This window comes from Mytilus edulis, chromosome 13, assembly GCF_963676685.1.
Source record: "Mytilus edulis chromosome 13, xbMytEdul2.2, whole genome shotgun sequence".
NCBI classification, from domain to species: domain Eukaryota; kingdom Metazoa; phylum Mollusca; class Bivalvia; order Mytilida; family Mytilidae; genus Mytilus; species Mytilus edulis.
This window is the reverse complement of record NC_092356.1, coordinates 65,307,858-65,379,946: the sequence shown is the minus strand read 5'-3', so window position 1 is coordinate 65,379,946 and position 72,089 is coordinate 65,307,858. Positions and strand designations below refer to the sequence as shown.

General features: G+C 32.6%; 4 protein-coding genes across 5 annotated transcripts; all 4 read right to left on the bottom strand.

The window, feature by feature from the left end:
• Positions 1-11,537: 11,537 nt before the first annotated feature.
• On the bottom strand, positions 11,538-15,699 carry LOC139501396 (uncharacterized). Its single transcript, XM_071290448.1, has 2 exons — positions 15,567-15,699; positions 11,538-13,238 (listed from the first exon to the last, which is right to left on the bottom strand). Exon 2 carries the CDS (start codon positions 13,234-13,236, stop codon positions 11,554-11,556), a length of 1,683 nt encoding a protein of 560 aa, XP_071146549.1. The 5' UTR covers positions 13,237-13,238; positions 15,567-15,699; the 3' UTR covers positions 11,538-11,553.
• Positions 15,700-20,711: 5,012 nt separating this feature from the next.
• Positions 20,712-25,173, bottom strand: LOC139501132 (E3 ubiquitin/ISG15 ligase TRIM25-like). 2 transcript variants are annotated; one of them, XM_071290115.1, is made up of 2 exons: positions 25,150-25,173; positions 20,712-23,716 (listed from the first exon to the last, which is right to left on the bottom strand). In XM_071290115.1, the coding sequence occupies exon 2, from the start codon at positions 23,712-23,714 to the stop codon at positions 22,743-22,745; it is 972 nt and encodes a 323-aa protein (XP_071146216.1). In that variant the 5' UTR covers positions 23,715-23,716; positions 25,150-25,173; the 3' UTR covers positions 20,712-22,742. The 2 variants fall into 2 exon arrangements, with proteins under 2 accessions (XP_071146216.1, XP_071146215.1); XM_071290114.1 differs by lacking the exon at positions 25,150-25,173 and adding an exon at positions 24,228-24,327.
• Positions 25,174-33,717: 8,544 nt separating this feature from the next.
• LOC139500465 (uncharacterized) lies at positions 33,718-34,833 on the bottom strand. The gene has a single exon (XM_071289203.1). It carries the CDS (start codon positions 34,831-34,833, stop codon positions 33,718-33,720), a length of 1,116 nt encoding a protein of 371 aa, XP_071145304.1.
• Positions 34,834-49,605: 14,772 nt separating this feature from the next.
• LOC139500679 (uncharacterized) lies at positions 49,606-63,497 on the bottom strand. The gene is made up of 2 exons (XM_071289477.1): positions 63,399-63,497; positions 49,606-51,757 (listed from the first exon to the last, which is right to left on the bottom strand). Exon 2 carries the CDS (start codon positions 51,753-51,755, stop codon positions 50,070-50,072), a length of 1,686 nt encoding a protein of 561 aa, XP_071145578.1. The 5' UTR covers positions 51,756-51,757; positions 63,399-63,497; the 3' UTR covers positions 49,606-50,069.
• Positions 63,498-72,089: the final 8,592 nt, after the last annotated feature.

Genomic DNA, 72,089 nt, shown 5'->3' with positions numbered 1-72,089 from the left:
TAAACAGTCATGAAATTGGCAAAACAATTGGTATTTGTCGTCGTGTACAGAGCAGTGTCCCTTGACTTCGGAAAAAGAGGATTCAAGAGCTAAATAGTTCGGTATCGTTATCGTTGAATGGTTTTGTGATGCTTTTGACAGTGCATGGAAATCTTTGCATTCGGTACACAGAGCTTGATTACATTCGGAACACCAGTCACTTGAAGGCTTTGTGATATGGCGTTGATCACATATACTGCAAAATTTAGGATTTGATGTCATTGCTGAAAAAAAATTTGAGACAATAATCACAATTTAATTACACTGTACTAAGAAATTATATTGTGGTCAATTAACTTGCTAATTGTGATTTCTTTATCGTTATAATATAATGTTAGTCGAAATGAGGCTTTACAGGAGAGTGTGGTTGAAAAGTTCGGTACATTACAATTGTAAGAGATTTAAGGAGGTAGACTTAAGTTAAGGGAAATAACTCTTAAGGTGGTATGGGAGTCTAAAATAAAAATGATAGAATTTGTTCATACTTTGCCAAAACCTAGTATCTATTGATATATGTTGAAAAATATAATAAAAATAGGTCACCGCGCATTTTCTCAAGCTACAGGACGTGACAAAATGACACATTTTGTATGGATTATACAGGAAAAAACACCATTTTTGAATTAGAAACTAAACAAAATGATAGAATTGTTCAATACTTCGGAAAAGACAGCTTTCAGTTACATACTTTCCTTTCCTTTTGAACGCTACTTACAAAACATGTTGAAATATCCTGCCATTATCTAAAACAATCAACAATTAACCATTAAGTATAATTGTGCCTGTCTGTTTGTTTTGAACGTAACTTTCATTGGACCAATAGAATATTACTCTGTCAATTAGTCGAAAATATGGTATGCTATTGTATAATTGAATGCTGACATTAAAATTTCTCTTTGATCTCTTGTTTCTTCATTCCTGGTAGTATTCTTGTTTTTTTTATTTGGATAAATAACATAAATACGACAATAAGGGAATGCTTTTATTCATACCAAGATAAATTACACACATCTCCTTAAATCATGTACATACACATAAAATCATCATAAAGCTCACTGGGATTTTATGTTTTAATCACTTCTCAAAATATAACGCCAAACAAAAATATATTTGTGTCATAACTTGCAACGCAAAGACGATTTTTGATTTTGTCATAAGCTATTGCACATGGCTCACGAAGTCCGTCAACTTTTGACAAAAATTGTCGACTTTGTTGTCGGTCGGCAGACAACACAATCAGTTTTTTTTTCCTTCTATTGACAGTATAAACATTTCCAACATTGTCAACTGCAATACAATAAGTATCCTGCAAAATCTTCTCGTCTTTGAATGTCCAGATAATATTACCTACCATATCACAACATGTAACAGTATGGTCACTTTTATTAGTATAATATAGTTTATTGTCACTGGAATCAATGTAAGACCATGAACTTAATTTATACGGTTCAATCGTCGTACTTGCCGCACTATGGGTATTGACTTTTTGTACTCCTTTACCATTGACGCACACAATAATTGATCCATCTTTGTGTGCAATTTCATAACATTCATGTTCGGTACGTAATGACCTCCTCAATTTTGTGTCCACATTGATGATATTTATTTGCTTGTAATAATGGTGGTCTGACGATACAGCTAAAGTTTCGGGGTCAATACATGTTACATCGAAAGCATAACTGGGCGACATAGAAATTTCGAACGACATTTCTCCTTGTGGAAGTAATATCTTTTCAAAGATTTTCTTTGAACGATCGCAAAGAACCAGCTTTCCGTCTAGAAGAAAACAACATCCTGCAACACCTGCATGTAATTTGATAGTATGCACCAACTTCAGCTTTATATCATTTATAGATTTGTTTCTCACTCCTGCTAACTGTGCCTGTTTGTCCTTTGATCTCTCTAGGATAAGTTGACTCGGAACTGTCTGCACCTGTATGGTTCCTATTCTCGCTACGTCTTCAACGAATTCTGAAATCAAATCTTTCTTTCAATTTCACAAGACATCAACACTCTATTCAAGCTACTACCGTCCACTAATGTGTGTAAATACTGATCAGCTGTATTTGTCCTGGCTGTTATTTAATGCGTTTCCCTCGGTTTTAGTTTGTTACCCCGATTTTGTTTTTTGTCCATGGATTTATGAGTTTTGAACAGCGGTATACTACTGTTGCCTTTTGTTATCTCCTGCAAACTAAAGAATGTTTGGAGATCTGATCCATATCTATTCAGGTCATCCATTTGCTGCTGACATTTTTCTATATTTGTTTTCTTTCTTTGAATGTCTTCCAGAGTTTTACAGATAAAATTAACGGTACCAATTTTCTTCCACCAGTGTTATTGCGTTCATTATCAACCTCTTTACATAATTCTGTTTTCAGATCGCGTTCCATTTTATCAAGATGACTGTCGATCTTTTCCCTAATCTGAGATATTTCCCGGAGAATTGATTCTTTCTGTTGCTATATATCGCATACATTTTCCTCGAGATGACATTGTATTTTTGCAAGGTTCAATATGATGTTTGATAGACTTTTTTGATTGTCGAGCAAACTTTCGGAAGTTTTGACATCTTTGGTTAACTTGCTGATACGAACGACGTCTTCACACTTCACGTGTTCCTCTAGACACGTCAGGTAGAGTAAACAATCATGCGTTTGACAAAAAAGTACGTACTTTTCGTCATGTACAGGGCAGTGCCCCTTGACGTGGGAAAATGAGTCAAGAGCTAAATGATTTGATATCGCTATCGTTGAATGGTTTTGTGAAGCTTTTGACAGGGAATGGAAATCTTCGCATTCGGTACACAGAGCTTGGTTTCATTCGGAACACAAGTCGCTTGAAGGCTTTGTGATATGACGTTGATCACATATACCGCACAATTTAAGATTTTTTGTCATGGCTGAAAGAATTGAGAGGTACATAAACGGCGTTAACAATTCTAGTATCGAAAATCATTTGTTTGGGATTTTTTCAAAGACAGGAAAATATGATAAGACAAACAGCTGTAATTGTGAAAAGTTCTATGAATTGTGTGCATCGGAATGATTATAAACAGAAGTGGTATGATTGCCAAATGACACAGAAATTAACAACTACAGGTCACCGTTTGCATTTTATAATCAAATATGTTTCAATCAAAATATTTGACATGCATTCTTTTTAATATCAAAACAAGCACACACACTAAACCAAGCATCATTGTTATTTCAACGAAACTTTCGTAATAAATTGACAACGTATCTTTTTTTTAAATTGAGGGTTTCACACTTGATACCTCGTACACACAAAAATCGCATGACAAAGTCACATATGAAATAGTTTTGATACACTTTTTAAAACTGAAACAAACTTTTCTTTCTTTCACACACACTTAATAAAAAAGTAAATAATAAATATACCTGAATTATAACGTTTGAAAAGTCACGCTTTCAATGTCAAAAAAGAGGTTCATTTGTCATATGACAGATAACAGGTGTACCAGATAACGAGATATTTTCATTACATATTTGAGAGATTTAAAATAAATATCAATAGATACGTATACATTTTAATATTCAAACTTAATTGACTTGTTCAAGCCAGATGGATTCAGCTTCTGGTTATGTTTTATTTATCACTTTTTCAACTTTATCGGAACAGAGTCAGATTAACGAGTTTGATCATTTTATTCAAAAGTTTAATAACTAGCTCTTTTGCACAATATATTTTAAGACCTTATCATTGAAACACACGATATCGCGAAGGAATTATTTAGAGCCATAGTCAAGGTCAACTCCTTGTTAGAGTTATTGTCCTTTACTGACGTTTTATTCCCCATTTATAGGGACTTATTTTTAGATTGTCTTGTTGATCAGAAACGTAAGTTTTGTCTATTATCTTGAAAACGATTATAAATAGAGAATATCTGAATCGGAAGAAATTTTAAGAATGTTATGATCTCCCTTATGTTCATTTACATACACAAATCAGAAGGCCTTTTACAGTAAATTTTGCCCTATACATATATAAGCAAAAGACAAGATATACAGATAAGCCAACATAGTCAAAGTCGACTCCTTATTGGGGTTATAGCTCTTTATCAACGGTTTATTCCCCTTTTTAGTGTTTTGCTTTTTACCTTAAAAACTTGTGTAGATAGATAAACACTTTAAATTAAAAAAAACTTACAAATGAGTAAACCATTGAAAATTGTAAGTCGTTACTGTATATTCTGGCTCGTTCATGACAACTTTTACTATTTACTTTCGTTGATATGACATGTAAGAGTGAATGCTCCTGTAAAACATGTAAAAAACTGTTTGTGTATAGACAACAGAAAATAGATAGATACTATACTGAATAAATAATCACAAATACAAGATCAACAAACATATTTTGTCTTGGTTGTATAATAGAGAGTGTCCATTGTTAAAGATGTACACAGACCTAGGTGAACAACACAGGCTCTTTGTGAGTTCGACTAGTACAACTATCTCTTATGCCTAATAATTTTATGAGATATAAATCATAATAAGAAATTTAAGCAAACTATGAATTGCCTTGTTTTTTGCAGACACAATTGTCAGCATGTTACACATAAGTTATTCTACTAATTTTTATTCATTAACATATAGTTTAAAAAAAGTTTTAAAACTTTTTTCGATTTAAAATCTAAAGACGATTTTTGTTTTTGTCATAACAAATATCATAGTATCATAGGGTTTTAATAGTCCATCTTGTACCGATAGCAGTTGCCTATGATGTTGTCCATCGACAGACAATACAACGAGTTTATTTTTACTGTAACTAGCAATGTAAACATTTTCTACATTGTCAACTGCAATTCTACGAAGATCCTTCACAACAGATGCGTCTCTGAATGTCCAGATGATATTACCCGTATTAATATCACAGCAAGTCACAATATTTCTTTTTTGGTTAGTATAAAATATTCTTTGGTCGACAAAAGCAATAGAAGACAATGGACTAAGATTGCAGTTTACAATCGTAGTACTTTTCTCACTTGGAAGATTGATACTTTGTATGCCTTTCCCTTGTATACAGCATAGCAGTGATCCCTCTTTGTGCGTTGTTCCATAACATGAATCAGGGGTTGGGATGGATCTTATGGATTTTGTATGACATGTACTTGCTGTTGTACATCTGATGATACAGCTACAGTTTGGTTATCAATATATGTAACATCCGAATGAAAGCTGGATGCTGTGGGGATTTTTAAAGTGAGTTCTCCATGTGGATGCAATATTTGTATACAGTCACTGTTATTTTTACAATCGCAAAGCACAATCTTTTCATCTGGAAGAATACAACATCCAGTAAACTCTCCACTTAGATTGATAGTATGAACCAAACTGAGTTTGATATCATTTATAGATTTGTTACCCGAACCTACCAACTGTGCCTCTGTATTCTTTGCACTTTCCAGTGTAATATGACCAGAGATTGTCTGTAATTAGATTATTCCTAAACTCTTTACATACGCAAGAAAGTCTGGAATAAGCTTATTGATTTAACAGGTAAATGTCATTTTATCTAATTTACCATCGTCCGCGAATGTCTGCAAGTACTGATTTGCGGTGGCAGTTTTTGCAATTATCTTTCGCATGCCAAAGAACGTTTGTAGATCTGATCCATATTTACTGAGGTCTTCAATCTGTTGCTGAAAATGTTCAACATTCGCTTTCTCCTTTATAACCTGTTGTAAAATCATATCAATACCACTGTGGCACTGATCATCAACTATTTCACATAGCTCTGTTTTCAGAGCGCTTTCAATTTGATTTAGATGATTATTAATATTTTCTCTAATCTGAGTTATTTCTCGAAGTGCTGATTCTTTCTTTGTCTTGAGGTCAATTAAGTTCTCCTCAAGATGGTTTTGTAATTTCGAAAACTTTAGTATGATCTCCGATACACCCGTCTTAGCTTTTATAAAATGTTCAGACGTTTTTACATCGTTGGTTAGCTTACTGATACGAACCACGTTTTCACAAGTCATGTGTTCTTCTAAACACGTAAGGCAGAGTAAACAGTCATGTGATTGACAAAACAGTTGATATTTGTCGTCGTGTAAGGGACAATGTCCCTCAACTAAAGAAAAAGAGGTACCAAGAGATAGGTAGTTCGCCATTGGTATCAAAGAATGATGTTGTAAAGCTTTGATAATTGAATGGAGATCTTTACATTCGGTACATAGAGCTTGGTTACATTCGGAACACCAGTCGCTTGAAGGCTTAGTGATATGACGTTGTTCACATATACTGCAAAATTGACGATTTGTCGTCATTTCTGAAAAATATGAAAGATTTATTTTATTTAATGTTTAAATGGTACTGACAAGTGTACAGGAGAATAAGTGACAATTCGAGGTGGAGGATCAATTGAATGTATTTTTATTTTTATTTTGCCCGCAGAATGTCTAACCAACCAGTATATACATTCAGGTAACAGTAGTTTAACTATGTCCAAATCTCATAAATAGACTCAGAAGTCAGTTATATATGTAAAATATAAAACCAAATCTGAGGGAATTGCATGAATTCCAAAAGAAGCGACACCGGGTGCATCGACAAGGTAAATAAATAAAAAAAAAAATCCGGGCTACAAATTAGAACTGAGGGAAACACATCAAATATAAGAGGAGAACACGACACAACAAAAACACAACAATAAAATGTACACACATAGAAACGAACTAAACAATGACCATTTTCCTGACTTGATACAGGACATTTTGGAAGAAAAAAAATGGGGGGGGGGGGGGTGAACCTGGTTTTGTGGCTAGCCAAACCCTTCCGCTTTTATGGCAATGTTAAACATCACATTAAAATGACAACCTTACATGACAGGACTACAATACAAGCTAATGGGAGAACATATAGGACAGCGAAACACACAAATAATAGCTATTAAAAGGTACCAGGTTTATAATTTGCCAGATGCGTCCTCTGATATGCATGCATCATCCGTCATGTAAATCCACATTCAATGAAATTTACAATCGGTTAAAGGCAACCATCGGTCAAATTATAGGACTTATAGAGGATATGACTATTCTATCTTCTTTAAAGATTAAGACTGTGAAAACATGTCGCTGGAGAGGTAACACAGACATATCGTATTTGTCAACGTATGTAGTGTCTAACCAGGAGTCGTACTCAAAATTCAGAGCTGCAGCTGTCTGTTTGAAATACATCAATGTTTGTGTTAGAATAAGGACTATTTTAAAATGCCTATTCATAATAGTAGACGTGCATGTTAGTATAACTTGACCCCAGTTGTTTGTATTGTTCGTGTTCGTTATTCGTTAGTTTTACTTGTTTTTTGGGGTGCACTGGTTGTTTTACGTTGCATTTGTTGTTGCCACGGTATTTTCAGTTTGTTATCGACTTGTTAGTTTGAATATCTATTTGGTATCTCTTCTATAGTAATAAGTCCATTGTATGGTTCTTAGAAAAAAAGCAAAAACTACCAAATAAATTCCAACTCATCCGTCTAAAAAGTTTTAACAATTAAGACTCTTTTATACAAACTATACAATGTATTTACAACAATGGTGAAATGTCTATTGTATATGGAGGATAATTAATGAAATATATTTGCCAAAAATCTGGTTTATGAACGACGACAGTAGTTATCATAGTTCATACCTTTGTGTCTTTTTTTTTAGAGGTATTGACACTTTCTTTATTCTTTATTCAAAATATTTTAGTTTAAGAGCGTGACAATTTGAAAATTTAATGCTTTTGGTTTTTTTTCTTTTCTTTTCAAACCGTAACTGTTCCATTGATGTATCTCCGTTTTATGTAAATACATACATATATACATAAAGATACAAATTGTATCACTTACTATTATTTCTGAAATGGAAAAAACTCGCTTTGAGATTGATCTTAACATGTGTTAAAATTCCAATTTAGAACAGAAAGAATTCCACAATACTCAGTTATATAATTATGGAAGAACCGTTTTCATTTAGAACTTTTAATATTCTAAATAAATAAAAGTTTATAGAAAAATGTACGAGTATTTGTGCTTGTCCCCTAAAATATCATATAAACTAACATCAAGGCTGTCTTGATCATATATCTAATATATAAAACAGTATCAATACTACATACGTAATTAACGTCACGAGAGGTCATATGATATGTTTTGATAGTAGATTTAATATGTAAAACGTGAATTCAAAGTAAGTTTGTGAAATATTACTCAAAAATTAAAGATAATATCAAACACTTACCGATTTATAAGTTTTTAGATAGCAAATTTCCCATAAGTTAACGGATATTTAAGTGTCACCTAGTAGTGACGATAGGTGTATAACTATTTAACTGCAAATATTTTACATAAGGCGTCGCTTATTTGAATAAGACACTATTTGTATTGCATAAATTGTCATGTACATATATACAAAAAGGGTATTGGAAGTCAAAATTAAAATAATACAAATTCATCGATTTTATAAGTTGTGCATCGTTAAAATCATTCCATCGTATTTAAATGTATAATTTAAGTTGTTTGTTTGTAAACTGTTATGCTTCACGCATTATCAAGGATAGGGACATGGATCATTTAACAATATAAATCAAACTTTAAATTACATAAAGGTGAAAAGCTGCATTTAATCAATATGGAAGTTATATATAAAAAAGAACAAATAACAAATAATAAAAAAACCGGATGTTTATCTTAGCAACTTAACGTATTTGTTTAAACTTATATAACTTTATAACACAATATTTAATACAGGATACATTTGCAAATTGTTTCAAAATGGCGTTTTAAAACTACTCGGCACAAATTAAACACATTTCTATCAAATACATCAAAACGTTACCATGTAATGCTTCATTTGCCGAAATACATAAAAAAATAAGTTCCACCACTGCATGTTATTTCAACGGATCAGTCAAAGAAGCCCATTATTACAATAGTTACTTAATAAACATGGAAATTTCGTGACTAATTACACATAACAATATTTAACGATCATAAGGATCAGACTTAAACCAGGAAAATATCATAAGAGTGAAACCTAACCTATACCCACATATATCATAAACACAGATACATACCCACACAGATTGGATTTTTAAAATTAAATGATAAATTTACCTTGATTTAAACCATTGGAAAGTCACTCATTGAATGTCAGCCAAGAAATACATTTTACATATGATATGTAAACGTGTACTATATCGCATGGCATTTTAACTTTATACTGCTGACGAGATTTACAATTTATGAAATTATTGTTTTTAATTAAACATGTTAAAACTCTTATTTACCTACTTTACTAAAGAAATATAGAGTCAACGCGACTTCTAAGGAGAGCAGTGTACCTAACCTGATAATTACTTCACAGTTCAGCTAGTAAGCAAGCTAACTTAATATATTGCTTTTGCCTACACACTCAATGCAATCGGCTGTAACTAGAAGTACTACTTCAGCTTTTAGCATGATGATGATGATGATGTACACTCAATGCAATCGGCTGTAACTAGAAGTACTACTTCAGCTTTTAGCATGATGATGATGATGATGATGATGATGATGATGATGATGATGATGATGATGATGATGATGATGATGATGATGATGATGATGATGATGATGATGATGATGATGATGATGATGATGATGATGATGATGATGATGATGATGATGATGATGATGATGATGATGATGATGATGATGATGATGATGATGATGATGATGATGATGATGATGATGATGATGTTTTAGAATATGCAAATGTTTATAGTAAATATAAAATATAACGTATTTTTCAAAGTAACCTACGGTAGTTTTACGTGATAAAGTCAGTTTTCCTACCAGCTATAACCATTTTTTATCAAACAAATAGACGGATACGTTAATAGAATTATTATGCTTGGTATGTAAGTGCCAGAATGCTAGAATGATATAAAACTTACAAGTACATGTGAAGAATGACTATCTCTTTTTCGGCTTTTTTTTTTACAACGATGCATGGGTTGGTCTGTCCTTAGAAACTTATTTCAGATTTGTAACGTATAGACTTTCTCACGTCAAACTTGTGTAATTGTGCATTCTAGATTGATTTGCATTCTATATACAATTGAGTACAACTCTTTCAAGTATTTTCGACATTTTTTGTTTGAACATTTGCCATTTGATAAATGACTTTCCGATCTGAATTGTCCTCGCAGTTCGGTATTTTTGCCATTTTGATTATTTTCGAAGGATATTTAAGAAGAAGTTGAATACACATGAGTATACCTGCATTCTGTATTTATTGTCTAATTGTTGTTGGGATATATACAAGAACCGGTCACTTTTTGTTTTGTTAGATGTATTTTTGTTAGTATTGATATTTTAAACTTTTCAACTTGCTTTTATACTTCGTTCTTTTGCTGTACTGTTACACCAATGTCCAAGGTATAGGTAGGGTTGTGATCCCGCTTACTTGTTTAAACACGCTACATTCTGTATGTATTTCAGAGGGCGTCGTTTGTTGGTGGTTACATATTTGTTTTTCCTTCATGTTTGGTTCATTAAAAAATCCGTTAGTTTTGTTGTTTGAATTTTTTTTCATTTGTCATTTCGGGGCGTTTTATAGCTGATTCTGCGGTATGCGCTTTGTCAGTTGTTGAAGGCTTTACGGTGTCTCTCTTTTTTTTTCTATGGTCGGGTTGTTGTCTCTTTGGCATATTCCCCATTTCCATTCTCAATTTTATAGTGACTTATTTCTATGAATTATTTGTACGACCACTGATGTCAATTTGCAGACGAAAGTTTTCTATGACCTTTGTTTGGAGGAACAGCTAAAAAGACATCAGAGATCTTACAAATAATTCATAGAAATAAATCAAGGAGAAACACAAAATGACAATAACCTTGAACCTACAGATCTGGAACTTTATTTAAAAGAGAAGAGAAATGTATGGTTATACGTACATTGATAGGGAAAAGTTCAAACTGGTCTATCCGTCCTTCAATATACAACTTATCGTGGAAGTGGCGAGATACCAAAAAAGTACGCGCGAACTAATTACAACAAAGAATCGGCAGATACCTAGGAGACATTTAAAACTAGTATACATCGAAGATCTCGAGAAACTAACACCATAGCGGCAGACAAAAAGACAGACAATATAAAAATCACTAAATGTAGTAAGAAAACTAAAGATGTAAATGCATACAGCTACGGATAAAAAGCGTCTCGTGACAAAGTGTGACCCTTGTATCTTATACATGTTATAGTCTCACAAACTAAGTGTCAACGTTATCCAGACAATGGACAATATATCTACTGTGTAAAGCAGAGTTCGACTAGTACAATTATCTATCATGACTAATAATTTTAGAAATCCTAATTACAAATTTAAGCAAACTTTACGAAATGTGAATTACTCGGAATTTCGCAGCCCCAATTGCCGCAATCACCAAAAACACAAAAAAACAAACATAGAAAAAACTCAAAATAACAAAAAAACAATATATAACACGCATTTGGTTTATGTTCTTTTATGATACATCAAACAAAAAGCCGGTATTTTTTCGATTACATATCAGGAGACGATTTTTGTTTTTGTCATAACAAATAGCATAAGGTTTAAGAAGTCCATCTTTTTCCGATAGCAGTTGTCTATGATGTTGTCCGTCGGCAGACAATACAACGAGTTTATTCTGATTGTAGCTAACAATGTAAACATTTCCCACATTGTCAACTGCAATTCTACGAAGATCTTTCACAACAGATGCGTTTCTAAATGTCCAGATAATATTACCCGTGTCCATATCACAGCAAGTCACACTATTTCTTTTTTGGTTAGTATAAAATATTCTTTTGTCGACAAAAGCAATAGAAGACAATGGACTAAGATTGCAGTTTACAATCGTAGTACTTTTCTCACTTTGAAGATTGATACTTTGTATGCCTTTCCCTTGAATACAACATAGCAGTGATCCCTCTTTGTGCGTTGTTCCATAACATGAATCAGGAGTTGGGATGGATCTTATGGATTTTGTATCTACATTTATGACATGTACTTGCTGTTGTACATCTGATGATACAGCTACGGTTTGTTTATCAATATATGTTACATCCGAATGAAAGCTGGATGCTGTGGGGATTTTTAAAATGAGTTCTCCATGTGGATGCAATATTTGTATGCAGTCACTGTTATTTTTACAATCACATAGCACAATCTTTTCATCTGGAAGAATACAACATCCAGTAAATTCTCCACTTAGATTGATAGTATGAACCAAACTGAGTTTGATATAATTTATAGATTTGTTACCCGAACCTACCAACTGTGCCTCTGTATTCTTTGCACTTTCCAGTGTAATATGACCAGGGATTGTCTGTAATTGGATTATTCCTAAACTCTTTACATCCGCAAGGAAGTCTGGAATAAGCTTATTGATTTCACAGGTAAATGTCATTTTATCTAATTTACCATCGTCCGCGAATGTCTGCAAGTACTGATTTGCGGTGGCAGTTTTTGCAATTATCTTTCGCATGCCAAAAAACGTTTGTAGATCTGATCCATATTTACTGAGGTCTTCAATCTGTCGCTGGAAATGTTCAACATTCGCTTTCTCCTTTATAACCTCTTGTAAAGTCATATCAATACCACGGTTGCACTGATCATCTACTAGTTCACATAGTTCTGTTTTCAGAGTGCTTTCAATTTGATTTAGATGAGTATTCATATTTTCTCTAATCTGAGTTATATCTCGAAGTGCTGATTCTTTCTTTGTCTTGAGTTCAATTAAGTTCTCCTCAAGATGGTTTTGTAATTTCGAAAACTTTAGTATGATCTCCGATACACCCGTCTTAGCTTTTATAAAATGTTCAGACGTTTTTACATCTTTGGTTAGCTTACTGATACGAACCACGTTTTCACAAGTCATATGTTCTTCTAAACATGTAAGACAGAGTAAACAGTCATGTGATTGACAAACTAGTTGATATTTGTCGTCGTGTAAGGGACAATGTCCCTCAACTAAAGAAAAAGATGTTCCAAGAGATAGGTAGTTTTCTATTGGTATCAAAGAATGATGTTGTAAAGCTTTGATAATTGCATGGAGATCTTTACATTCGGTACATAGAGCTTGGTTACATTCAGAACACCAATCACTTGAAGGCTTAGTGATATGACGTTGATCACACATACTGCAAAATTGATGATTTGTCGTCATTTCTGAAAAATATGAAAGATTTATTTAATTTAATGTTTAAATGGTACTGACAAGTGTACAGGAGAATAAGTGACAATCCGAGGTGGAGGATCAATTGAATGTATTTGTATTTTTATATTGTCCGCAGAATGTCTAACCAACCAGTATATACATTCAGGTAACAGTAGTTTAACTATGTTCAACATGTTCAAATCTCATAAATAGACTCAGAAGTCAGTTATATATGTAAAATATAAAACAAAATCTGAGGGAATTACATGAATTCCAAAAGAAGCGATACCGGGTGCATCGACAAGGTAAATAAAGGCAACATTAGTATACCGCTGTTCGAAATTCATAAATAGACCGAGAAAAAAACAAATCCGGGCTACAAATTAGAACGGAGGGAAACACATCAAATATAAGCGGAGAACACGACACAACAGAAACGCAACAATAAAATGTAACACACACAGAAACGAACTAAACAATGACCATTTTCCTGACTTGATACAGGACATTTTGTAAGAAAAAAATGGGGGGTTGAACCTGGTTTTGTGGCTAGCCAAACCCTCCCGCTTTAATGGCAATGCTAAACATCACATTAAAATGACAACCTTACATGACAGGACTACAATACAAGTTCTTGGGGGAACATATAGGACAGAGAAACACACAAATACTAGCTATTCTAATATGACGTTCTTCTTTAGCTTTGGGTACAAAGCCATGTTCTAATTCGAATAGAACATGGGCTGCACGTGATTGACGTCACAATTGAAATTGCAACGTCAGATGAATTTCGAACAACGCCAGAGATCAAAATGGACATTTTTGTTGGTGTTCTTCGCTAGGAAATTAAATAAAAACATTCTAAAAGTAAGTTTAAATGTTTCTGTTCTTTTTTTTATTGACAAACTGTTGATTTTTCTATAACGTTTTTATTCATCAAATCAAAATGGCGACATTTCGAGCGTCTACTATAGGTCCGCTTCGAAGTAGAAAAGTTCAAATATTCCTATTAGAATCGAAATAATTCTATTTTTCCCAGATGCGTCCTCTGATATGCAGGCATCATCTGTCATGTAAATCCACATTCAATGAAATTTACAATCGGTTAAAGGCAACCATCGGTCAAATTATAGGACTAATAGATGATATGACTATTCTATCTTCTTTAACGATTAAGACTGCGAGAGCATGTCGCTATAGAGGTAACACAGACATATCGTATTTGTCAACGTATGTAGTGTCAAACCAGGAGTCGTACTCAAAATTCAGAGCTGCAGCTGTCTGTTTGAAGTACGTAAATGTTTGTATTGAAATAAGGACTATTTAAAATGCCTATTCATAATAGTAGACGTGCATGTTAATATAACTTGACCCCAGTTGGTTGTATTGTTCGTGTTCGTTAGTCTTTAGTTTTACTTTTTGTTGTTGTGTGTACTGGTTGATTTTCCGTTGTATTTGTTGTTGCCACGGTATTGACAGTTTGTTATCGACTTGTTAGTTTGAATATCTATTTGGTATCTCGTCTATAGTAATAAGTCCATTGTATGGTTCTTAGAAAAAAAAGCAAAAACTACCAAATAAATTCCAACTCATCCGTCTAAAAAGTTTTAAAAATGAAGACTCTTTTATACAAACTATACAATGTATTTACAACAATGGTGAAATGTCTATAGTATATGGAGGATAATTAATGAAATATATTTGCCAAAAATGTGGTTTATGAACGATGACAATAGTTATCATAGTTCATACCTTCGTGTCTTTTTTTAGAGGTATTGAAACTTTCTTTATAGTTTATTCAAAATATTTTAGGTTAAGAGCGTGACATTTTAAAAATTTAATGTTTTTTTTTTCTTTTCTTTCAAACCGTCACTATTCCATTGATGTATCTCCGTTTTATGTTAATACATACATATATACATAAAGATACAAATTGTATGACTTACTATTATTTCTGAAATGGAAAAAAAACTCGCTTTGAGATTGATCTTAACATGTGTTAAAATTCCAATTTAGAACAGAAAGAATTCCACAATACTCAGTTATATAATTATGGAAGAATCGTTTTCATTTAGAACTTTTAATATTCTAAATAAATAAAAGTTTAAAGAAAAATGTACGAGTATTTGTGCTTGTCCCCTAAAATATCATATAAACTAACATCGAGGCTGTCTTGATCATATATCTAATATATAAAACAGTATCAATACTACATACGTAATTAACGTCACGAGAGGTCATATGATAAGTTTTGATAGTAGATTTAATATGTAAAACGTGAATTCAAAGTAAGTTTGTGAAATATTACTCAAAAATTAAAGATAATATCAAACACTTACCGATTTATAAGTTTTTAGATAGCAAATTTCCCATAAGTTAACGGATATTTAAGTGTCACCTAGTAGTGACGATAGGTGTATAACTATTTAACTGCAAATATTTTACATAAGGCGTCGCTTATTTGAATAAGACACTATTTGTATTGCATAAATTGTCATGTACATATATACAAAAAGGGTATTGGAAGTCAAAATTAAAATAATACAAATTCATTGATTTTATAAGTTGTGCATCGTTAAAATCATTCCATCGTATTTAAATGTATAATTTAAGTTGTTTGTTTGTAAACTGTTATGCTTCACGCATTATCAAGGATAGGGACATGGATCATTTAACAATATAAATCAAACTTTAAATTACATAAGGGTGAAAAGCTGCATTTAATCAATATGGAAGTTATATATAAAAAAGAACAAATAACAAATAATAAAAAAAACGGATGTTTATCTTAGCAACTTAACGTATTTGTTTAAACTTATATAACTTTATAACACAATACAGGATACATTTGAAATTTGTTTCAAATAGGCGTTTTAAAACTACTCGACACAAATTAAACACATTTCTATCAAATACATCAAAACGTTACCATGTAATGCTTCATTTGCCGAAATACATGAAAAAATAAGTTCCACCACTGCATGTTATTTCATAAATATCATAAAAGTGAAACCTAACCTATACCCACAGATATCACAAACACAGATACATACCCAGACGGATTGGATTTTTAAAATTAAATGATAAATTTACCTTGATTTAAACAATTGGAAAGTCACTCATTGAATGTCAGCCAAGAAATACATTTTACATATGATATGTAAACGTGTACTATATCGCATGATATTTTAACTTTATACTGCTGACGAGATTTACAATTTAAGAAATTATTGTTTTTAATTAAACATGTTAAACCTCTAATTTACCTACTTCACTAAGAAATATAGAGTCAACGCGACTTCTAAGGAGAGTAGTGTACCTAACCTGATAATTACTTCACAGTTCATCTATAGTAAGCAAGCTAACTAAATATATTGCTTTTGCCTACACACTCAATGCAATCGGCTGTAACTAGAAGTACTACTTCAGCGTTTAGCATCATGATGATGATGATGTACACTCAATGCAATCGGCTGTAACTAGAAGTACTACTTCAGCTTTTAGCATGATGATAATGATGATGATGATGATGATGATGATGATGATGATGATGATGATGATGATGATGATGATGATGATGATGATGATGATGATGATGATGATGATGATGATGATGATGATGATGATGATGATGATGATGATGATGATGATGATGATGATGATGATGATGATGATGATGATGATGATGATGATGATGATGATGATGATGATGATGATGATGATGATGATGATGATGATGATGATGATGATGATGATGATGATGATGATGATGCTGATGATGACGATGATAATGTTTTAGAATATGCAAATGTTTATAGTAAATATAAAATATAACGTATTTTCAAAGTAACCTACGGTAGTTTTACGTGATGAAGTCAGTTTTCCTACCAGCTATAACCATTTTTTATCAAACAAATAGACGGATACGTTAATAGAATTATTATGCTTGGTATGTAAGTGCCAGAATGCTAGAATGATATAAAACTTACAAGTACATGTAAAGAATGACTATCTCTTTTTCGGCTTTTTTTTTACAACGATGCATGGGTTGGACTGTCCTTAGAAACTTATTTCAGATTTGTAACGTATAGACTTTCTCACGTCAAACTTGTGTAATTGTGCATTCTAGATTGATTTGCATTCTATATACAATTGAGTACAACTCTTTCAAGTATTTTCGACATTTTTTGTTTGAACATTTGCCATTTGATAAATGAATTTCCCATCTGAATTGCCCTCGCAGTTCGGTATTTTTGCCATTTTGATTATTTTCGAAGGATATTTAAGGAGAAGTTGAATACACATGAGTATACTTGCATTCTGTACTTAGTGTCTAATTGTTGTTGGGATGTATACAAGAACCGGTCACTCTGTGTTTTGTTAAATATATTTCTGTTAGTATCCGTCTGATGATTTAAACTTTTCAACTTGTTTTTATACTTCGTTCTTTTGCTGTACTGTTACACCAATGTCCAAGGTATAGGTAGGGTTGTGATCCCGCTTACTTGTTTAAACACGCTACATTCTGTATGTATTTCAGAGGGCATCGTTTGTTGGTGGTTACATATTTGTTTTTCGTGCATGTTTGGTTCATTAATTAATCCGTTAGTTTTGTTGTTTGAATTAATTTTTTTATTTGTGATTTCGGGGCGTTTTATAGCTGATTCTGCGGTATGCGCTTTGTCAGTTGTTGAAGGCTTTACGGTGACTTACAGATGTTAATTTCTATTTATTCGGTCTCTTGTGAAAAATGGTCTCATTTGCATTTGTACTACATTGTCTCTAATTTTATTGGGGTTCGTGTTGTTTATTCTTTAGTTTTCTATGTTGTGTCATGTGTACTATTGTTTTTCTGTTTGTCTTTTTCATTTTAGCCATGGCGTTGTCAGTTTGTTTTAGATTTATGAGTTTGACTGTCCTTTTGGTATCTTTCGTCCCTCTTTTATAATTAATACGTAAAAACAATCATGCAAATCAACATTCTATTTCATCCTGTCACACTTTAAATACTACCTTTTTTTTTTTAAATCAAAATATCCCAACTATAGGTGTTAGAAATCAACAATATAGTTATATTCTCTCTATCACTGTCAATGTATAGCAATCAAACATACCACCTACCGACTTTAACTTTTCCGAATTTCAGAGGAAATATTCTAGAAGGCAATCTTTCTTAGACTGTTTCGAATTTGCAGTCATATGAATCCAACTTTCAGTTGAAAGCAGCCAATACTAACGATGGTTTCGCATTGCCATACGCTAGTTATAAGGAGGCAGATAACTAAAATATATTGAAATTGAATTCCAGTTTTAATAGTAGTACATTAACATTGGCAGTTTATTGAAGTCCAAATCATCCGCGCAGATGGACCTGGTGCAGTTTACTCTATAAACCTAGGTTACCTTCGGTATATGTCCTGTCCGTAAAAGGAGTCTAATATATTGTGATGGAGTATAATTTATCGCGATGTCTATCAGATATAGATTGCACAAAATTATAAAGCCATATTCAAACATTTTTTGATTCGATTTGTTTAAGTATCTTGATAAGAAGATTTCTTTTAATTAAAAGATCTTGATAAGCGTAGTGACGTCGCAGAATAAGCGCAGCGAGAACATGGTATAATAGTAGCGGGATCGTTGTAGAAGCGTAATGAGGACGTAGTAGCATCGTGAAAGCAACGAAAATTTATATTTTCATGCCGCTCATACCGCGACCTCACCACGATCTGAATTTGTTTTAGATCATGGTGAGCGTGGTGCGATCGTGGTCTAGTGGGACTGGGGCGTAAAATCATATGTTAAAACTTTCTGATTTTTAAATGTTACTGAAATTATTGATGCAATGCATGTTTATAATTTATATAACGTTTGATCGAAAAAAACATATTTCATTCAATGGTTATTGATAGAAATTTTGGCTACTAATGCACCTTAGGTTTTGCCGTAAGTTTTCATTTTATTATTTAATGTCGTAATTGCATTTGTTAAAAGATTTATACATTACATCAATTTTTCGGACCTTTCGGATACTTTGACAATTCAGTAAATATTTTTTTTTTTTTGAAAATTGATAAGACCATTAAAGGTTAACTATTAAACACATGCATGACAGTTGTTGTCCATTCGTTTGATATGTTTTAACTTTTAATTTTGCCATTTGATGAGGGGCTTTCCGTTTTGAATATTCCTTGGATTTCAGTATTTTTGTGATGTTACTTTTTATGGACTTTTTTAACATGAAAATTCGTTGTCTTGACAAAATTTTCAGAAATAAGACTGTTGAATTATTATATCAGAAACATGTGCTGAAAGGAAAACCAGTGTTGAAGTAAGAAATCAAAGAGTTTGACTAATACAATTATCTAACATGACTAATAATTGTATAGATCCTAATTAGAAATTCAAGCAAAGATTAACAACATATGATTTGTTCGTATTTTGCAGACACAATTGCCAACATCTTACACACAAGTTTCTCTACTATTTGTTTTTCATTAAAACACAGATACCATCGTTAATAAACCCAATAAAACAAAACGATAAAATAGCAAACAATGTTAAAAAACACGCATTTGTTTAATTTCGTTGCTACATCAAACCCATATTTTTTCGATTAAAAATTAACAGACGATGTTTGTTTGTTTTTGTCATAACAAATAGCATAAGGTTTTAGAAGTCCATCTTTTTCCGATAAAAGTTGCCTATGTTGTTGTCCGTGTGCAGATAATAGAACACGTTTATTTTGAATGTAACTAACAATGTAAACATTTACTTCATTGTCAAGTGCAATTCTACGAAGATCCTTCAAAACAGAGGTGTCTCTGTACGTGCATATGATATTATTCATATCAATATCACAACATGTCACACTATTTCTTTTTTGGTTAGTATAAAATATTCTTTTGTCGACAAAAGTGATAGAAGACAATGGACTAAGATTCAATTTACAATGAAAGAACTCTTTTCTCTTTGAAGATTGCTACTTTGGATGCCTTCCCGTTGAATACAACATAAATAAATGCAACAGTAGTATACCGATGTTCAAAACTCATAAATCGATAGAAAAAAACAAATCTGGGTCACAAACCAAAACCGAGAGGAACGCATTAAATATAAGAGGAGAATGTTGACACAACATTAAAATGTGAGTTGTTGCATAACATGAATCCGGGGTTTGCATGTTTCCACATTTATTATAAATACTTGCTGTTGGACGTCTGAAACTACAGCTACCGTTTGTTTATCAACATAGTTACATCCGAATAATAGCTGGATGACGCTGGGATTTTGAAAATGAGATCTCCATGTGAATGCAATATTTGTATGCAGTCACTGTTATTTTTACAATCACATAGCACAATTTTTTCATCTGGAAGAATAAGACATCCAGTAAATTCTCCACTTAAATTGATAGTATGAATTTACCTCACTAGTTAATTGACAAGCAGATGTGACAAGGCTGTCTAAGATAACAGCAATAATAAAATAATGGCAATTTTATTTCCTTGGTAACCCAAAGCCTAACACCCCTCTTGTACATGATATATGACGTAATAAAAAATATAACCCCATACAATAAAACAATAAGTATTACTAATACTCAACTACAAAAAATATTCAAAAATAAGAAAAGCAAAATCCCACAACACCCTTAGTAAAACTACTTGGAGGGTAGGCGGGGCTTAAGGAAAAATTTGCTTGCATGCTTACGAAGCTGATCACAATTCAATGGGGTCACTATCTCTGCGAAGCTGCGCATTAGTGAGAGGTCGTCTCAAGGCTAGCTAACCATGTGATATTAATACACGTGGTTAAAACTACATTTTTCCTAAATTACACTTTACCTTTGAGTTACTAGTTAATTGGCAAGCAGATGTGACAAGGGTGTCTAAGATAACAACAATAATATAATAATGGCAATTTTATTAGCTTGCATTGGTAACCCAAGCCTAACACCACCCTTGTACATGATATATGACATAATAAAAATATAACACCAAACCCAAACAAGAAGGGGTAGTTGTTTAAAAGAAGGTAATCAAGAACAGAAAGACGTCATGGCTTTGAGACGCTGGTCTCTATCAAAATCAATATAGCGTAAAATCAATCTCTTGACCAATAACCTAACAATTTATTGTCACTATCCGAAAGACCTATAGATCCTGCCCAAGTGGCAGCAACCGTACGAAAAGAGTGTCCCCATTATGAGGATTACAGTCAAGGTGTTGTAACAAAAAACGAAGGCATTGGAGACAAACAGTATAAGACAAACATCTTTTGTCAGACGAACTAAATAAAGGATCTAAGGGATCTCCAGGTAAGGCAGCACACGGGATAAATCTTCATACGGACAAAGTTGGTGACCGTGTAACAAAGGAAAAACTTACCTCAATAAGCTTAGATTGAAACTGCAGCGTCTTGGTTACTTTGAGCGTTACAAACATACCCAGCCACAAGGCAGCACATATACCCTGCGGAAATTGATTTCAATTTCAATTTCAAAATTGGATTAAAAGGACCTTTGACTAAAAAATTGTTTGGTCGCAAAAAACATAAAAACCTGTAAGGCAAGCAGCCCAAAAAACAATATTATAAGGACATTAAAGATTTAAAATTGACTTAAATCTTAACCACAGTTCTGGCGTAACAGGTGTTTTACAATTTTTACTAGTACCAAGTTCCCGTTTGACACCAGTTAGTAAATGTCGGCCATTCCAACAGCTTGCAATAGGGTCCGGTTTGTCGTGTGATTTATACAGCACAGAAATAATGTTCAAGAACGATCGTATCGAGCTAAACGCAAAGTTGTTCACATCCACAAGAAAAGCGATGTAAAGTTCTACAGTTTTGGTAGTGTATGGCACTGGTTTTAGGTCATAATTTGGCTTAAGATGGGTATGGTAAAATCCTGAAATTGAACTAGCCCACCCCTCGCTTTTCAAGCGAGCCACGCTGTTCTCCAATATTCATTTGTGTTTCCATTGTTTCTTCATTTGGCATTAAAAAAGTGAAAAAAATATGTGATTTAGTACCTCGATAGTCGTAAACGGTATATAAAATAAGTGGCTCAAAAGTTTATCATAAAGCCTAGATAATTGTCCTGGTTCATGAAGTCTTGACGCGGCGTCAGCAATTACATTATTACGACCACTGATAAATTTGGCTCTGATGTCAAAATTGTGTGCAGCCGACAACCAGAAAAGTTCTCTCAACTGAGCCATTAAAGTTTTGTTTCTAAAACTACCTTTCTTAATGATGCATTTTGTAGTCATGTTGTGTGTAGATTCGACAACACGTCTATAAGCCCACAAATGTCCCTATCGCATCGTTGACAACACAATAGTCATAGTCTCTTTAATATTTAAGTGATAGTTCTTAAAACTCGGTTAATATGTGTCCCAATCACACAAACAAAATCTTCATAATATCCTGCACCACTATGTAAACACGCATCAGTTTGCAAGCAGTAACTGGTTTAGAATCTAAAAAAATTACTGTTCCATCGAACACATTCATAAAATACGCCCACCATGCAATATCAGAAAAGAAATCTGTAGATCACTAATAGATTTGTTTCCCGAACCTACCAACTGTGCATTTGCGTCTTTTGCACTATCCAGTGTAATATAACCAGGAATTTTCTGTAATTGGATTTTTCCTAAACTCTTTACATCCGTAAGGAAGTCTGGAATAAGCTTATTGATTTCACAGGTAAATGTCATTTTATCTAATTTACCATCGTCCGCCAAGGTCTGCAAGTACTGATTAGCGGTGGCAGTTTTTGCAATTATCTTTCGTAGGTCAAAGAACGTTTGTAGATCTGATCCATATTTACTGAGGTCTTCCATCTGTTGCTGGAAATGTTCAACATTCGCTTTCTCCCTTTTAACCTCTTGTAAAGACGTCATATCAATACCACTGTGGCACTGATCATCCATTATTTCACATAGTTCTGTTTTCAGAGCGCTTTCAATTTGATTCAGATGGTTATTCATCTTTTCTCTTATCTGATATATTTCTCGAAGTGCTGATTCTTTTTGTATCTTGATATTCCTTAAGTTATCCTCAAGCTGACTTTGTAATTTCGATAACTTGAGTATAATCTCCGATAGACCATTTTTAGTTTCTAAAAAAATTTCAGACGTTTTTATATCTTTGGTTAGCTTACTGATACGAACCACGTTCTCACAATTCATATGTTCTTCTAAACATGTAAGACAGAGTAAACAGTCATGTGATTGACAAAACAGTTGATATTTGTCGTCGTGTAAGGGACAATGTCCCTCAACTAAAGAAAAAGAGGTACCAAGAGATAGGTAGTTCGCTATTGGTATCAACGAATGATGTTGTAAAGCTTTAATAATTGCATGGAGATCTTTACATTCGGTACATAGAGCTTGGTTACATTCGGAACACCAATCACTTGAGGGCTTTGTGATATGGCGTTGGTCACAGATACCGCAAAATCTAGGATTCGTCGTCATTTCTGAAAAGTGTGAAAGATATATTTGATTTAAAGTTTAAATGGTTCTGAAAAGTTTACCGGAAAAATATTGGCAATCCTAGGAAGATTAGCAATTGAATGCATTGTGTTTATCTTGATCATAGAAAATCTTACTTTTTTAAGAGCTATTTGAAACTTTCTATATAGTTTATTCAGAATATTACACGGTTAATAGCTTGACATTTTGAAAAGCTAATAGTTGGTTACTTACATGTGTAATGTTTTAATGCCTTTGTTTTTTTTGTCATTTAGTTACTGCTACATTTTCTGTCAAGTTGATAATAGAAGATGATAGGCATAACGATCTGTCTTCAAATACACAAAATGTCGATGACTCGTCGATAAATTCTTAGAGAACAACAACAATATTACATACGTAATAAAGGTCACAAGAGGTCATAAGATAAGTTTTGATGGTAGATTAAAAATGTAATACGTAAAAGTAAGTTTATGAAATATTATGTAAAAATTAAAGGTAAAATCAAACACTTACTAATTTAAAAGTTTTTTGTAATGCAAGTTTTCCATAAGTAAATGGACATCTAAGGGTTTCCTCGTCGTGACGAAAAGTGTATACCTTTTTTACTGCAAATATTTTACATAAGGCGTCGCTAAATTGAATAAAGTATTATTTGTATTGCATGTATTGACATGTATATATATATAAAAAAGGGTATTGAAAGTCAAAAGTAAAATAATACAAATTCATTGATTTTTTATAAGTCATGCATCGTTAAAATCATTCCAACGTATTTAAATGTATAAACATTAAAATATTTGTATGTAAACTGTTATGCTTCACGCGTTATCAAGGATAGGGACATGGAGCATTTAACAATATAAATCAAACTTACTTAAATAACATTAAAGTGAAAAGCTGCATTTCATCAATATGGAAGTTATATATAAAAAGAAAAGAACAAAGAACAGTTTGTTGTGTATCAAATAATAAGAATAGGATGTTTATCTTAGCAACCTAATGTGTTTGTTTAAACTTCACACACTACAGGATACATTTGAAATTTGTTTCAAATAGGCGTTTAAAAACTACTCGACACGAATTAAACACATTTCTATTAAATAAATCAAAACGTTGCCATGTATCGCTCTTTTTTGCTCAAATACATAAACAATAAGTTCCAGCACTGTTATTTCAACGGATCGGTCATAATGGTGTGATAGGATTTATTGTTTCAATAAAGCCGATCGTCACAATAGTTACATAATAAACATGGAATCACAAGTCTAGTATCATTTTACATTATTCAACGATCAGAATGATCAGACAAAAGCCAGTAAAATATCCAAAAACGTAATACCTAACTTAACCCTAGATTTAAAAAACACAGACACACACTTAAGCACACACACAGACAAGTATTTTCAATTTTTAATATAAATAATATAGATTTAACTTAATGTAAACCATTGCCAAGTCACTTATTGAATGTCAGCCAAGATATACATTTTATATATATGATATGTAAACGTGTTCTATATCTTGTGATATTTTAACTTGAAACTAGCATGACAAAGAAGATTGACATTAATTATGACATTATCGTTTGAACATGTTGAACCCTATTTACTTACTTTACTAGAGAAATATAGAGTCAACTACTAATTTTCTATTTTCATTTAAATTTCCTCTTTATATCATCAGAGTTAAAATGACTTGTTTATCTTTTTTCAATTAAGAAAATCAATTGCAAACTCTTTCTCACGATCTATTTAAAGACATTTTCATTCAGATATACGACACGGTTTGTGACGTCTTTAAAAAAATGATTACAGAGAAATAAGTCTGCATAAAGTAGTACAGTTTCATTCCCGTTATTTGTTCGTCTATATCACGTCTATAATTTTATAAAAGTGACATTCAGACGCGAAAATAAACTAACAACGGCATGGCAAAACAAAGACTAAAGAAGCAAACAACAGTATAAAAACCCTATATAGAAAACTAAAGACCGTGCAACAAAAACCCAACTTAAAACTGGGGAGACTTCAGGTGCTTCTGATCAATACTATAAGCACCCTTTAGAAACATATTTTGCACTCGTTCAGTTGGTTGATAATCTTCAATTTTGTAAGTTTTTACCTAAGAGTATGGTTATTCTTTCTAATAAAATGTGTTTTAAAACAATTCTATTATTAGCAGATGAGAAATAAATTCTCTCGAGCTTAACAAAGGGGATTAAGAGACATGTCTATTTGGTAGGACTGTTTGCGGCAAACTATGTGAAGAAACATAATTAGCCAAAAAAAAAAAAAAAAAGGGAACGATTATTCAAAACTGATTACAACGTATCAAATCTTCCTATACTTACGACGCAGAAAAACATAAGTAACTATGCACATGTATGAATAACATTTTTTGATAGCACTCCCAAAAACTAAGTTGAAATGTACATTGAAAAGTATCTCTGTTGCCTCATTTCTTAAATGGGATTCATCGAAGTCTTTTGAATTTCAATTGCCATTCAAATACAAGTATCTTTTGTTATCGTTTGAAAGTTCTCGCGCTGAGAAAAAAAAACAACTTTATACTAATGTTGTCAATCTGATCACATTGATTGATTTATTTACCAAACGAGCTAGATTTAGAAGCTAGTAGTGATTACCATATCAAAAATATGATTTGGCAAATCCAATTCGTGATTTATATGAAAATAGTCAGAAAATCGGAGTTGTTTTTCTTTGCATCAGTATTTACAGTACTTTCTAATAGTAGAATACAAAGATTGTTTGACTTTGTTATTCTGATTGATATGAGACCCTATTATAAAGAACAAATATCCAATCAAATGTCTATTTCAACGATGCATTTTTCACTTGTAGAGCCCCTCCCCCCTTTCACCTGTTTGTCATATCATCAAGGGTTTGAACAAAATAGTTATGAGTGTTCAAATTTGAAACAAACTTTATAATATTCATATCATTTCCATTTTAAAAATTCACTAATGATATATTCACATAAAGAAGTAAATAAATCATTTCTATTTCAAATCTTTGGAATCAACGCCGCCAGCACATTGATCAGAAAGACAATAAGGATAATGTGATTTTATGACAAACAGTTACTTTACGCGTTAAAGATATAGTCTAATTTGGAAGGTCACATTTATGAAAGGGAAGGGGATTGTAGTTACGACGTCAGGAACATATCCGATATCATTTGTGAAACGGTTATTCCATAACGGTCACCCAACTCGTGATGGCGTCCGTAAATTTACGAAGAAATGATTTCAACTGCACCATTTGACACTCTTGATTTAATAGCTTCATTGTGAGTAACAACCCTTTATCTAGAAAATCATTATAGGAAATGCAAGCACTGGAATATCGTATCAATTGGGAGACAAATACGCCGTATGCAAGTGATGCTGGAGTGTTGCTACTTAGAAATGGAATAATATACACCTCGCCAAAAGTTAAGCAACACCTAAATGTTTTTGCTTCTAATATTTGTTTTAGAATACAATTTGATACTGCTTTTTTCCATATATTTCGTAAACCTATTTTTAATCGAAAGGTAAGAATTCAGGTATAAATTTTTCCCTATGTACCTTAGAAAACAGGTTTTATAAAGCTACATACAAGTTTGTTCCTTGCAAGTTTCATGCATTGAAATGTAACTGTTAACCGCAGACTATATTGTGCCAATTCATGTGCCCGTAGGCCAGTCAAAAGACCACTGCTTACTCGTAGGCATCCCCAAGCTCGACATAAGTAGTCACTGGGTCACCGCTATAGGACTTTGAGACAGTGACGTCAAGTCCATTGGTCTGACGAGAGAATATTTCTCCAACATCATATTGATGAGCGCATGCGCGTATGGCGTTATCAGAATACAGCATACAGGAAACGGCACATTCTTGGAGCTACAACGTTTGTTGGTAGGCATTTTGACAATTTTGTTATGCTTTTATTTGACTGCAAAATTGACCTTTATGTTCTGGATAGGACATGACGGGTCACAATATCGCGAAAAAATCATCCAGGATATCGTTGTGTCACATTTTAACTATCACAATCTTGCAACTAGACCAATATTCCTTGATGAATATGCTAGACCACGCAGAACACGCATTGTTTTAGCTTATTTACGTCAGGAGGTAACTGACTCTATTCCTTGGCCACCCATGTCACCGGATATGAATCCCATTGAGCATGTCCGGGATGATATTGGTCGAAAAATTAGCAACAGGGTTTCAGTTAGTAAGAATTAACAGGAACTACGAGCACCCTTGATTGAGAAAAGAAATCGTGTTAGATCATTACGACTCTTAGTTCAAAGCATTAGACGACGTGTGGATGAAATTTTCAGGAAGCGTGGAGGATACACTCGCTACTGACCTAAATTGCACTTTAATGTATTCACAAATTGTCACTCTCGAGTTTTGAAAATAATTTGTGTATAGAGCAAAGCAAATGTTTAAAAAACTTCAGTATAAATGGAAACTTTATCTTGTATTTTATTTTGCCATTTTACAACCATTTGCCCAAAATGAAATAGCAAAAAAATCAATCAACAGTCCAAAATTTTACTTTTCAATCAATATGTCAATCAATATGTTATATGTTATCTAATAAAACACAAATTCAGTTCATTGTATCGATATTTCGATAAGTTATGAATTCAGTAAAAGACGATTCTGGAAAATTATCAGGTGTTGCTTAACTTTTGGCGAGGTGTATAGTAACGCTCTTTCTCCTGTTGAATCTTCTTGTTTCCCACAACATTTGTTTGAATATCCAGCTTCAATAATCTTGACGCCGATAGTAGAATGGTTCTACCTCTTCTTCCGAACACACGTTGTGACGGAGAACTACATAAGCCTTCAGATGGTGTATTTCTCCAATTTAACTATTGTAAATACGGGCTTTTGAGATTTAACCATCAACCTTTTTGTTGTCTTGATAGCGTTTTAAACTTTTCCATTTGATTGTGGATATCTCTGCGAACTTGTATGCGTAAATTCATACTGATTCGAGAAATGTCTAATTGGTTTGCGGTCTCGGTGTCAAGTTTTTTTCTGGGTTTTTGATCCCGTCTCCTTACATACTGGTCCTCCTCTTGTGAAATATCTTTCCTTTTTATATTCTTTTTTTCCATTTGCGCGGTAGATGTCTACATAATGATTCAAAGTTAGTTTTGCATCCTGTAATAACTTCTTTCTCGTTGAATTTTCAAGAACTCCAATCATTATTCTGTCTCTTATTAAGCTTTTCTCTATTGTGCATAATAACATGTTTTGACTAATGTACGCAATGCAGCGACATATGTATCAATGTCTTCAACTTGCTCTTGGTCTCGTTTGTTAGAGAAGCACGAAGGCAAGATAAAACCTGCTGCGTTCTAAACGTGCATAGAAGAGGGACGAAAGATACCAAAGAGGCAATCAAACTCATAAATCGAAAATAAACTGACAACGCCATGGCTAAAATTAAAAAAGACAAACAGACAAACAATAGTACACACTAATGATATCGGATATGTTCCTTACGTCATTACTACAATCCCCTTCCCGTTCATGAATGTGACATATCGAATTGGACTATTTACCGGATTTGATATCACATAAGCAACACGACGGGTGTCACATGTGGAGCAGGATTTGTTTACCCTTTTGGAGCACCTGAAATCACCCCTTGTTTTTTGTGGGGTTCGTTTTGTATATTCTATAGTTTTCTATGGTGTGTCATGTGTACTATTGTTTGTCTGTTTGCCTTTTTTCATTTTTAGCCATGTCGTTGTCAGTTTATTTTCGCCCCTCTTCTATGTACGTTTAGGACGTAGCAGTTTTTGTTTTGCCCTCTTGCTTCTCTAACCTTTGTAATTTCATAGTTTATCCACATTCTTGTAAAGCGTTTCCCATTTCTTGCAATGTGTCCTCGAAAATCCAATTGCTATAGAAACGGCAGATAAGTGTTAATTTTGCGTTCTGTAGAAATGATTGCATTGGCGACAACCTCAGTTTCATTATCAGACATTTTTGGTAATTAATATATATGTATATGAAAAGTTTTTCGAATATGAATTGTTAACAAGTCATAAATACCTGACGGTACATAGCGAATTGTTAAATACTAGAGTGGCTATCGCATTCCATATAACTTTCAATATATTGGACTCGTTTATAATTATACACTTGTGGTTTAATGGTTCAAAAGACGTTTCCTTTTATTTTTTATTTTATTTCAAGTTCCAATATACTTTATATAGGCAATCACTTATTTGTGATACTTGATTCATTTTAGCAACACTATATTAGCTATATTATACATACTCCTTCATATTTCAGGAAAAGAGCATGTTTGTTTATGCGTTACATATTTGTTTTTCGTTCAATTTTGTACATACATTAGGCCGTTAGTTTTCTCGTTTGAATTGTTTTACATTTTCATTTTGTGGCCTTTTTATAGCTCACTATGCGGTATGGGCTTTGCTCATTGTTGAAAGCCGTGCGGTGACCTACATTAAACATATTGTATCCAAACACATTGTATTCACAAGAATCATTCATACTTAAGAATGTAAAATCTAAACCTCTTGATTTCTCAAATATATAAAGTTCACATACAAAATGCCTGTACTGAAATATGTCAGTCGTTCTCCGTTCGTTTGAAGTGTTTTGACTTTTAAATTTTCTATCAGATTAAAGATATTTCGTTTTTAATTTTCCTGGCAGTTCGGTATCTTTGTGATTTTAATTGTATACAAATATAGTACTGTGCTCGTGTTATAACCTAGGACATCATCATCGTGTATAAAGAACAACTACGATCATAGCTCTCATTCAAAAGCAAGAACAGAAAATTATCTAGCCAATCAATTGGAAAAACTTCAGGTTTCTTACAAACTGTTCAGCTCAGCTAATGGGTATTTTTGAGTGAATCAATGTTGTTAGGTCATGTATCCATATTTAAATTTAGAACCCATGATAATTATAGATTACCGTTGATCATCTCAATGAAATTGATTTTCTCTCTTGAGCCGGTACGGCAATCGAGTTGAGATGACCATTGAAAACTGTTTATCGCTATTTCACCTATGACGACGTTGTCAATTTCATGTCATTTTCATTAGCAACGCCACGTGCCTCCTTAGTTTCAAGCGAAAATTTTCCATCGTTAGCCAGTAGCATGATATGAAAAATTAACACAAAATATATCAAAGGAAAAATGTACAAAATAGCGAATAACCCAGATAACATGGGTTTGTAATCCTTATTATTCCGTATTGTGGAAGCATTTTTGTCTCCATGCGACATATACGTTGTAGTTCAAGCACATATATCATCTCATATATTGTTTTGAATCAATATTAGAACTGGATTTCTACATGAGGAAATACCAGTACCAAGTCAGGAATGCGAGAGTTTTTATCCATTCGTTAGATGTGTTTGAGAATTTGATAAGGGACTTTTCGTTTTTGATTTTCCCCGAAGTACATTATATTTGTGCTTTTACTACTTACTGAAAAACTTTTCATACCACTACTTCTTATTTTCATATTTTCATATTTGAATTTACATACAAATAGGAATGTTGCTAATATACTAAAACCCTCCATGAAACAGGATATTTGAGGGAAAAAAACACCAAAACCATTTTTTTCTTCTCTTCATTTGAATAAACTTTAAATTAACGATACAAATTTCCGTCATTTTAACTGGAATCCACAGAACTACTTATTTTTAACAATAGATGTTTGACTAAACATCTTTCTTAAGTTTTTACTATCATTTGTCTATTGTTCAAAGGCATTAAAAAATTGAAATGTCGTTTATGGAACTTAAATATTGAGGAATATAGTATCCGAAATATAGACAAAGACTTCAAAAATGATTTAAAAATAGTTCATACATTCGGTGATGAAGTGATTTTGAATACTGACATTTTTTACTGGATTGTTAATGAAAACTGATAGGATCGTTGTTCAATACTATTGTTCAATATACCAATTTATAGCCTAGTAGTTACCTGAGATAGTTTTCTGTAGTAGAGCCAACATGTTGACCCTGCTTTCCAAATGAAATGATAGTTTTTAAATTTATTGAATAAACATTCACCATGTTTAAAGCTTCCCTGTTGACATTGCTATTGTATTGCATAGTACTATGACACATGGTCTAGGTAGGCCAGTGGTTTGTCTGCACGTTAAGCTGATTTAAATGTACCCCCATTTTGTGGTTGTACCAAAGTTGCATTGAAGATGGATTTTCCTTTTCTTTTGTTTTCTTCGTTTTGTAAATTACCAAATATTTAGGTTATTGCGTTGCTCATGTTTTTGGCGATTCATGTGATCCCTTCTCATTTAGTATGTTGTGATGGATTATACGAAACAGCAATGAATAAAAAAAGCAATATTATTATTTCATAATGTTGACCATTTGATTGACTTTGTTTAGTTTTTGTTTGGTGAATAACAGTTTTATAAAAAAAAACATTTCTTAATCCTATGGACACTTATTGTAAGTCCTTGCTGGTCGGTCGACTCGTTCATGCACTCATATAATGCAGAAGTCACACACATTCTCAAAGACAAAAGAAAAAAACATCTAAATTAATTCTAGTTTTGGATAAATGTATGAATTCTTGCACTGAGTAATCTTCTTTTCATTGAGTTTTCGCATCTTATATATATCGCAGTGAACTGAATTTGAACACTACCGTAACTAGAATGCCTAATCGGAGCTGATATAACATTTTAAATCAAATAAGTCGAAAAGATACTGTCAATGACATGGTAAAAAGACGAAAAGATGAACAAAGTTCACAAAATACTAGATAGAAAATTGAATTCTAAGCAATACGAAACATAAACTCCATTGGTCGACTTAGGTGGTCAAGCAGGGTTTGAAGATCCTGCTCCACGTATAAAACCCATTTTATTATGATGTTGAGCTATTTAAATTGAAAGATAATTCAAAGCAAATATCAACCAATTAAAAAATTAATCACAAGGAAGGTGTTAAACCAAGAGTTCCACGTGGTGAAGTTGACATCATCCCGTCGTAAGTTTACAGACGCCACCACGAATTGATTGACCGGTATGGAATAACCGTTTCACAGATAATATTGGATATTATGTCGTAACTAAATCCACTTCCCTCTACACCACCAATGTGACCTACAGAAATAGACTATTAACCGGGTTTTTAATAAACATGAGCAACACGAAGGAGGCCACATGTGGAGCCGGACCTGCTTACCCTTTCGAACCACATGAGATTACATTGGTGGGGTTCGTATTACTAAGTCTTTAGTTTTCTATGTTGTGTCACGTGTATTTTTATTTGTCTGTTTGTCTTTTTTTAGCATAAGCGTTGTCAGTTTATTTTCGATCTATGAGTTTAACTGTCTCGCTGATATCTTTCGTTTTTAATCAGACTGAACAATTAACCAATACGTATCCGATTCCTAATGCGAAGGAAACCCTCTCCTCGTCGTGTATCATTAACATATCGTAATTGTTATACTACGTGGGATCAAGTTCACATGAACACTTATAGACAGTGCTGTGTTTCTGATACTAAATCATAAGTTATAAGCAAAAACGACACCACTGAGCTTTAACTGTCAACATCATTTATTAATTGAAACGTCAAAACTCGAAGACGCACTTGTCCTTGTTCCATTTTGTTTTATTGATTATTGATTATGTTGATATGAATATTGGAATATTAATCGATGAGAATTTAACATTGAATAAACAGAACCTTTAGTAAGCCACTTACAAAACATGTAGATATTTCATGGTTCTTCTAAAACAGTCAACAATTTACTTTTAAGTATTACTGATTTTGTCATAATTTTCGTTTGTAATTTCAATCTCTACTTGTTTCATTTTTGTTTGTTTATTGATAATTTATGTAAAGAAGGCAAAATAAGTCATTTAAAAACTCCCCAAAACACTTGCACACACAAAACATTAAAAAAAAAAACTAAATTAAAAGTCTCACTTCTATCTCCTATCAAATTGTTACGTCAAACAAAAATCCTTTATCTTTATAATTAACAACGCAAATACGATTTTGAATCTTGTCATAAGCCACTGCAAATGGATTTACAAGTCCGTTGTCTTTTGACAAAAGATGTCTACTGTGTTGTCCGTCTGCAGAAAGCACAATTAGTGCATGTTGACTGTAACTGACAGTGTAAACATTTCCTACATTGTCAACTGCTATACCGCGGGGATCCTGTAAAACATTCTCGTCTTTGAATGTCCAGATAATATTACCTCTCTTATCACAACAGGTTACGGTGTGCTTCTTAGTGTTCGTATAATAAAGTTTAGTGTCACTAGTAACAATATAACAACATGAACCTAAATCACAAGGTATAAGCGAAGTGTTTTTCCCATTTTGGATATTGACATTTTGTACTCCTTTTCCTTCGACGCAAACCATTAGTGATCCATCTTTGTGTGTAATTCCATAACATTTATCTGCAGCAGTAATTGACCTCCTTGCTCTTGTTTCCACATCTATGATATTAATTTGCGTCTGGTTGGGATTGTCTGATGATACAGCTACAGTTTTGTCATCAATGCACGTAACATCAAAAGCAAAATAGGGGGACATGGAAACTTCAAAAATTAATATGCAGTGTTGATTTAATATTTGTACAAGGTTCTTTACTGAACGATCGCAAAGAACAATTTTTCCATCAGGAAGAAAACAACATCCGGTGACATCTGCATATAATTTGATAGTGTGCACCAACTTAAGCTTGATAGCGTTGATAGATTTGTTTCTCACATCTACTAATTGTGCCTGTTTGTCCTTTGATCTCTCCATGATAAGTTGACTCGGAACTTTCTGCACCTGTATGGTCCCTAAACTCGCTACTTTTTCAACGAATTTTGAAATCTTGCTATCAATTTTACAGGAAATAGTCACTCTGTTCAAGCTACCATCGTCATCTAATGTCTGTATATACTGATCGAAGGTATTTGTCCTATCTGTTATCTTCCGCAAGCCGAAGTACGTTTGGAGATCTGATCCATATCTATCCAGGTCACTCATTTGCTGCTGACATTTTTCTATATCTATTTTCTTTCTTTTAATGTCTTCCAGCGTCTTGCACATAGTGTTATTGCATTGATTATCAACCTCGTTACATAGTTTTGTTTTCAGAGCTTGTTCGATTTTATCAAGATGGCTGTTTATCTTTTTCCTCATTTGAGCTATTTCCAGGAGAATTGAATCTTTCTGTTTCTTTATATCGCAGATATTTTCCTCGAGATGACATTGAATTTTTGAAAGATTCAAAATGATGTCTGATAGACTCTTTTGAGTGTCGACAAAATTTGCGGACGTTTTGACATCTTTGGTTAATTTTCCGATACGAACGACGTCTCCACACTTTGTGTGTTCCTCTAGACACGTGAGGCAGAGCAAACAATCGTGGGATTGGCAAAACAATTGGTACTTGTCGTCGTGTAAAGAGCAGTGTCCCTCAACTTGAAAAAGGGAGGAGCCAAGAGCTAAGTGATTTGATATCGGTATTGTTGAATGGTTTTGTGAAGCTTTTGAAAGTGCGTGGAAATCTTTGCATTCGGTACACAGAGCTTGATAACATTCGGAACACCAGTCACTTGAGGGCTTTGTGATATGGCGTTGGTCACATATACTGCAAAACTTAGGATGTGATGGCATTGCTGAAAAAAATTAGAGACAATAATCACAATTTAACTACACTGAACTCAGAAATTGAGGTGTGGTCAATTAACTTGCTTATTGTGATTTCTTAATCATTACAATATCATGTTAGTCGACATGAGGCTTTGCAGGAAAATGTGGTTGGAAAGTTTGGTACATTAGAATTGTAAGGGATTTAAGGAGGTAAACTTAAGTTAAGGGAAATAACTCTTAAAATCAGCAGTATTATTGTGTCAGCCATTTTTATGAAAATATTTTAAGCTTATAATATACAGAAAAAAAGTAAAATCACAAAAATACTGAACTCAGAGGAAAATCCAATCGGAAAGCCCATAATCACATGGCAAAATCAAATGAAAAAAACACATAAAAAACGAATGGACAAGAACTGTCATATTCCTGATGTGGTACAGGCATTTTCAAATGTTGAAAATGGTGGATTAAACCTGGTTTTATAGCGCTAAAACTCTTCCTTTGATGACAGTCTCATCAAATTCCGTTATATTTACAATGATGCGGTATTAAACAAACATAATAAATAAAATAGTCAAAATACGGGTACAGCAGTCATCATCGTGTAACAATTTTAGAAGGAACAAAGATTATTTCCAGTCTGATTCGAGTAAATGCTTAAAATAAATTAAACTTGACTTTTATAAACGCATTACTGATTTAAAGAGTTAGCTCCCTGAATAAAAAAAAAACAATTTACCAACACCACCACCCCGTCCAATTCTTTTTTTTTAAAGTTAAATGGTCGTCCTTAACTGCTAGAAAGGTTGTCTAGACAATTGTGCATTCGGTTTTATGTAATGAACAAGTGTGGAAAAATCTTATGTACCGGTAATAAAACAAGGTGTATAGATGTGAACAAAAATGTGAAAAAACCAATGTACATTAAATTAAACTAATTGTAAACATGTTTACTGTACATGGCGTTTGATGTGAACACGGCATAAGAGTTTTTATTTACTATGTTAATACTATGCTGTCGAATATAAGAGGTACTAGGAAGGCACCCAGCGATGATTAACAGATAAGGGTCAGACAGGACATGTTGAACAGAATAACAAAATAAAAAAACAACAGTAAATTACAACCAAAGTCAAGGGGAGACAACTTAAATACAATCAAACACACACAAGTATATAAATATACGTATATACCAATATCAACAAACATCATTTCAGTCCAGTTGGAGTGTGCATCAACATATCATTAATTCTACATGAATTATGATTAAGCCTTAGTTGAGTACAATATAATTACTGCACATACCTATTGTAACATAAACATGTCACCGGAATTTCAACCAGGAAGTATGTTTTGTCATTTGACTCTTGTAAGTTTACCTGTTTACATTTGAGATAGCGGGATTTACAAATAAGTATTTTTAAGTAATATTCAAGACAAAATAAAATGTATATGAATTCCAATCCTAGTTCATAATATTGTTTTTCAACAAAGCTATAATTATTTGTTTTTCTTTTTTTCTGGAGTTTATCGGACAATTTTAAGTCATTACTAGCCATCTCTCATATTAATAGGATAATCGTGAAGTATTACAGTTTTTAACGTGTATTTGTTCTCGTTTGAATTCATTTGTATGGAGAATACTTGGGGCATGATTTCATTCTGTTCAAATTGATTGATTATGAACTGTGTCCCCGTTATAAAGGACACATCTGACCGAGTGTTTGCTTTCAACGATGCCTGTTTATATTCATTTTCATGAGTTAGACGTCTAGAGAAAAACAAAGATAAAGAATGATCTACTGTATATATGTAGGACTCGGAGGTGCGATGGGGACGCTGAAGTGAGATGGTCCACGCCTATGTGCGATGGTTATTTCGCTTAAGTGCGACGATTTAGCATGACGTGTGAATATTGTGCTCTTTCTAGAAATAGCGTCACTAAAATACAAAATCAACTCGTAGGCAGGAATATGGGTTTTGTAGATAAAGCCTTCATACTAGCAAAGGAAAGGAAAGGAAGGGAAAAATAAAGTAACGAACGGTGGAAGTCCTAAACAGTATTGAGCAGTGAAAAGCATTGAGAACCCAAAATTCCAAAAAGTTGTGCCAAATACGGCTAAGGTAATCTACTCCTGGGGTAAGAAAATCCTTAGTTTTTCGAAAAATTCAAAGTTTTGTAAACAGAAAATTTATAAAAATGACCATGTAATTGATATTCATGTCAACACTGAAGTGCTGACTACTGGGCTGGTGATACCCTCGGGGACGAAACGTCCACCAGCAGTGGCATCGACCCAGTGGTGCAAACCTTTTTACGACAACTAAAATATCTTGATCCAAAGATAAAGTTTGACTACTCTTCAAGTATGCTTCACACAATTTTGTGTGGAAAATTTAAAAATGAAATTAATTACTAGTATTATTAATAAAATTGAGAACGGGAATGGGGAATGTGTCAAAGAGACAACAACCCGACCATAAAGCAGACAACAGCAGACGGTCAGCAACAGGTCTTCAATGCACCGAGAAATTCCCGCACCCGGAGGCCTCCTTCAGCTGGCCCCTAAACAAATATATATACTAGTTCAGTGATAATGAACGCCATACTATACTCCAAATTGTACACAAGAAACTAAAATTAAAAATAATACAAGACTCACAAAGGCCAGATGCTCCTGACTTGGGACAGACGCAAAAATGCGGAGGGGTTAAACATGTTTATGAGATCTCAACCCTCCCCCTATACATCAATGTTTTTACAATATCAAGTTGATATAATGTTGTCTTAGTCCCAAGATAAATCATGGTTTGTAATAAGACTGTCACTGTTGTCTTATTTTATTGTGGTCACAGTGTTAATTGTAGATACAAAATGTTAGGCAAAAATTAACATGACTGGTCCGTAATTGTATTTTCAAATTTATTTTATTCTCCTCAGCGGTTAATCGTAAAATTTTAAGGTTTTTGTGGAAAACGTGACAAGTGCTATTAATAGACCTACAAGCTGAATAATAGTTTCGCCCTTAAACATTATGTTTTCTGACTCAATACTAATGCGAATAAATCGGAGAATTGACAATCTCAAAATAAGATGACAACAAATCAAAATTTTAAAGTCTATGTTTTGAACTGAACAGAAAATAAAAGCTTCTTTGGAAAAATCTTAATGATGTGTTTTATTTTATCATCTCATGTACATTTTGTTTTTATTCAATGTCTTGTGCAAAACGTCGCACTTCAGCGTAGTTATCAACAAGTTAACGTCACAGTGTCACCATCGCACTTCAGCGTGTTAACCAACGCACTTCAGCGTGGACAATGGTACTTCAGCGTGACCATCGCGGTTCGGAGTACAATCGCGGTTCCGAGTCCTTCATTTTTTATATTTGCATAAGCTACAACATTTATCTCTCTTAAGAACTAAATTTCAAACTGAGAACAAACTTCAAAACCAATTAACAGTGCTGAAAATGTACACGGTATATACAACACAAATAACAATTCAAATGATTTTTTATAAGTTTTAATGTTTGGATATCAAATGGAGGACAGCTGTTTTATTTTATGTATACAATAATTTGGTAACGAAACGGAAGACAAAAAGAAGAGATAATGTCTTTGTTTATTTCTTATTTGGTGGCTTATCGTCCAAGGAAAGAGACGACAACAAGAAGTCAGCATCTCAAATGCCATTCATAATTTATATAAAATAGTTAGAAACGTCGGAGTTATTTTTCTTTGCATCAATTTTGATATTATTTTAGATTTTAGTAATTACAGATTTTTTTTTCAATTTTGACTATGGTATTATGATTGATTATGAACTGTATCCCTTTTAAAAAGTAAAATCACAAAAATACTGAACTTAGAGGAAGATCAATTGGGAAAGTCCATAATCACATGGCAAAATCAAATAACAAAACGCATCAAAAACGAATGGACAAGAACTGTCATATTCCTGACTTGGTACAGGCATTTTCAAATGTAGAAAATGGTGGATTAAACCTGGTTCTATAGCGCTAACCCTCTCACTTTTGTAATGACAGTTTTAAAGAACTCCATCTAACAGAGTGTTTGCTTTCAACGATTCCCGTTTACATCCATGTTTATTAGTAGGACGACTGGAGAAAAACAACGATTAAGAATGATCTACTGTCTACCATACGAATACATTGATATATTTTTGACTGTTATTTTTTTTGTGTTTTCAGTGTTGTCGATCAAATGGAATTTTACACCACCGTCATGCAAGGGGATAGAGGTTTAGGTAGCTGTGATCCACCATTTTCTACATAAGGGAACATCTGTTCCAAGTCGAATATAACACATTTTTTTCCATTCATTTGATGTGTTTGAGTTTTTGATTTTGTCATCTGATTTGCTAAATTGTAACTCGATTGGGGTTCTATATTTTCATATTTTACTTTTACACATAAGGAGTAAAGTAAATGCCAGCACAATTCTGCTGAAAAAAGTATAAAAAGAGTTTTCAAAAACACAGCATATTTAACTGATGACAGAGTAAAATCAACCCCATTGCAATTCGGCGGAAATCTCTGGTGTCCGTAAAATGTTAGTAAATCCTGTTCGAGGTGTGATATATACATTTGTTATTTGATATAGTCGAGCATTTGATTCTGTTCAGGCTTTATGGACTTCAACTAGATAGTTCAACGGTAATACCTTTCGATTTAAGATATTCAATATACCTTTGGCATTCTAATAATCTAATATTTTTCGTTTATACATACGGAATTTAGCAAAAACCAGTACCATTCTGCCAAAAAACACCAATAGGAGTGTTCCCTGTCAAGTCTACAAAACAAAAGAAATTAAACTAATGACACAGTAAAATCAAATCCATTGGTATTTTGGCGGAAATCTCTGGTGCTCCGTAAAATGTAAGCAAATCTTGTTCGAAGTGTGATATATATATTTATATTATATTTTATTTGATTTAGTCGAGCATTTGATTCTGTTCAGGCTTTATGGACTACTGTCAACTTGATCAATTATCGTTAGATTTCGGTATTGTAGGTCATACCTTTCGACAAATGATATTCAATATACCTTTATTATTTTCTTCCTCTATTTGATTAAAAGATAAGTCTTTGAAACAATAATGAAATTACAAGTCAGTTGATCACGATTCTAAAGATCTTTTTGTTTGGATATTATGCTTTACGCAAACTACGTCTTCATATTCATGTTCTTAACTGCAAAGTTTAGTACTCAAGTTAACAATTTTTAAATATTCATAAAAGAGGAAAACAATTGCTGATAATATTAAGTATGGCCAACACAATAAATCAATACCTTTACGTGTCTAAATTGCTGTGTAAATAGCAACCAAAGCTTTTATTGTCCTTTATAAGATATCAAATTATACCTTCATTTTATAAAAGATGATTAAACAATTACAAATTCATGACAAATCATCTACAAAGCCGGAAGTGAAGAAAAAAGGTCAAACGTGTCAATACTAGAGTTTCTATCAAATTCCATATAAATTACAAAATGTAATTTTATTAATTGGACTCGTTTACAATTATACACTTGTTGTTTTATGGCTCTTAGAAAAAAGTATTCTTTTGTTTAATTTCAAATTCCAATATTCTTTTTACAGACATTTTTTTGTGATAATTGATTTATTTTTATCAACACTATTTAAATTATATGATACATACTACTTCAAATATCAAGAAAAGGAGCATAGCATATTTCTTTGTATCTTTTGACTGACAGGATGGAAATCTAAAAGTTGACAAATCCAATATTGAAAATTAGTTTCAGCGGATTCAAACGAGTATGAAGCTACAGGTAGATTCTTTGGTTAGCTTCCCTGCTAGCTCAGACATGAAATGATTATTACCTTAAGATTGAGAGGAACATAGCCCCAATTCATAATCCAATGAAAACACTCAAATCAATAGCCTGTTTATTATTTATAATTTGTATGTTTCATACAAATATACAATATGAGGTAAATATCAGACAAATATACACTTTTTTTTGTATGAGGCTGAGAAATGAGGTTCTACCGAGCCCTTCCCTAGTTTTGCGCCTCATACACAAGGTTATATTTTTCTTACATTGAACTTAACATTGTTTTTATACCGCAACTTAAAGTAAAAAAAATGATAGCTTTTTAAATCGTAACACACATCTCAAACTTATTTTCATCCCTTAATGGACCCCTGATTGTGGAGAAAGTGTTCCATGATGAAATTGACATTATACAAAATATAGCTTTGTTACTATATTTAGGAAATAAACACAACTAGTTGCAGTATAAACAGGTTTACCTAGACAACTTTACAAATGAATTTTCATTTCTTAGTCTTTGATTGAATGTTCATAATTTCAGTTCAGTGCTTAATTTTATTTTTTAATTACAAACGCTTTCAAGGTGTATTGATACCACTTTTTATTAAAACAGCCCAAATACTACCTAAAACGGCATGTGTCATACTGGTGATGTCGTCCTAGTTATATACCTCATCATCCTCACGACGGGTGCCACATGTGGAGCAGAATCTGCTTACCCTTCCGGAGCACCTGAGTTCACCCCTAGTTTTTGGTGGGGTTCGTGTTGTTTATTCTTTAGTTTTCTATGTTGTGTCATGTGTTCTATTGTTTTTCTGTTTGTCTTTTTTTTTTAGCCATGGCGTTGTCAGTTTGTTTTAGATTTATGAGTTTGACTGTCCATTTGGTATCTTTCGTCCCTCTTCTATAATGTTTTTTGACCCGGTCCAATATTTCAATGACGGACTGGCAGTGAATACTGAATTACATGTAAACATATAGTGTGCAAATTATTTCGGATTCATTGTCAGTCCGTATTGGAAATATTGGCCCTATATTCACATTTGATGCATGTAATACAGCATTCAGAACAAGTATGTATTGAAAAAGTTGGATTATTTGATAAAAGAGATATGAACTGGCTGTTTCTGTATTGGCACTGGTATAGATTCAGGTTTGATTGGGTTTGTTGTATGGCCCCGAGAGAATCAGCTAGTTAAAAACAATACAATATCAATCAAAACATACAACAACAACATACATACATGAGTATGATAAGATTAAAATACAAAGATTTCACCAAATAAATGTTTACACATTCTGTAGCTCTTCCTTGAAAATACACATGAAAAGCAAAGACATGTAATGGGGATATGACAGGTTTTTTTTATCGATTGTACCATTGTAAAATACATACACATAACTGGATTTATAAATGAACAGAGTAATTGATTGAAATAAAATTGGCAAATCAAACACACCTACAACAGACTTGTGAATTAGCTTATAAGTATCACTAAATTTTACATTTAGATTGAAAACGTATTTCTTAACTGACTTGTAAAACTAGTTTTACAATGTTTATATTATGTCACTAGTTCTGCTTGGTTCTAAGCTTAACTATTGACTCCATCCAAAGGCTTGTTGTACCTTACTAGTACGGTGACAGAAGTGAAAAAAGTCGTCTAGATTGCGAGTTTAATCTCCCCAATTAATACACGGCTAAAAATAGTCTTTACTTAAAGACAAATATATCTTCTTTATTTTGCCCTGTCGTCAAAATTTCGTATGGTCACATTTTTCTGAAAAGTCGTTTTAAGGACTCGTAGTATATTGGAGAGGTTCAACCCCCTTTTTCAAAATGAAAATGTGTGTATGTTTGCTTACACTTAATTGAAATATTTTTTTTCTGAAGCTTTTTTCATATGTCAAATATTCTATTTAGTATTTTATTCACTTCTAATCTATAAAATTTGCTATAAAAGTTTTGACTGAGAAAATTAAGGTAGTTTTAATTGCAAATTCAGACACAAACTGTTCTTTGTTTTTCATAGTGGTGATAAAAATTATCCAATGTTATTTTAAGCATATAGTATTTCATTAAACTAGTTACTAATAAAAATTTTGGAACCTTATTATAAAAATGCTTTTAGAAATCAATGGAAAAAGATAGAGTAAAAAATTTCAATTTCAACACGGAACTAAATTACTTCTCTTCCGTCCCATTTTGTGTATTAGTCAGTAATTTGCTCTCAACTGATATATGAAATAACTACTTTTTGCACTATTATATATAATATTTTAACTAAAGTGCACTAATATATGGTACATAGTATATAGTTTATGTTTATATTCTATATGTTTTTGGTTATAAAACATCAAATATACTTTGTCAGAAAAGTCTTATTGTAAAAAAAAATAAAAAATGAGGGATAGTTTCCGTAAATATTCCACGACATGTGTAACTTCCTTCAATTCAAAAGAAGAGACAAAAGTCGTTAAATTTTATACAGTGCTTAATATGCCTAAAACATCGACTGTTTGACATCGACATTGATTGATTTGAGTCAATTTTACAGTATAGGGAAGTTGAATTGTGTATCTGCAATTTATAAAAGATTGGATGAGGTGAACATCAATGTGTTTCATGCAATAGCTGTGAATTGAAAAACTCCGTGCAGGCAGTTAATCATCGTTCATGCTACTAAAATTATACAAGTAAATATAATTGTTCCCCCTTTAAGAGCGAGGAAGCTTCTAAACTGACATTTAATGACGATATACAATTATCGGACTGTTGTCCTACAGTTTCGGGTGTTTGTACGCGTCCTAGGATGCAGTCGTTCCATTGAAGCGCTTGCATATTTTGTTGCAACAAAACATTTTTAGAAAGATCGAAAACTACGCAAGTTTGAATCAGAGCGTATTTAAAATATTTTATCCCTGGGAGATAAAGTTAAAGTTGAAATAATTTCTCTTTCATCTTTTATTTTCGATTTATGAGTTTGACTGTCCCTCTGGTATCTTTCGTCTCTCGTTTTTAAACGTCAAGTGCTCTATCATTCTGGTTGCATTAAAAAATATTTGCTATAAACAACAATAAAAAATCTAAACCCGTGGAAGCAGAAATCTCAGATCACAATTATAAGTACGTCTGAGTCATTATTTTCTGTGACTGTATATTACATTAATTTGTAGGATCCTTTACTATAGATAATTTAGCTGATCTGTAACAATAACATCTTCATGCCTTATATATCATGTACTGTAGTACGCCGCTAGATTAAAACTGACGAGGAAAGGTAACACACGGCCAGCGAAAGCTCTTTTTTTGAGAGCCCAGGTGGTCGTGTGGTCTAGCGGAACGGCTGCAGTGCAGGCGATTTGGTGTCACGATATCACAGTAGCATGGGTTCGAATCCCGGCGAGGGAAGAACCAAAAATTTGCGAAAGCAAATTTACAGATCTAACATTGTTGGGTTGATGTTTAGACGAGTTGTATATACATTATGTACACAGCCATGTATCACCATCATTGATGGCGATCCGATGGATACATCTGTTGTAGAGTTGTCACTGACTCAGACGTACTTATATATATATATATTATTTGATAAAGTCGAGCATTTGATCCTGTTCAGGCTTTATTGACTTCCACTTGATCTATTAACGGTATTACCTTTCGACTAATGACTGGTACTTTCCTACTCTTTGACTAAAATATAAGTCTTTAAAACAAGAATAAAAATACAAGTCAGTTGACTCTACGATTTTTAAAGACTTATTGTTTGGATACTGTGCTTTACGCATATCACATTCATGTTCTTTACAGCAAAGTTTAGCACTCAAGTTAACAACTTTTAAATAATCATAAAAGAGGAAAACAATTGCTGATAATATTAAGTATGGACAACAATATAAATCAACACCTTTACGTGTCTAAATTGCTGTCTTAATAGCAACCAAAGTTTTTATTGTTTTTTTTATAAGATATCAAATTATATCTTAACTTCATACAAATTGATTAAACGATTATAAATTTATGACAAATCATCTGAATAGCCGGAAGTTGAGAACAAAAGGTCAAGCGTGTCAATACTAGAGTGGCTATCAAATTCCATATAAATATCAAAATGTAATTTTATTAATATAACTCGTTTATAGTTACACGCTTGACGTTTTATGGGTTTTAGAAAAAGTTTCCTTTCATTTAATTTCATATTTCAATATCCGTAATACAGACAAGCATTTTTTGGTGATAATTGATTTATTTTTAGCAACAATATTTTAATAATATGATACAAACTCTTTCATATTTCCAGAAAGGAACATGGTTTACTTTTATAAATTGTTATTTGGATGGAAAGTTGTCTCATTGGCACTCATACCACATCGTCCGTCCTATATCTATGGTATATTTTCCTTTTATCTTCTCAATCACAGGGTGGAAATCTAAAAGTTGACAAATCCAATATCGAAATTTAATATAATGGAATCTGTGTCATACACTAACAAACAACGTTTCATAAATATACATATTTCCAAATAATCAAAATAGTATTCAGTTCTGTAAGTTTAGAGTATTATTGACATTGCTTGTTGTCGAAAGTTTGTATTATGAGGCATCGCCACACGAAGTAGGTTAATTAAAACCAAACACAGCTTTATGTTTATTTTTGATATTATGAGGATAATTATTGAGTTGCCAACAATCTGTTCATTGCTGCAGTGTTTTGATATCATTAAGAGTTTGAATCTCACATAACGTACTTTGGACTGTGATAATATGATTTGAAGGGAAGATTATAAGTCTTTTTGAAAATGGCTTTTTGGTGATAGTTGATTTCATAGTTTCATCTAAATAATCATAGTATATTTAAATTGTGTGTTTTGTGAAATTTTGTGTTTTAAGATGGCCTTCGAATACGAGCTATAAAGGTGCATACGAGATATTTTGATATATAGACACACATTGGTGTTCTCTTCTACATAAAAAAATAGTGTATCCAAAATTTTCAAAATATATGAAATAGTTAAAAATGTCGGCGTTATTTTTCTTGGCATCAGTTTTTACATTATCTTGATTATGCGTAGTAACAGATTTTTTTCTCTATTTGACTATAGTATAATGATTGATTATGAACTGTGTCCTATTTTAAAGAACACACATATAACAGAGTGTTTTTTTTTAACAATGCCCGTTTACATCAATTTTCAATAGTTAGACGTCAAGAGGAAAACAAAGATCCAGAATAATCTACTGTATACCACACGAACCCATTGATATATTTTTGACTGTTTTTTTTTTGTGTTGTCAGTGTTGTCAATCAAATAGAATTTTATACCATTGTCATTCAAGGGAGACGGACGTTTCTGTTGCTATAATTCTCAATGTTCTACTTAAGAATACGTCCGTATCAAGTCGAATATAGAACAATCGCTTTCCGCTCGTTTGATGTGTTTAAACTTTCGATTTTGTCATCTGATAGGGGTATGTATTTCGCATGGAGTTCTATATTTTGATATTTTTCTTTTATACATACGGAATAAAGCAAAAACCAGCACAATTTTGCAAAATCAGTATCAATAAGAGTTTTCCCTAACAAATCTACAAAACACAGCAAATTAAACCAATGACAGAGTAAAATCAATCCAATTGAAATTTGGCTTTTAACTTTGGTGCTCTGTAAAATTTAAGAAAATCTTGTTCCAGGTGTGATACAATTGAGGATGGAAATGGGGAATGTGTCAAAGCGACAACAAGCCGAGCATAGAGCAGACAACAGCTGAAAGCCACCAATTTCAATGCAGCGATAATCATCCGCACCCGGAGGAGTCCTCCAGCTGGCCCCTAAACAAATAAGTATACTAGTTCAGTGATAATGAACGTCATACTAAACTCCAAATACATTTTTTATTTGATATAGTCGAGCAGTTGATTCTGTTCAGGCTTTATGGACTACTACTTGATCAGTTAACATTAGGGTTCGGTATTGTATGTCATACCTTTCGACTAATGATATTCAATATCCGTTTGGTATTTTCCTCCTCTATTTGTCTAAAATATAAGTCTTTGAAGCCATAATCAAAATACAAGTCAGTTGATCACGATTCCTAAGAACTTATTGTTTGGATAATGTGCATTAAGCATACTACGTCTTCACATCACGTTCCTAACTGAAAGTTTAGCACTCAAGTTAACAACTTAAAATAATCATAAAAGAATAAAACAATTGCTGATAATATTAAGTATGAATAACAATATAAATCAATCTCTTTACGTGTCTAAATTGGTGTCTAATTAGCAACCAATTTTTTTGTTGTCTTTTATAAGAAATCAAGCTATATCATAATTTTATAGAAATTGATTGAACGATTACAATTCATGACAAATCATCTGATAGCCGGAAGTTGAGGACAAAAGGTCAAACGTGTCAGTATTAGAGAGGCTATCCAATTTCATATAAATTTCAAAATTTAATTATATTTAATTATACACATGTGGTTTTATGGTTCTTAGAAATAAGTATCCTTTTATTTAATATCAAATTCCAGTATCCTTTATAGAGACAATAATTGTTTTGTGATAATTGATTTACTTTTAGCAACAATATATCAATTGTATGATAAATACCCCTTCGTATTTTTTAAAAGAAGCATGGAGCATTTCCCTTGTACCTTTAATGGTGACATATAAAAAAATGTTTCATAAATATATACATACATACATACACATCCACGTTTATTTTTTTATATAGAAGTTACTCTATTCTATGTACTACATTATACTTATTAATTAAAAGATAAAAATTAGAATTTCAACTATTCTACTGACTGTCGCGATCGATACTTTTAAATTTTGGCATTGTACAAGTCATATCTTATTTGTTATGTTAAAATACTTAATCCCTAGGATGTGTTTTAGTTGATTTAAGTCTCTGATGCATATTTTGTTTTGTTGTTAATTGTTATTGACTTTAAACAAGCTTTCAGTTATTGCGATTCCTTTCAAATCGTACTTTCGTGTTAAATTGACATGTTGATATAACTTGTAATACTTTATTGTTAATTTATGTTTACTTATTCAGGTTTAATTCTCATCTCTCGTTTTTGACATATACCATCTTTGATAAGTGTTTGCTATGACTATAAATTTCACCTCTGTTCTCGTACTATGAACAACAAAATTATTTATTTTGTAAAAATGTTTCCGTCTTCCATAACTGTATACTAGTATATTACAACAAACTTATTTTCATAAACCTGTTTCATTATTACATGGTATGGTGGTCTTTCTGATATCATGTAATTACAAGATCAAATTGATTCTTACAGTGTATTTTCACTTACTTGTATGTGTTAATATGTATTTGGAATGAGTTAATCCATTTCTGTTGATATTTTATAGCGTTTCTTTCTATAATGTGGTTTTATACCTTTGTTTCAGGTAAGGATACAATTTTATTTTTTATTAAAACGTTTAAACACGCTGCATTTGTTTGCACCTATCCTATGTCAGGAACTAGATGTTCAGTGATTGTCGTTTGTTGATGTAGTTAATAAGTGAATCTCAGTTTTATATAGATAATAGATCGTTAGTTTTCATTTGAATGGTTTTACACTTGTCATTTTGGGGTCCGTTATAGATTTCTGTAATGTGTGAGCCAAGGCTCCGTGTTGAAGACCTTACGTTGACCTATAAGGCTTTACTTTTACAAATTGTGACTTGGATAGAGTGCTGTCTCATTGGCACTTATACCACATCTTCTTATACATTTATATCTAATAAATGTTTTAGTTATGGACATATTTGCCAATTTAGCATATTTTTTGTCAAAGCTTGGACCGAGATAATCGGCAACCTAAGTGAGAAAATTTATTTCAAGAAAAACAACAAAGCTAAACAGATTTTTATGGTTTGTTCTTATTGTGTACTGTTACATCATTATCCCAGGTTAAGGTAGTGTTGGGTCCCCGCTATAATGTTTTACCCCGCCATTATTTGTATATGACTGTCCCAAGACAGAGCCTTGCAATTCAAGGGTTGTCTTTTGTTGCTGTGTTACACATGTTTTTTGTTATTATACATAAATTAAATCGTAATTTTTCTCTCGTTTGAATGATTCCGGGTCCTTCCAAAACTGATTATGCGGTATGGGCTTTGTCGATTGGCGAAGACCGAACGATGACCTATTGTTATTTTTTGTGTGATTTGGTCTTTTGGGAAGAATTGTCTAATTGGCAATCATACCACATTTCATCGCAAGATGCTGTACCTTATAAACACACAAAAGTCATTTTTTTTTCATATTTACACCAAACATATATCTAACAACTGTCATATTCCTAATTCGATTTTGGACTCCAATACCTAGATTTTCATTCTGTACCGTTTTGCAACAATATCAACACTTTTGATTTGTTTCCCAAACTATATTTATATTCCACATGAACAATTAAATGGACGGTTGCTACCTTTGTTCATTAAACTGCGTCATATTCACATTTATTCTTTGATATATAAATGAAAATAGTAATATCAACTTTTTAACTGTAGGTGATGTATTATCATTTGTGAGAGAATAAAAACCTGATTCAAACAACAAATATACCATAAAAGATAATGTTCTCATCTAAAATGTTGATCGACGTCATTTTTTTAAGCTGAATTTCAAGTTCATCAAACAAACCGCTATATTACAGAGTAAACGTCTTGTGATTTACTGGTCAACATGTCCTTCTACTCATATAACGCAGAATTCTTACCAAACCTTATCATATAAAAGAAAGGACACCTAAGGTCAATTTGATATTTAGATACATTGATCAATTCGTTCACTCAATAACCCCTTCCTCATGATATGTCATTTTTTAATCTGTTCTCAAATTGTTACGTCAAACAAAAAACATTTATCCTGCAAATTTGCAACGCAAAGACGATGTTTAATCTTGTCATAAGCTATTGCAAATGCATCCTCAAGTCCGTCGTTTTTTGACAAGAGTTGTCTACTTAGTTGTCCGTCTTCAGACAACACAATAAGTGTTTGTTGACTGACACTGACAGTGTAGACATTTCCTGCATGGTCAACTGCTATACCACAAGGATCCGTCAACACATTCTGTGTCCAAATAATATTGCCTGCCATATCACAACATGTTACGGTGTGGTCTTTACTGTTTGTATAATATAGTTTATTGTCACTGGAAACAATATACGAATAGAAACCTAAATCACATGGTACAATCGTAGTACTATTCCCACTTTTGGCATTGAGAGTTTGTATTCCTTTTCCTGCGACACAAACCATTAGTGATCCATCTTTGTATGTAAGTCCTTTACACTTATCTTCAGTTTGGATCGAACTTATTACCTTTGTATCGATGTTTATGATATTTATTTGTTTGCTGTAGCTGCTGTTTGATGATACAGCAACAGTTTTGTCATCTATACATGTTACATCAAAAGCATAATTTGGCGCAATGGAAATTTTCAATAAAAGGTTTCCGTTGGGATGACATATTTGTATACATTCCCTTCCACATGAGTTATTACAAAAGACAATGTTTCCAGCTGGAAGAGAACAACATCCGGTAACACTAGTACTTGCATCTAATCTAATAGTATTCAACAACGTTAGCTTGATATCATTGATAGATTTATTTCTCACACCTACTAATTGGGCCTGTTTGTCCTTCGATCTCTCTAGATTAATTTTACTCTGAATTTTCTGCACCTGAATTGTTCCTAATCTCACTACTTCTTCAACGAATCCTGAAATTTTTCTATTAATTTTACAAGAAATCGAAACTCTATTCAAGCTACTATCGTCATCTAATGTGTGTAAACACTGGTCAATGGTACTTGTCTTTGCTGATATTTCCCGCAAACCAAAGAACGTTTGGAGATCTGACCCATATCGATTCAGGTCATCCATTTCCAGCTGACATTTTTCTATGTCTATTTTCTTTCTTTTAATGTCTTCCAGAGTCTTACAAATAGTGTTATCACACTGATCATCAACAACTTTACTTAATTCTATTTTCAGAGATTTCTCAATTTTATCAAGATGGCTGTCGATTTCTTCCCTCATCTGAGCTATTTCACGGAGAATTGATTCTTTTTGTTTCTTTATATCGCATACATTTTCCTCGAGATGACTTTGTATTTTTGAAAGGTTCAATACGATGTCTGATAAACTGTTTTGAGTGTCGACGAAACTTTCGGAAGTTTTGACATCTCTGGTTAACTTGCTGATGCGAACGACGTCTCCACACTTTGTGTGTTCCTCTAGACACGTCAGGCAGAGTAAACAATCATGGGTTTGGCAAAACAATTGGTACTTGTCGTCGTGAACAGGGCAGTGCCCCTCAACTTGGGAAAAGGAGGAGCCAAGAGCTAAGTGATTTGATATCGGTATTGTTGAATGGTTTTGTGAGGCTTTGATTAATGCATGGAAATCTTTGCATTCGGTACATAGAGCTTGGTTACATTCGGAACACCAGTCAGTTGAGGGCTTTGTGATATGACGTTGATCACATATACCGCAAACTTTAGGATTTGATGCCATTGCTGTAAAAATATAAAACGAACATTATAGCAAATCAAAATAAAATAAGAAATCACCGAACTTCAAGGAAAATTGAAAACGAAAAGTACTTTATCAAATGCCATAATTACAAGCTTAAACACACATAAAGCATGGAGGCTAACTGTCATATTCCTGACTTGGTTTAAGCATTTATTTACTTTTGAAGAACATGGTGCATTGAACCTGGTTTTATTACTAGTTAAACTTCTCACTTTTATGACAGTCGCATATAATCTATTATATTGACAACGATGTGTGAGCGAGACATAAAAGGTAAAAATGTCAAAAATTGGGATAAGACAATAACAATCAAAACCAAGGATTAAACAAAGACTAAAAACCAAAGGACATTTACAACAACAGTTATAAATAATAAATAAGAAACAACAAGAACTCCACTAAAAACCAGGAGTGAAATCAGGTGCTCCGTAAGGGTAAGCATTTCCTGCACCGTATACAGCACCCGTCGTGATATTTCCTAGTTCAGTTCGGTAATGATGGAAGGTTATTATGACTGAGGAAGAACAAATAACTGTTTCAACAAATAAAAACAAAATGGCATATCTATAATACTAAAATAACGAGGTCCAATTTGTCAGCCGTCATGGGGTAAAAACAACAAATCAGAGAATTCAACTTTATATATAGCTAATATAGGACAATGGTGTAAATTAAAAATAACACCTCTCTAGACCCTTTTGTTTTTTCAATAATTAATATTGCCAATAATTTACAAGTTCTGGGTGATTCCGATACCGATACCAATAGTATATGCACATGTTACCTATACCTTATATGTACGTTCCGCATCTGACAGGTGCACCACAAAACGGTGTATTTAGGATTTACTATGGAACGCCAACACTGTCTTGTTATGACCATTTTCATTATATGATGTGCATTTACCTTTATATGATGTGCATTAACCTTTATATGCTGTGCTTTTACCTTTATATGATGTGCACTTGTCATTATATGATGTGCAAACACATTTATATGATGTGCAAATATCTTTATATGATGTGCAAATATCCTTATATGATGTGTAAATATCCTTATATGATGTGCAAACATCATTATATTATGTGCAAACATACTTATATGATGTGCAAGTATACTTATATGATGTGCAAATATACTTATATAATGTGCAAACATTCTTATATGATGTGCAAACATTATTATATGATGTGTAAATGTACTTATATCATGTGCAAAGATCCTTATATGATGTGCAAAGATTCTTATATGGTGTGTACATATCCTTATATGATGTGCAGTTTTCTTTATATTACGTGCAAACATCTTTATATGATGTGGTTGTGTCATTATATTATGTGGTTGTGTCATTATATTATGTGGTTGCGTCATTATAGTATGTGCTTGTAATCTTATATTATGTGGGTAGGTTTACTTCATTATATGATGTCGAAACGTCATTATATGATATGCTTTCATCGTCGTTATGGTCAATGAACATGATTACGATTAGAATGATTACTGTCTACGTCATAACTGATTCCGATCTGCTTCTGTAAACCATTAACCCGGCTCAAATATGTATCTATCGCTAGCGAAAGTGCAATTTATAGGGAAAATGAGACAAAGCAATTTAACAAAATCAACGTTTCAAACATTTCGGTTGAAGATTAAGATCAGTTAATACAGGAGCTAGTTGAAGAAATTCCCGGCTGTGGAGAAAATGATTACAAATGTAAGAGCCTTTTATAGCTTTCTATTCGGTTTAAGCATAGGCTCCGTGTTGAAGGTCGTACTATGACCTATAAAAAGTAAAAACACAAAAATACTGAACTCCAAGGAAAATTCAAAAAGGAAAGTCCAAAATCAAAAGGCAAAATCAAAAGTCCAAACACATCAAACGAATGGATAACAACTGTCATATTCCTGACTTGGTACAGGTATATAATTGTTTCCTCTTACAAATTATGACTTGGATGGAGAGTTGTCTCAGTGGTTTTCATACCACATAAAATTGAGAATGGAAATGGGGAATGTTTCAAAGAGACAACAACCCGACAAAATAAAAAAAAAAAAGAAAAAAAAAGCAGAAGGTCACCAACACATCTGCTTATTTCTATTCATTGCAAAAGGCACCATTGAAATCACAGTCTGTTTCAAAAATATTTCATAACAATAGCTATAAAATTATCTACTGATGCATAATATGGCGAGATGGTTTGTTTAATAAAATGTTATTGAATAATATTAATCTGTAAATGGTAAGATGTATAATGTAGTATTGAATATGTACAATGATATTAAATCTAGTATATCATATAATCTATGCCACTAAAGGAAGAGACCGATTTCATTGAGCCGCATCTCCTCTAAAAACATACCAAGTCGGAAATATTTGTGATATGACGTTTACATGTAGTGTTTTTTACTTTTAACTTTTCTTTGAACCAATCTTTTTTCCACAGAAAACGCCAATTATGTGAAAAAATACCCTATTTTGAAGATTGCAAGCTAAGTCGACGTAGTGCCCACGAAATGCTAAATGGCTATGTGGGTAATTATAAAAAAAGAAGAAAAAAGTGCTATCTTTGCTAATGAGACAACTCTCCACAACAGACCAAATGACACAGAAATTAATAACTATAGGTCACCATACGGTCTTCAACAATGAGCACATATTGGCATATACAGATTGTTTATTTTCCACTTATTTTAATGGAGATTTTTTTAATTGCTAATAAAATTCTGAAACATGAGTACTAGTATGTCAACAGATTTGGAGAAGCGTCAACGATTTCTGAGATACAAGGGGTTGATTCCTGATGAAGTGTTTTAAATTTAATTTTTCGTCCGATTACATTGGATTTTCCCCATTGTGGTAATGGCAACGGATTTTACGTAGACGATACAGTTATTGAGTTAAAAGGAAAAAAACCCACTGAAAATCACACTTTGCCACACTTTTTCCAATTTAGGGTATTTAATATTTTGATTTTCCAACCGAGATGAATGGGATGACGCCCGTCTTTTGCATTTTGTTCCTCTTTTTCGTCTCCTTAAAAAATAGAATAAAAAGGATTCACTTTGTCATTACTGTGTCATCACTCTTTGTTTCAACACTTGCCAACTCGCTAGCATCTCCGTGTATCATCGGTACAGCGGATATAGGTACTAACCAAGGGGTCGTGATTGATTTTTCCTCTGACACGGTACGAAAATCTTTGTTTTGTTTACATTATATCAATGTGTACTTCAATCTAAACATATTTGTTGTTTAAAGAAATGATTTGGTCGTAGGGTGGTGATTAGAAAAGTCTCACTATTTGCCCAAAACAAGAAACCTTACTAAAAACATGTGCAAATACTTGTCAAAGAAGTTGGCGCTCGTCTCACCCGATATGATTCGATATTCATTGCAACTCTTTTTGTGATAGAAGGCCACTGTTTGTGCGTAATAAGTATAGCTGTTTCAATAATTGGCATTGAAATATTTTGTACATAGTTATTTTTCGATATTTTATTCCGACAAGAAGCGTTGTGTATAGCTGACCAAATGAATCCTTCTGTACGGTGCATAATGAATGTACGGTATATAGTTTTTCACGCTTCGAAGTACATATAAAGCTATATCCGCTGTACCGATGATACACGGTAGTAATTATAATTCGGAATACTTTTCTTGCTTGTGACAATGGTGTTCGACAAGGAGAAAACTTATCACCTTTCCTATTTTATTTACTTTTGATTGACTAAATTAATTTCTTAGTGACTAAAAATATTACAGGACTAATAGAACTATACCAGAAGATCTGGAAAGAGAATAAGAAATATATCTTAAGTGTTTTGTTATATTGTTTGCAGATGACACGTTGTTGTTGGCTGAAATAGCACAGGACCTGTAGACTCAACTCAATGCTTTCCATGATTATTGTAAGGCTTGGAACTTGGAAGGAAAGTTGACAAAATTAAAGTCTTTGTGGTTTTTTTTTTGGACGGAAGCCAAAAAATCTCCGATTTTCTTACAATGATACTAACATTAAGATGATAAAACAATATAACTATTTGGGAATTGTTGTTACTAAAACGGGAAATTTTAATATGACAAAAAACCATTTATCCGATAAGGCTTAAAGCCATGTACGAAAACTTGAAAACAGGAAGGATGTATAAGATTTCTGTAAAATGTCAACTTCAGCTTGTTCGTTTTAAAAAAAATATATATAAACACGTGCGTTTGTCCTCCAGCTGGCTTAGTAATTTTGAAACCTCTCTCTCTTGTTTTGTATATACTGTAAATATTTATTATTTTTGTCTCTGTATACTGATGTTATACATTGACTTTGTGAGACCAAATATATAGATTTAGAGGCCATAAGTATACCGGTATGGATTATTGATTGACTGTTATTTAGCCCCACTTTCAACACTTTCATGCTATTTCGTGGCGGTGAGTTTATATTGGTGGAGAAAGCCGAAGTGCCTGGAGAGACCCCCTGACCTTCGTTTGGAAAACAGACAATTCTGGTCAATTAAGATTGGAATAGAGCTTACCTGCCACGTGCGGAATTTGAAATCGCACACCTAATTATTGACATGCTAGTGATACAGCAGTTCGACTACGTATAAAAAATAAGATGTGGTATGACTGCTAAAGAGACAACTCTCCACAAGAGGTCAAAATGACACAGAAATTAACAATTATAGGTCACCATACGACCTTCAACAATGATCAAAGCCCATACCGCATATTCAACTATAAAATGCCCCGAAATGACAATATAACCACTCGACCACCGAGCGCCCATCACTTTCACCCGAAATGGATTAAAGGAGATATGGAATGAAGCTGAACTCGGTGCATTACATTTACGTGGAGCTTTTTATCATGTTTTTGTGCATATATTTCACAGTTTCAACTGTAGATGATTATGGGTGGATTCCTGAGGTCCAGCGGCAAATTGATATATGCATATTCGTACAAGAACATGTTAATGTGATATGAATATTAACCCTGTTTTGTACTAGACCGACACCCTAAGCCGGATTTTTTAACATGCTAGTTCAAACGGTAGCATTCCGAAGGAAGACATTATATCACCTTACCCGGACACATTTTTCTGATTCCGAGCCGACCAGCTTTTGCTCTTAATCCTTAATCCCGCGTGCTTATATAATTAGCTGGGGAGCAGCATGTAAATATGAATTTTAAAGTCTTTGGTTTTGACCCGGCCGGTGTTCGAACCCACGACCTCTCTCACTCAAGGCGAACATGCTACGACGAAAAAGGGGGGGGCAAGTTGTTATGTAAATGTTTGATTCTAAATTTCTTGAAAGAGATTTTATCTTTTTCAGAAGGGAAGCGAAATAGTTTGTTTCCATTTGAAATGAAGAAAAAATAAAACAATGATGAAATTAATAAAAAAAAAAAATAAACCATGTTTTTTTGTGTGTGTGTTTTTTTTTTTTTTTATTAATTTCAAACAAGGAATACACGTGCTCCTTCCCTCAAACTAGAGTCGGTGTCTACCACATTTATTTATTAATATATAATGTACAGATCATCTGTTTAAGCTTTGGATACAGAGATCTGACAACACGTAATTTTATTTTCTGTCCTTGTATATATTACATCAGCCAATGAAATTTCAGCCTTCAAATTTTGAAGGTGTGTACCAATCCAACAAACACGTTTTTAATCTGGTGTCTAAATGAACTTGAAACACTGCATTTATTTATTTTTTACTGAGACCTGTTGTTCTCTTACAGATAGAGAGTGGTGTTTTGAATTTTTCAAAGTGAAGATTTACGGCAGCGGCTTTTAATATTTTGCGTTTATCCTGGAAACATAATAGATTTAAAAAAAAAACAAATAGTGCAATGTGTCTGAATTATACTCTATAGTAAAGGTTCTTTTTGGACAATTTACTGAAAGTTGTTTGCGACTTCAAGGAACTTTAGTTTGGATTTGCCGTTTGTGGTTTAATTAATTTTTACCAAGCATTCATTCAATAATAGCTACAGATGAAAAATTCTCTGATAGAAGAAATTGTTGAAACTAAATTTTCAGGTTTTAACAATTCAGGTGAGCGAAACGAGGCGTAAAGATTGATGCCTACGGTTGACGAAAAATTCGCCATAACATTATACCGCGGCAAATTTATAACTATATAAAATTGAATGTCACTTTTCCATTCCAAAAATGATAAAATGAAAGGCCCCCTTTATTTTTTCCTATCGCCTCTTTTTTTTTTGGTTTCAAATGACCGGTTCCTTATATGAACTATTACTCTACCAGAGTCCGTTTTTTTCCCAATTGTTTGTGTCTATCTTGAGAATATACAAAGAGAAACTCCAACAGCTGAAATGATCAGAAATGACAATACTAAACTTGGTGTATTATCTTCTAAAAATATAGAAAAAATGCTTACGTTAGGTATACTGAAATTGACAAATATAATGCCTTCCCTCGTTAAAACGTTCATAGAGCATGACATAAAAGAATTATTTATTAAATTTAATAACCTTAACCGTATTGTAGACTTCCTATGAATATGTTTATTATTAAAGACCCGTCGATTTAAGCAAAACTTTGCAATCCATATATATTTTTAAAATTTTCCAACAATATCAGATGTGATTTTTTGCATATTAAAACGAGGTACTAACATGGCAAGGTTTATCTCAAGTCTCAACCATTTTCTAAACGGTAGCTACAGATTTGACCTAATTAGTAGTAACGGTTACTCCGCAGAAGCAGATCGGAATCAGTTATGACGTAGACAGTAATCATTCTTATCGTAATCATGTTCATTGACCATAACGACGATGAAAGCACATCATATAATGACGTTTCGAAATAGAGCATGACATAAAAGAATTATTTATTAAATTTAATAACCTTAACCGTATTCACTGTGTCTAAACCACACCGGCAAAATTTGCTCGGACTCGATGGTATCTAACATCCGGCACAATGACGGAACACCAATAGACAAAAGAAAGGTAGGTTTCTCCTTATTTTTTAATTTTTTTTATGATATCGAAGAATATATATACATATACAACTATTTTCTATTGTGAGATGTAATATTTTCTACAACCGTTCTATATTAACGGAGAAATAAGTCAAAATGAATGTCAAAATGACGAATTGAGTGAACCTTGCCTCGAAGTTGTTTAATTTCTCGTTAAATTGTTCACATTGTACGGAAAGAAAGGTACGGGAAGATAGATATTGACATGGAGATTGCAAATTTAGTTATTATGAGCATCTTCATAATTGTATCTCTGTGTATTGAACGAAAGAAATTGGTCATGTCAAAATGGAACTGGCCGGTTTCGTCAATGTATACAACCCGGTTTCGTCATAGATTTTAAAATGCATAACCCGGTTTGGTCAAATAAAAAAAATTATAATCGCATTACATTATAATTGATTATTTAACTTCAGCGTTCAAAAGGAGTTTTGTGGGTCGTTGGAAAACAAGTTCGTTCACCGGACAACGGCTTATTATTTATATGAGTCTCAGATTCAAATAAATAATAAGCAAAAACTTGAATTCCTACTCTTATAGAACACAAATATTTTAATTTACTTTGCATTCCGAAATTTTTTAACAGCATATTGAGATTAAAGCTCTCTAAATATGCGTTTTCTATATGAGTTATGGGAAAATATGTTGAACATTTGAAATTAAAGTTTACGGTCTTAAAAATCGAAACACACAATTGATATGTGATTTTCTCGCACAAAAGGATGGACACCTTTATAAGTAATCTAATCATTCTATGTATGTAATCTTTTCTACAATCGTTAAAAATAAATCTTCTTAAGGATACACGTTGATAATAAGACAACTGTATATGCATGCATAATCAACATAGAAAATGAATGTAGGATTACAACTACCATGCATTAAAATAATTTTTTTTATCCCTTATTGTCACTATACTGCTATGTACAAATTAGTATAATAGTCTCAGGTCATCGACAAAATTCAATAATAATTATTTTGTTAACATTACTAAAAAAAACGAGTCTGTACTGTCACCGTTGTGTTATGATGATCGTACACTGACGTTGGTCAATATATTTTGACAATATATACGGACAGACGGATTCAGTTTATTTCAAAGTGGACGTAATTCGAACAACTTTTACATACCGCCGAGCGTAGCGAGTCGAACAATATTTTGATTATTTTTTGCTTTACAAAATCGTTAAATACAGGAATCAATATAGTTTTGGCAACCAAAGGTGGGGTCGGGGCGTGCAACCTATACGTCATCTAGATTCGCCACTTATCTTATAAAGTGTATACCGGATTAAAATATTGTAAGAAATGAGAAAACAGGGACACCCGGGAAATCGGATTATGTGAGTTGGATTATGTTTATTATAATAAATGCCGAATATCAAGTTCTTTTTATCGATTTCTATACATTTTTTTTCAAATATATATAAAAGTTATATAGCAAAAATGATAAGGCAGACAAATATACAAATAAATCGACTTGGCCGATATCCTAATAAAACTTATTGACCTTTAATTACGAGGTTTTTTTTCATTTTTTTGCGTTTTTACACGCCCGTCCCAATTTTGACAGGACGTATTATTGTATACACCCGTCTGTCCGTCCGTCCTTCCATCCGTCCGTTCCTCCATCTATCAGTCATTCGGTCCGTCCGTCCGTCTGTCCGTCTATCTATCCGTCTGTCCAGCATAAACATGTCGCACCGTAACTTCGAATTCAGGACAGCTTATCTTATTTTCTTAAAATTTAACATAGTTATTTCTTATAATGGTCAAACGATCTGCAAACCTTTTAGTGAAAATCAAATTAAATCTTTTTGAGTTACAGAAAATGTAAGTGAAACAGGAATGTGAGGTTTTTTAACATGTCGCGCCATATCTCAAAAACGAAGTATTATAACGACATTAAAATTTATACACTTCTTAGTTATATAAATATTTTAAACTTCTGTTTACTTTTTGGTGATGTTTAAAATTTTGGTTTAGAGTGATTGAATTTTTTTTTGGTAAAACAAAAAAAAAAGGGGGGAGGGGGTCACTTATAGCGATGTATCTCAAAACCTATTTATGATTATTGTTTAAATTTTGCTCACTTCTTATTAATATTAATCTTAAGATCTCTATACTTTTTGGTGATTATTCAAACTTTTATTTTGGAGTTATTGAGTTTTTTGTGTCAGCGACAACAGTCCATTCCCGAATCACACGCTTGTAATTCCATGGTTGTCTTTGGTTGCTTTATACCATATGCGTTTAGAACATAAAATAGGCAGGTAGTTTTCTTGTTTGAATTGTTTTACATTTATAATTTAGGGCCCTGTTATAGCTTGCTTTCATGCAGTTTGTGTGTTTTTCTCATTGTGTAAGGCATACGCTGACCTAAACTTGATTAATTCAACATAATTTTTGTGTCTAAAAGAAAGTTGTCTCATTGTCAATGTTTATGGGATAAGTGGTTACCGTCACTTCTTCTTAATAAGACCTAGATATAAATGACGGTCATGTTTTGCAAACCAACTTTTATTCACATTGAAAATACAAAACTGTCAGATATTGTTTTCGAAAGTTATCTTGAAGTTTCAATTGAATTTGAAATGTGCCTACCAGAAACGGGGAGAAAGTTACATATCTCACTGCTATGTTATGGATGCTTAAGTGTGAAAACTGGCTTTAGTGCGCAAGTAACACAGTATATATAGTACCAGAAAATCTGGCAGGACTGCATGCATGATTAATTTGTGCAGAACAGTATAGACTATAGTCGGTTTGGGACTGTTCGTCAATGATTGAATGCATAAATGTATTAATAATTGATAGTAAATATTGTAAACTAAGTGTATATAATTAGTATAGTAAATTAAAATTATGGCACAATCAAAACACATCCTTTTATTTTTCATCTTTACATACTACTATTATAAACAAAGAAAATATAATAATGTTACAAAATAATTAGATACCAGTGTTTGCTATTCAGTATTTATATTCCATTTAAAATTAGTTTGAAGTTAAGGGAAATAAGGGATACGCCTTCCATTAGGAAAATGTGTATTATCATAATTAACTATGTCCAAAAGTGCCCGTTTAAAATAGATTTTAACACGCCAAGTTTACTTTACAATAAATATATATTTAAATTCTCGAAAGACAATGTTCAGATCCGTGCCAAAGTTTCTTTTCATAAATTGTTTGTTAAAAAAAACCCAAAAAAACCGGGTGATATATATAGACGAAACCGGGTGATTGTGTAGTAACAACATTGACGAAACCGGTTTATTTTAATTTGACATGACCCTTTTCTTTCGTTCCATACACAGAAATACAATTATTGAGATGCTCATAATAACTAAATTTGCAATCTCCGTGTCAATATCTATCTTCCCGTACCTTTCTTTCCGTACAATGTGAACAATTTAACGAGAAATTAAACAATTTCGAGGCAAGGTTCACTCAATTCGTCATTTTGACATGCATTTTGACTTGTTTCTCCGTTAATATAGAAATGTAGAAAATATTACATCTCACAATAGAAAATAGTTGTATATGTATATTCGTCGCTGTTATGCAAAAACCTCGTATCTAAGGTTTTGATAATTTTACACCAGGCAGTAAAAACTGAAATCTTTTTATCGATTATTTAGAATTAAATATGTATGTTCCACTGTATGCAAAAATATCTGACCTTCTAACCAATCAATTACCAAGACGAGCAAAAATTTCTGCACCTATATATTGTAATTTCAAAGCTTTTCATTATTTCTAAGCTATATTAGAACCTAAAATTGATAAAACTGTACCTGTTATAATGTCAGCTGCCGTGACATGTGTTTTTCTTTTGAGATACGATATTTTCGCACAACAAAATGTGTCATCAATCCGACTACACTTTTTCGTCACATGTCAGAATTCGGGTTAATGATTGGTTAGAAGATCAGATATTTTCGCATACAGTGGAAGATACATATTTAAATTCTAATTAATCGATAAAAAGATTTCCGCAAAAAATTGAGATACGAGATTTTTGCATAACAGCGACATATATTCTTCGATATCATAAAAAAAATTAAAAAATAAGGAGAAACCTACCTTTCTTTTGTCTGTTGGTGTTCCGTCATTGTGCCGAATGTTAGATACCATCGAGTCCGAGCAAATTTTGAGGGTGTGGTTTAGACACAGTGGTATTGTAGACTTCCTATGAATATGTTTATTATTAAAGACCCGTCGATTTAAACAAAACTTTGCAATCCATATATATTTTTAAAATTTTCCAACAATATCAGATGTGATTTTTTGCATATTAAAACGAGGTACTAACATGGCAAGGTTTATCTCAAGTCTCAACCATTTTCTAAACGGTAGCTACAGATTTGACCTAATTAGTAGTAACGGTTACTCCGCAGAAGCAGATCGGAATCAGTTATGACGTAGACAGTAATCATTCTAATCGTAATCATGTTCATTGACCATAACGACGATGAAAGCACATCATATATATATATGTATAACAATATCAATAAACATCCATTTTATGATGCACACAAATTACTGTCCAGTTGTGATGTGCATCAACATATTATCAATTCTACATTAATTACTACATTACACTTACCTATTGTAACATTAAAATGTCACCGGAATTTCAACCAGGAAGTTGTTTTGTCATATGACTAATGCAAGTTTATCTGATAACACGTTGTTTACAGTGGGATGGCGGGATTTACAAAATGCGAAGTTCTAAATTAGATTCGAGACGAAAATGAATTTCAATCAAATCCTATTACGATTTTCACTATCATTTGTGAAACGGATATTCTATAACGATCAACACATTCGTTTGTTTATTGTACGTGTCACTAGTTACTTTACACAAAATAAATGCAAAAGATACCATATGGACAAAATAAGAGACCAAAAAATACAGTGTTTTAACACACAAAATAGAAAACACAACATAAAGACTCCTGATGCATACCATAAGTAACATCTTAAACGGGTTTCGTTCCGTTGATTGATTACGTTTGATTTTGTCATTTTGTATGGACTTCTCGGTTTTTTTTTATAATCTTGGAGTTATGTATTTTTTGTTTTTAGAACTTTTATAACTTTTATGGTAAACGCCAAGGAATTGCAATACAGAGTCTATTATCAGCAGATTACTAATTAACATGAAGATCCTTACAAAGACTGCATGCGTTACAATTCATTTGTAGAGAATCTTGAAATCTGCTTACAAGGCATACACTATTTCATTATTTGCGTTGCGCAAACCACTTCTATTCTTGTATATGAGCAAACAATTGTTATAGCACTCTACAAAATAAAGTAGACATACACATTGACAAGTATCGCTGTTGTCTCCGCGTTTAATCCAAATTTCTTGAATGGGATTAAGAATTTAATTTAACATTAAAAAAAACCCGTGTAGTTGTTTTCGTTTGAAATTTCTTTGGTGGAGAAGTCAGGAATTTTTGCATGAGGCATTATTTCGTTCTGTTCAAATTGTTAATTACATTTGTAAAACAAACCACACTCACCAGTAGTGATAATTTCATCACAAATAAAATTAGTATTACATATAATATTGTCATTGTGAAGATGAAGATCGACAACTTCTGTTCATTTTTATTACAATCTATTTGCATAAGCTACAAAATTTATCTCTCTTAAGAACTAAATTTCAAACTGAAAGCAAACTTCAAATAAATTAACAGTGCTCAAAATGTACACGGTAAATAAAACACAAATAACAATTCAAATGATTTTTCATGAGTTTGAATAGATATAGGAAGATGTGGTGTGAGTGCCAATGAGACAACTCTCCATCCAAATAATAATTTAAAAAAGTAAATCATTATAGGTCAATGTAAGGCCTTCAACACGGAGCCTTGGCTCACACCGAACAACAAGCTATAATGGGCCCGAAAATTAATAGTGTAAAACCATTCAAACTGGAAAAACCAACGGTCTAATCTATATAAAAAAATGAGAAACGAGAAACACGTATACATTACATAAAAAACGACAACTACTGTATATCAGATTCCTGACTTAGGACAGGTGCAAACATATGCAGCGGGATTAAACGTTTTAATGGTACCAAACCTTCTCCCTTTTTGTGAAACAATAGCATAACATCACAACATAGAAAAAAGTTTGAATGTTTGGATATCAAATGAAGGACAGTTATTGTATTATATGTATGCAATAATTTGGTAACGAAATAAAAGTGACAAAAAGATAATGTCTTTGTTCATTATTTATTTGGTGGCTAATCGTCAAAGGAAAGAGACGTCAGCAATAAGTCAGCATCTCAAATGCCGTTCATAATTTATATGAAATAGTTAGAAATGTCGGAGTTATATTTCTTTATATCAATTTTAACTTTTTTTAAATTTTCGTAATAACAGATTTGTTTTTCAATTTGACTATGGTATAATGATGGATTATGAAATGTGTCCCCTTTTATGGAACACATTTCTAACAGAATGTTTGCTTTCGACGATGCCCGGTAACATCCATTTGCATTAGACGTCTGGATAAAAACAAAGACAAGGAACAATCTACGGTCTACCATACGAATACATTGGTGTTTTTTTACATTTTTTTCTATTTTCTTTGTGTTGTCAGTGTTGTCACTCAAATGGAATAGTATACCACTGTATTCAAGGGAGATAGAGGTTAAGGTAGCTACAATTCTCCATTTTCTAAATAGGAAAACGTATGTTACAAGTCGAATATAGAAGAAAAGAATTCGTTTGATGTGTTTGAGCTTTTGATTTTGTCATCTTATAGGGGATTTTCTGGTTTGTATTTTGCATGGAATTCTATATTTTGATATTTGACTTTTATACATACGGAATGAAGCAAAAACCAACACAATTTGCGGTGATCTCAGGTGATCCGTAAAATATATTCAAATCTTGTTCCAGATGTGATATATACATTTTCTATTTGATTTAGTCTAACATTTGATTCTGTTCAGGCTTTGTGTACTACCACTTAATCAATTAACGTAATGGGTTTGATATGATAGGTAATACCTTTTGAGTAGTGGTATTCAATATCCCTTTGGTATTTTCCTCCTCTATTTGACTAAAATATAAGTCTTTGAAACAATACTTAAAATACCAGTCAGTTGGTCATGTTTCGAAAGATCTTATTGATTGGATAATGTGCTTTACGCATACTACGTCTTCACATTCACGTTCCTAGCTGAAAGTTTAGCACTCAAATCATAAAAGAGGAAAACAATTGCTGATAATATTAAGTATGGACAACAATATAAATCAATACCTTTACGTGTCTAAATTGCTGTCTTAATAGCAACCAAAGTTTTTTTGTATTTTATAAGATATCAAATTATATCTTAACTTCATACAAATTGATTAAACGATTATAAATTCATGACAGATCGTCTGAATATCCGGAACTCGAGGACAAAAGGTCAAACGTGTCAATACTAGAGTGGCTATCACATTCCATATAAATTTCAAAATGTAATTTTCTTAATTGAACTCGTTTATAGTTTTACACTTGACGTTTTATGGTCTGTAGAAAAAAGTGTCCTTTCATTTAATTTCAAATTTCAATATCCGTTATACAGACAAGCAATAGCAACAATATTTTAATAATATGATACAAACTCTTTCTTATTAACAGAAAAGAACATTGGTTACTGCTATAAATTGTTATTTGGATGGAAAGTCGTCTCATTGGCACTCATACCACATGATCTATGGTATATTTTCCTTTTATCTTCTCAATCACAGGGTGAAAATCTAAAAGTTGACAAGTCCAATATCGAATTTTAATATAATGGAGTCTGTGTCATATACTAACAAACAATGTTTCATAAATATACATATTTCCAAATGATTAAAATAGTATTCAGTTCTGTAAGTTTAGAGTATCATTGACATTGCTTGTTGTCGAAAGTTTGTATTATGAGGCATCGCAACACGAAGTATGTTAATTAAAACCAAACAAAGCTTTGTTAATTTTTGATATTATGAGGGTAAATATTGATTTGCATACAATCTGTTAATTGCTGTGTTTTGATATCATTGAATGAATCTTTATTGCAGAAGCATAGACATGCTATGGCAAAATTAACAACATATATTACATAATATAAATCATGAATAGACAGCAGAGAACAATAGTATAATACAATGACATGACATATAAAGTTATGAGACTATATTTGATCGTATATATTCCATGCAGCTTTTACATAATTACATAATTCAATCGTAAGAGACTTACTAGAAGCTTGTAGTATATTTAATAGTTTTCGATCATTAGGCCAAGAACAATAATACTTTGGTAAAAATTGGGTTCGTACAGATCTATAAGCAGGACAAACAAGAACAAAATGATATTCACCTTCAATAACACACATTTTACAACATTCACATAAACGATTTTCTCTAGGAATATTATTATAACGACCTACTTCAATATTTAACTGTAATGTTCCACTACGTAATTTTGTTAACAGACTAACATTATTGATATAAGAAAGAGATTTTTCAATATAAAAAGTTAATTTAAATCTACAATAAAATGACAGTTTACTACATTCCTGAATAGAAGTTGACCAATTCTGCAAGTATTGATCTTTGATACGAGTTTTAATAGTATTTATACATATTGTGGTAGCATCTTGGTTTAGCCATACATAGTTTAACCGAAGATCATATAATATATCTCGTATATTTGAGGCCCAGTTTACATAACCATTGATAGCATCGTCATACAAGAGTTTATACACATCATATACAACTTTGGGTTTATTTGTAACAATATGTAACCAATATTTCAATATTTTGTAGTTTTCTAACAATAAAAAGAGGTAAATGGCCAAGTTCGCCATATAAAAAACATGTTGGTACATTTCGACCCAATTTTAACACAAATCTACAAAAACGATTATGAATAAGTTCGATATCTTTTTCACGATGGAAACCCCATATTTCTGATGCATAGCCTAAGACGGATCCGACCATACTGTCGAAAAAAAAACATCTGTTCTTCTGGAGTGATAAAGAATTGTTTGAGAGAGTTCATTAAAGATGACATGGCTCTAGATCCTTGTTGTGCTAGACGTTTTTGAGTATGTAAAAACTTTCCGTTGTAATGTAATAATACACCAAGGTACACATATGAATTAACAACTTGCAGTTCCTTGTTATCATAGTAAAAATTAGTGTCTACTGGTCTAAATCCATTTCTAAATACCACTACTTTGGTTTTACTTCGATATTCCATTTATTGCAGTAAAGTAAAAGTTTATCAAATAAGTGTTGCAGAACAGTCGGTTTTTTTCCAAATAAAACGGTGTCGTCAGCAAAAAGTATTAAATATATAAGAATTCCATTCAAAGATATGACATCTTCGTTTACATCAATGGAGATATCTTGAATAATGTCATTTATAAAAAATAAGAATAGTAAAGGAGATAACGCCTCGCCTTGTTTTACACCAAGATGGTTATCAAAAGCCTCTGATAGTACTCCACAAGACCGCACACGTAAACGCACAGATGAATAAATAAAATTTACCATTGATACGAATTTACTCCAGATTTGAGAAGTTTGTATATCAAAATTCTTCTGTCCACCTTATCAAACGCCCTTCGGAAGTCTACGAAGCCACAGTACAATTTTAATTTATGCTTAAGAGTATGTGAAATAATTCCATGTAGTGTAAATATAGCGTCAACAGTAGACCGTCCTGGCTGGAATCCAAATTGGTTGTCTATTATATGATTTTCGTCCTGAGACCACGATAACAAACGGCCAGTTAGAATACTAGTGAACAACTTTGACAGGATGCTTACTAATATTATAGGTCTATAATTAATCGGACTCGTAAGATCACCACTTTTAGGAACAGGAATAACTAAACATTCAGTCCAATTTTCTTAATATACTTCGATAGCAAATATCGAGTTGAACAAAGTTTTTAAAATAGGTGCGAAAAATGAAGGACATGACGAAAACATCTCACCTACAATTTCGTCGTTACCTGCACTTTTCCCGGATTTAAGTCTCTTTAGTGCTTTGATAATTTCGTCTTCAGAGATGTCTGTATCTAATAAGTCTATATTTACACCATCAAAATAAGTGTTGTTTAATAGATCTAACACTGTATCAGATAGCTCGGGTGGGTTCATACCAAGAACATTTTCAAAATAACTAAACATTGCTTCGTTGTCCGCTACACACTTTGATTTTTTTTTTGGCTTTAAGGTTGACCAAAATTTCTTTGGATTCGTTTTTGCAATACTACAAAGTTCCAAACCTTTTTTCCTCTTAAAATTGTACTGAGCTTTTCGTTTCACTTTATTGTAAGAATTTCTAGCAATAACGTATTCACTCCTGTTTGCTTCCGTTTGGTGACGTAGAAAAAAGTTTCTTGTGACATGAAATGTTTTTCGGGCGTTTTTGCAATTTTCATCGAACCATTCATTATTCGGACGATTTTGGTGATCTATGTTTTTATTAAAAGAAACTGAGTGTCCAAACACTTTGAAAGCGCTATCATAAATAATACGAGTTATCTCTCTTACGGCGTTATGTATGTCGACATCTAAAGTGATATCATTTACAACTGACAATAGTTTTTCTCTATGAGGTTGTAACATTTGGGCATATTCATCATTTTTACTTGTTTCCCATTTAATGTAATTGTGTGTTGTATTATTTGTTCTCTTTTGACATATAGTGGACAAGTTAAGTTCAAAAAATAAAGGCATATGATCCGAGAACTCATTCATTTCTAGAACTTCAAAATCACTATTAGTACCATAATTGTTCGGAGACAGAAGCAGATAGTCGTTGACACTCGTCCCTTTAGTGTTACAAACGTGAATTTACCATTCGTATCGCTTCCGAGTATACCGTTTGCTACAGTTAATCCCGTGTTATAGCACACCTATAACAATTTACGTCCAAAGGTGTTTACAACTTTATCTATTGAGCTTCGATCAGAAATAATGGGGTTTTCAACATGATTTACACTCGTTACAAATTTATCTAATTGATCATTATATAAAACGTCATTCACTTCACCAATGCGACTGTTATTTCTCCGCATATCATAACAATAGCCTTTTCACTATAATCTAAAACAATACTTTCAATAGTCTCATGAAAATCAATATCACAAATATTATAATATTTCGATTTCTCGTGTGGAATGTAAGAAAAACAAACAAAGACATCTTTAAGTGTATTGAAAAACGTGTGCTCAAATTTTAAAAGTAAAATACCATGGTTGACTTTTTTTCAACAAAAATACCTTTACATAGGTGTTGTTTACAATATACAGCTAAACCACCTTCATTTCTGGTACCAATATTTTTATTTCTACAAAGACAAGAAATTTTTTCAAAACCTTCAATGTTTATTAAGTTATTTTCTTGTAACCAAGTTTCACTAAATAATAAAATGTTAAACTTGTCTATTAAATTCAAAAAGTTATTATTATTATAAACTGATGTAAGGCCATTGATATTCCAACATAAACCTTTTCATGTCTCAGAAAGTTCCCTGGAAATGTCCTATGGTTTATATTTTTTTACCACCAACAAATATGCGATCTTTAACGAAATACGCCTTTATCTCTTGTTCGCGCAACTCCTTAAGTATGGGTAGTTTTTCCTTCCTCCGTATCTGGATTTCTTTAGGTAATTGTTCCGAGACGCCAAATTCCGCACTTTTCAGATTTTTTGCGTTTCTCTTAACCAAATCTCTACTTTCGAATATTGCGAATTTTACCAAAATTGGACGTGTTTTTTGTTTTTTCACCCTTTTTGTCTAATCGATGAGCATCTGAAATAACCACTTTCGTAGCAGCGCCGCTTATTTTCATATTATTTTCACAAAACCTGCCAATAATTTCAGAACAAATTTCCTCCTCAGTTTCTTTAATGTTATAAAAGATTAAGTTATTTTTCATCGACTTCATTTGGATATCAATCAACTCGTCTTTAAGTTTGTTGTTTTCCTTCATCATGTTTTCAACGGACGCATTTATTTCGGCTACAGAATTTTTTTCCCCGCTGACAGCTTTCATCTGTTTCGATACTTTATCAAGTTCGGTCTTAAAAGATTCAACTTTACCATGATAAATATGTTGTTGTCCCCGCAGACAAAGCCCCAAATAACATCGTTTTTGTCTGTAAAAGTCACTACATTAATTGCTTGATAAACGAATTAGGTATAGACAATTCACTTGGAAACTCAACATATACCCTCACGACACTTACCAAAGAGGAAATCCTGGATAATCATAGGTCTGTTCTTTGTTCCTTTGGTATTTCAAACAAAAATGAAGAACTGGATCTTCCATCACTGTATTGGATACCTAAACTACATAAGTGTCCTTACAAACAACGGTATATTGCTGGGTCTTCCAAGTGCTCCACGAAACCTCTTTCTAAATTATTAACATCTATTTTATCAGCAATCAAAGACGGGCTTCAAAGTTATTGTGAAACTGCCTATTCTAGAGGTGGCGTGAATCAGATGTGGATACTTAAAAATTCCAAAGATCTTTTAGAGTACATACAATCTAACAATCTTTCATCTTGTAACAGTATTAAAACATTTGACTTTTCTACTCTTTACACAAGTATTCCACATTCCAAACTAAAAGACAAATTGAAAGAGTTGGTATTACTTTGCTTCATAAAAAAGAATTGCCAACGTAGATACAAGTATCTTGTCTTAGAGAGGGATAAATCATACTTTGTAAATAAATAAATTGCATATTTTGGCGTTAATATTGAGTCATTGATAAGGTCTTTGCATCGGAACTAAACACATTTATTCTAAAAACAGTTGTTGGCATGACACGGGTTATGTTCTTCTCATATATGTTATGATGGTATGATACTAAACCCCTAACGGGAAGGATTGTGCCTGATGTTCATATGATGAAATCATAATCTTTCAGTCAGTTTAGTTGAAGTCTGGAGCTGGCATGTCAGTTAACTGCTAGTAGTCTGTTGTTATTTATGTATTATTGTCATTTTGTTTATTTTCTTTGGTTACATCTTCTGACATCAGACTCGGATTTCTCTTGAACTGAATTTTAATTTGCGTATTGTTATGCGTTTACTTTACTACATTGGTTAGAGGTATAGGGGGAAGGTTGAGATCTCACAAACATGTTTAACCCCGCCGCATTTTTGCGCCTGTCCCAAGTCAGGAGCCTCTGGCCTTTGTTAGTCTTGTATTATTTTAATTTTAGTTTCTTGTGTACAATTTGGAAATTAGTATGGCGTTCATTA

Bases quoted from the DNA above. Each gene is read 5' to 3' on its own strand.
- LOC139501132 (XM_071290115.1), bottom strand. From the start codon at position 23,714: ATGACGACGAATCCTAGATTTTGCGGTATCTGTGACCAACGCCATATC.
- LOC139501396 (XM_071290448.1), bottom strand. From the start codon at position 13,236: ATGACGACAAATCATCAATTTTGCAGTATGTGTGATCAACGTCATATC.
- LOC139500679 (XM_071289477.1), bottom strand. From the start codon at position 51,755: ATGGCATCAAATCCTAAAGTTTGCGGTATATGTGATCAACGTCATATC.
- LOC139500465 (XM_071289203.1), bottom strand. From the start codon at position 34,833: ATGTGCAAGACGCTGGAAGACATTAAAAGAAAGAAAATAGATATAGAA.